Source organism: Camellia sinensis, chromosome 9, assembly GCF_055761805.1.
Source record: "Camellia sinensis isolate YWXY chromosome 9, ASM5576180v1, whole genome shotgun sequence".
NCBI classification, from domain to species: Eukaryota; Viridiplantae; Streptophyta; class Magnoliopsida; order Ericales; family Theaceae; genus Camellia; species Camellia sinensis.
This window is the reverse complement of record NC_138969.1, coordinates 26,844,759-26,916,847: the sequence shown is the minus strand read 5'-3', so window position 1 is coordinate 26,916,847 and position 72,089 is coordinate 26,844,759. Positions and strand designations below refer to the sequence as shown.

Sequence of the window (72,089 nt, the reverse complement as noted above, 5' to 3'; positions counted from 1 at the left end):
TCTCAGCTCCCTTGGGCTTGGGCACATCCAGCACCTCCAATAGGTTCTGAGGGGGGATAGCCAAATAAACCTCCATGTTGCTTACCCACCAATTTTGATATCTCTTCAATTCAGTACCTTGAGGAGAGAAAGGGGTGAACTCAAAACTGGCCAAATCATCCATAAACTTGAAGGTTGCCTCTTCTAACCTTGATTTTCGAACCTTCAAATCCCTCTTAGTAAGGCTCAGATTGGTGTTGCTACAGAGAGGGATTGGGACCCCTTGTGTGAGACCAAATTGTCTAGCAAATTGGGCAAGACAATAGGGCTCAGCTATACATTTATAAGCTCTAGGATTGGTGGTCCCGATGAATATCTCTCGAGGAATTAGAAGAGAAGCCCATATCTCCTTATGAACAGGTAAGGTGCAGAGCTTGTCACTTAGGAAATTATTCAACCAAGTTGGGCCAATATTGGATTCGAAGGGACGGAAGTAATGAAGAGGAGGGGTGGCTGGTAGCTGATGAAAGAAAGAAAAATAAAAGGAAAAAGTAGAGGGATAGAGTGAAGCATTGGCCAATCTTATGCCATGGGTAAGAGAAAACGGCCCAGAAAATTTGAGGCATTTGGATTGCAAGTCGGTGAAGTAGGCGAAAAGCCAAAGCTGAAGGATCCAGAATGGCCCCCCTTGGTTAGCATCTAAGGGTTTTTCACAAAAGAGAGAGCAAGCTCTATATGTATGGCCTAAGATATATGGGGCCAAGGCTACTCGTTTCCGCAAGACGAAGGCTTTGGCAAGAGGAGCAAATTCTGACATTATTCTTTGGGAAGAAGTGCAGAAGAGAAATTTGCAAAGCCAGTATAACAAAAAGGAAAAGAATTCCCTCTCAGTTACCGGGCCCTCTTTTTTATTCTCAGCTCTAACAAAATCACTATAAGAGGAAGTAAAAGAAGGGAGAAGGAAAGGGACCGTTAAATCAGGGAAATCTGGGGTAATGGGAGTACCAATAGGGGATACTCCTAAAAGATGGCAAATGTCAAGGACAGTGGGAGCCATCATCCCACACCTAAACTGAAAGAAATTGAAAATAGGGTTCCAAAAACATAAAGCAGCAGGAATTAGAAAAGGGTCTTCTGAGATAGTTACTCTAGATAGTCGAAGAGCATCGAGAAGGCAGAGTTCTTGAAGGTCCAGTGTCCTAGCAGGGACAACCCGGTCGTACCATTCTTGCCACTCTGGTCTCATCGTGGGCCAGCATCGGTGAGGACGATTGACTTTCCAACCTTTCCAGTCGAGACCACCCTCATACAGAAGACATTGATTCTCCAAACGAGGATATAGGGCGAGAAGCTCAGAAGGGATCTCCTTGAAAATGGGCCCAAGCACGTACTCTCGCTGCACATGGCGACGAGGGATAAAGATACGCCCATCGATGACACTTTTCTCATCACCCTTGTATTTCTCACATTCAGCATCAATAAGCCGTTTCAAAGCCACGGATGAGCTTACGCGCTCTATGGTCGGAACTTTTGATGAGGAAGAAGCCATTGATAGTGAGTTTTTTCGGAAAATATAGAAGGGAGTAGAGAGAAATGGAAATCTAAAGGGGGTTTGAATGCGTAAGCAATTCCAGGGCACAGAGTAAAAAGGTTTTAAATAACTTTTGTGTTCGGGAATATATCTCGTAAGTCGTTAAGTACTAAAATGTGCGAATACAAGGAATCTCTTTCAACATCGATAATTTCTGGAGGGAAAAGCACATTGATGCCAGCTTCGAAGCCAAATTTTGGCGCTAAAATTTCAAACAACAACGGCTTCGAAATGCAGAGGCCGACTTCGAAGCATACTACATGCCTAAAAATGCTTGAATGCTCAAAGTATTGGTCTACTTCAAAAAGTCCAAAGACCTGTTTGACGGTTATCAGTCAAAGTGACAACATTCGAAGCAAACCCTAAGACTCTTTAAGGAAGAGGGGCACTGTTCGAAACATCCAAAACCAATCATTGGTTTCTATATGTGCAAGAAGGAATTGCCATAGGTTGCCCTTCGAAGCCAAAGAGATCAGTTTAAAATTAATTGGCTATATCAACCATGACCATATATTGGTTACAGTTAGTGTTGAAGAGTAAAGTTGTTGAAATCGAAGCACTAAGATAATATTTGCCAGAATTGTCAATTTCACTCCATGAATTGGAAAAAGACATGATTGGTTCCTTCTAGTGTTTCATTATTATCATTAAAAGAAAATGATTGAATATATAATTCGAAGGATGAGGTTGTCCAATTCGAAGCTCTAAATTAGTTTTAAAATATAAAAGGAAGCAGAGTCGAGCAATGGCGATTGCAAAAGAACTTTGTTTGTATTAAAGATAAAAAGGTTACATTGAATAACTCCATTTGGGTACAAACTCAAGTTCATAAAAATAAGGAATAGAATAGATAACAAGATCATGAAATTTAGTCCAACAATGGTCAATGAATTTCTGTTCTTTCTTTATTATATCTTCTATTTCTTCAAGAGTTGGCTGCATGAGCTGATGTGCTCTCACTTCATAATAGAACTCTTCAGCCTTTATTTCAAAAGCCTCTTCCCTCAATCTTTGTTCCAATTCATCTACGATCAAATCATCCCAATATGCAGAATCTTTATTCTTGAAGTCGTCGAATTCTTCGGTAAAGTTTTCTGCTTCATACTGGGCCTAAATTCGCAGAGACGAAAGTTGGTCTAAAGATTGCATAGTGACCATGGAATTCCGATGCCAATAAAGGAGCACTGGAAGTTGGTCCAAAAACAAATGAAGCTCTGCTTGGGCAAGAGGGTTGAGGACATAACCTCTAGTCAGGACATCACAAGCCCATCTAAAGTTCTTAAGAGGAATGTCATCCTCAAGAACATTGAAGGGCAGGTGGGAGAAAGCCGCGAGCAAAAGTTGAGCTTGCTTTCGCTCGGCTGGAGAAGGGGGTGACGGAGGTTGGTAAGGTGGAAAAACTTTGTCCATTGGAAGGGCAAGCCTCAGTTTCTCCGTCCAGGACAAAGTACGAGGAGGAGACGGAGTGGATGGTTCTGCTTCAAACAGTGAAGAAGAAGATGTAGATGCTTCAGCTTCAAAGGATGGAGAAGAAGGTGTGGATGCTTCCATTATAGGAGATGGCGCGGGAGCGGAAGGAACAAAGGCATTAATATAAGCAAGCCAGTCAGAAAAGCAGATCTTCGCCTTCTTGGCTAAAAATGATGGGTTGTACCCTTGTGCTTCTTCTGAGCGCCGGATAGCAGGCATTATCTTCGTGAGTATAGAAGATGTATACCAAGCCACAAGCAAGTTCTCCTCCAAGCTACGTCGTTGGTCAATGGGCACATAAGGATAGACCACTGAACTTCAAGCGTAGGAAGGAAATTCCAAAGGGTCAGTGAATTCAACGAAATGGTGATTGATTCGCTCCCTCAAATCATGAGTCTCAGGTGTTGACCAGTTGGTCCAGCCAGAGGCCCCAGGAGATGAAGAAGTTGTAGCCTCATCCCATGTAGAATTTTTTCCTAAATCCATGGCTGCAAATTGCTGAATCGAGGGATCGAAAGCAGTTTGTTCGAAATACAAGGAAGAATCAGAGGAAGAACTTCTTGTATCTATGGCTGTAGTTTGTCGAATCGAAGTCTTAAGGGCAATATATTCGTGGTCCGAAGGATGATAATTTGCAAAGGCATCCATAACCTGAATATAGGAAGGTGGATAAAGGTAGCTAATGAATGCGTGGAGGTTCTTTCGAGGGGGATCAGCATTACCCAATGACTCTTCGTATGCTTGATCAGTAGAAAGGGGAGTTGGTTTAGCCATGGTCTGTTCGAATACTAAGGTGGTGGGATATCCAACAGAATCAAAAGGGAGTTAATGCAAATAATCATCAAATAGGTGACGGTTATGTTTCCTGGAGATGAATTCCATACACGACCCAAAAGCACGGGAAAAGCTTCTTGGTCCACTAATATCACCAAGTATTGGGTATATTAGTGCGGGGGGTAATGTTAGCTATATATTTTGTAAAAGCCAGTTACAATCCGACACGTGGCAGAATAAGGGTATTATTGGAAAATAATTTAAGTCTTCAATCCTGATCGTACACGTGGTGATGATAATTGGTTCTCACATGGTCCGAGCAACATTGGATCAGTAAAGAAACGCAAGGTGATGTGGCTTCAACGGTTACTCATATTCAAATTCAAATACAGGAGGGAAGCCTAACTGCAAATGGTGGCATAATGGAGCTACTTCTAAGGCAACATGATCAGAGATCATGGAGGAGCAGTTCGACGGTTCGAAGAGCAGTTCGAAGGTCATCTTTGACAAGTATAAATAGCAGAGAGACCCCCAGGAAAAAGGGAACTCAGATCATACATACCAGTCTTTATTTCATATTTTACTTTCCAGTTTTACATTCCTGTACTTTCAATACCTGCACTTTACATATCTGCACTGCACTTCAATTCATAGGAGTAGTCTCAAGTAGATTCAAGTAGACTGTTGCTGTAAACCTCTTCGAGGCTGAGTTTGGACTATTGTAAGTTTTTCATCTTTATGAAATACTTCCATTGTTCTTCATATTAATTGTTATTTCTCTTAATTTCTCCTAAGTCAAGCCACCAGTAAAAGTGCTCTTCATTGAGGCTGAAAGAACTAAAACACAATCGTCTGGTAATTGGTTGGAAATCACAATTTCTGTAAGGACTGATTGATCCTTGCTGGCACGCTCACATTTACAAAAATACCCTTCGAAAAGCCAAAAAGCCAACAATACTGCTTTAGTATCTTTTATCGGTGGTATGTTGCATTTAAATATTATTATTATAATTATCATTTATTAAATTTTGTTATAATATCTTATATGAATTCAATCACAAAATATAAATGAAAAATTATATAATCTCGCACTGTATGATTATTTTTCTATTGTAATCAAAGCAAAACGAAACTCATCACCCATAAAAAATATTTATTTTTTAAATATATATTATAGCATCTAACGGTTTATAATTTTTTAATTCATTTTATTTACATCATATAATTTAATTGTGATTGAAAATAAGAGGCATTAAATAATTTTAAAAAAACAACGAAATGTCATTTGAAAATAAACGACATTTATGATGTCGTCGTTTACGAACCAAAATATTCTATTTAAAACCAAATAATAACTACTACTCCAAAGTATAGTGGTTAAGATTAAGTATCGATTCTTAGGAACTAATCTAGTTGTGTTGATTCAAAAATAATATTTAAAAGAATTTGAGAAGATTGGTTTTGAAAATAATAACACTAAAACTAATTAAGATAATAAAACATAAAACAAATAAAATAAAGGGAATTTTTTTTTAAGGTCCCCTAGTATTAAGATTTTATAACATAAAGGACATTCAATATTTTAATAATGTCTAAGGTCCCTCAAGTTGATCCAGTAAAATTTCTCGGACCTTCCATAAACTTCCCACTGCAAATTTCTCTGCCCTCCCCTTCTCCAAATTTCTTTGCCTTCTATATACTTGCCACTCTCCAAGAGAAATTTCTTTGCATTTCTACAAAATTACATCTACAGAGAAATTTTAAATTTCTCTGCCCTCCCTACCTCTCCTGGACTCAACATTCCAGAGAAATTTGAAAATTTCTCTGACTTCACCGGCCTTCCCACAAAATTACCTCTCTAGAGAAATTTTAAATTTCTATGGCCTTCCTGGCCTTTCATGGACTCTCCAGAGAAATTTCAAATTTCTCTGCTTTCCATATACTTCTCATATACTTCCCACTCTCCAAAGAAATTTCTCTGCCTTTCCACAACATTACCTCTGCAAAGAAATTTTTAAATTTCTCTGGCCTGTCTGCCTTTCTTGGACTCTAAGCTATTTTTTATTTGCCTCTCTTCTTGGACTGTCATACTCATGAAAAAGAAAGGGCCATACAAGAAAGAGATGAATTGAATAAGCCTAGGAAATTAGGAATCAAATCAACCATTAGAAAGTAAATGTCGCAGCAGATTATGAAGGCCAGACCTCACTAGACCTGGGAAGAAACACGTTCTCTAGCGACAAATATCCTTCTGCCTGTATGTGTGTGTGTGTGTGTGTGTGTGTGTGTGTGTCTGTGTGTGTCTGTGTGTATATATATAGAGAGAGAGAGAGAGAGATAAGAATGAAAAATGAGAAATTCAGAGCATGAACTGGTTTTGAAGACAATAACAAAGTGATATAAGTAAAAACTAACTTTATGGACAACAATTCAAGGGCATTTTGAACAAGGGACCCATGACTACTGAGGGAGAGTAGTGGAGTTAAATCTTTTCCATTTCTCAATGACAGTAAGTGCAGCAACGCGGAAGTCACTCAACGAAAGGGTACCATCCCATGTCAAGATATCAATCTTTGCTCCATTCGAGACCATCACAGCGGAGACGAAATTAGCAATTGTGACCTCACGGTTCTTGAGGACTTAGATGGAGTCCTTGGTCTGAGAGTCGAGAGTTCTGATCTTGTTCATCAGAGCCTCGGACTGCTTCAGGAAGTTTTGGTCGAGAGAAGAGAGAGATAGAGAAAGCTTCGGTAATGGAGAAGTTGGCAGAGAGAGAAGTCAAATTTCTCTGTGTGGGGTTGAAGGACCTTAGATATTATACAATAATATTGTGGATCTTTTCTATTACTAAAAATGCAAGAGAGACCTTAGACTAATTTTCCCTACAATAAAATAAAAATTTTCTCAAGATTTTGAATCCACCACTAACCTTATAATTAGGGGTTATTGTATTAGTTTTTAGAAAATCATTAATTTGAATAATATGATGTATTTTGATTAGAAATTCATCATCAAGAGAATTTGTATGTTAAAACCCGAAAGTACGACTCATCTTCGCATAGCACGAATCGTCACCACTAAATTACATTAAACAACGGTTGATACACAACCCGTCTTATTAAGTATAACTCGTCTAACAACTTTAATACAAAACAATAAAAACAATTGTATAACATGATTTGAATAAAACATTTATTGCATAAAAAGATTTGAAAGTTATACAATTTATCCAAATTAAATCAAAACTAAAAATACTAAGTACAGCTCACCCCAATTACTTGACCAGCATTTCATCTCAACCTTAAGACAAACAAGTTAGTTCAACATACTCATAGAACTACCACACACTAATATGTACAAATTAAATTTCCCCACTTTCCCTTCCTTACTATTTTTCTTTCTCCTTTCCTTTTCCTTTTCCTTGAGAGCCCTGCTCTCCCCCCTTCCTTCTGTTCCAGCTTAGCCCCTTTTATAAAGAAAGACCTGCAAAAGATGGTAAATAAGTAAATATAATATAATATTATAAAATATCTGTATATATATAAGAATCGTTTAACTGCTTAAGATCTGTCTTTTCTTTCTAATTTTGTCCTTTTATTTTGAATAATTTACTAATTGTAGCCTATGTTGAGTGAAGGTTTTTTCATAATTACACAAACAATCTTAATCAATTATGCAACAGGATTTTTTTTCGTAATTACGCAAATATTTTTAGTCAATTATGAAGCAGGTTTTTTTTGTAATTACGCAAACATTCTTAGTCAAATATAAAACATAAATATTTCATTTTTTTATCAAATTACAAATACACCCATGCAATGATAAATTACAATTATCGTTTGTTATAAGTTTTAATTTAACGTAATATTCAGAGAAAAAAAAAACTATTCTCCCATGCAATGATAAATTATCAAAATTGTTTATTAAAAAATATTTCTCATATCATTAAAAACTGTTAATTAACTTAATGATTTATTTATTAACAAAATGGTTAACTGAAAAATATTTTTTATATCATTAAAAATTGTTCATTTGTATATATATATATATATATGTGTGTGTGTGTATGTGTGTGTGTGTGTGTATTTTTGCTTCTTTATTAGTTCTGTGAATTATCTTAGTAATTTTTTTAGATGAGAAAATTATTATAGTATCTAATTTATATTTATCTGTTGAGAAAAGTTACACACCATAATTTTTTTTTATTTTTTATTTTTTTATAAATTCAGAATAAATGTTAGAGACTTATAAATTCACCCAAAATGATATGGTAATAGAATTGGAGTTTACATCATTAGGTGTATAACAAATCAAAAATTGATGCATATCATGCCATATAATTCTTTTATATATCTAATGATTTATTCTATTCAATTTCATAGAACAATATTCTAATTTTTACAAAATTATCAAAATATAAAACTTAAATAGACTGTAATAATAGCATATGCCTTGCACAAGCCTCTTTAAACTAGTATATATATATATATATATATCTAAGAAGCTCTCACCATCTTTTTTTTTTTCTTCATGTTTTACCCCTTAAATTTATAGACACCTCCTATGATGATATTGACTAAAAGAATCCGAAAATAGGATTATATTGTGGGTGTTTGGGAAGTAACTATTTAGTAGGCTATTTTAGTTTTTGACTATTTTTAGTAAGCTAAAATTTTTGTATTTGGGAAGATGATTGATTTTTTTGTAGTTGGATGTGATATTTATGAGAGAAAAAGTGAAATGATTATGGATTTGATGTAACATTTTGTCTTATTGACTATTTTAACATATTTTATCTTTTTGTAAATTTTAGCCTAAATTAAGCTAAAATTTCACTTCCCAAACTGCCCTATTATATCACACAAAAAGCGGATGTACACACAGTCCACTATATTTCTGTGAGAAAAGGATCATCTCACATAAAAAATAGAAGCACACATGGTCCAATAAATTGTTTATTTTGGAATTAATGATTCACACTGAATCAATGTTGTCCTACGTTGAGAGTTTGCATAAATGATCTTCCGTATATAAGACACCACTAGCTAGCTTTATTTTATTTTTATTTTTTTTGAACAATGATGCTAAATAACTTGGCTTAAGTATTTTGGGTCATGTTCATAGGCCGATTTTCTTCAAGTTACTTGGGCTAATAGGTAGTGAGGCAGTCATATTCTACGAAATTCATTGCATCTTTCATAGAGGGGAACACCAATACATGGATATAATACACCCACCATTGTAACTATTGAAATTCCCCTTTCATGTTTGACCATCCATATAAAATTTTTGGTACCATTTCAAAAGCAAGATCATCAGCACTCCAACTTGAGACATAGCACAAACGTGTAGTCTTCAAAATCACATCTCATGAAAAACCCAAAAGAACAAAACACACAAAAAGATATAATAAATTCTTAATTATTCCACATACAAGAAGCAATCAAAGAACAAAAGTTCAAATCAAACAACCAAATTCAAATTATACTCGGATAAGGAATCTATCAAAACAACACATCAAACACTTAAAATTGAAGTGCAAGCATGAATTTAAGATCAAAGAAACAGTGAAGGGTGTGTAGAAGAACAGACTTATCCTCCTTTTAAACAAAGGAATTGAGTGAAGCTACGAAACGCAAGGTCAAAATAGGCGTCGCAAACTGTAGCTCGACTTTTCGTGCTCCTTTTGGAGACAACTAGCCCTACTGTTTAGACTCTCGTGGTTTTGAATCTGATCTCACAAGTGCAATGTAAAATAGATAAACACCAAAGAGTCCAAATCCAACAATCTTTTGGAAAATTGATTTTGAATCAAAATACCAAAAATAGACTGCTTTGCCAAATATAGAGTCGCCACCTAAATATTTTTGGGAAATTTAGGAAACCCATGACTTGTGCCAAAGGCCACGTGTCCGTCATCACAAAGATTGTCTCGGCTCAAGAACTTAGGTACGAGATGGGAAGGTCATGAATTGAGCACCCCACTTGCCCAATCAAAGATCGACCTCTACTAATCATGATCTGAATCTTATTTACATTATATGCTCTTATTCCGGTTATTAGGCTAACATTACTATATGACGTGCACACAAGTATAGACTAATTTGCAAAACTTGAAACACTTGATCTCATGTTTGTTTTGAAATTTGTTTCGAATATGTACCACTTGAAAAAGTGATCGCATATGTACATTACTCAAATGATTCTAATTCAAGCAATTAGCCTTCATCCACAGGCATTCAAGCAGATATATCAATTAAGCACTTAGCCTCATGGCAAGCATGCTAAACATGGCAACAATCACATTCATGCAGCATGCTAAAGCAAAAAAAGTGCTCACCTAGTACTCCGAGGTGAGCTAAAAGAAACAAAAGAGTTAGAAAACATGCAGGCTCCTAACTAATGCAACATGACTGATGCAACACATGCGATATGTAACTAATAGGCTCGGCTACTAATTATTACATGTGAGTCAATTTGATAACATGTGGTTTAAGCATCTTTTCAAAGAAGTATTTAAACGACAATGCATTGTTAGAATGATGAACCGAGTCTCGATGCATGCAAGACAAGTGGATGCAAACATAGAGTATGCTAAAAGGAAAGTGATGTTCTAACCTAACTATCATAAGCAAGTAAATAAAAGGGAGAAAGACGTGGGATTGGAAGACACACACATTATTACATTGCTTGCCCTCGCGCAGGAGGGTTTGAATGAATAACCTAGCTAATTAATTACCTAATTAACTAACTATTACAAACACAAATAAATAAATTAGCTAAGCTACTTAACTAATTATTACAATAATAAATTAATTAATTATTCTAGCTAATTAAATAAGTACAACACATAGTTATTCTAACTAATTAGTTGTAAGCCCTTTACTCCAAGCATAATTACAATATCATCTTGACGGATCCCGAGAATCGAGGGACGGCTCATGCATGGATGTGGATTTTCACCCGATAATGCTCTCCGTTTTACTACCGGAATGCCTCTGTTGCACAGTCATAGTTGGAAAAATGCATTGTTTTCACCTTAATTTCTGCTCTGCTTTGCTGGAAAAAAGGCACTGCCTGCCTAGAAAAAGTGGCCAGTAACCCAGAAGTAGTGGCCGGCAGGCCATTAATAGTGGGTTGCTGTCCAGAAAAAGTGACCTGCCGGCCACTAATGTTGGTTCTGTCTACAGCAACAGAGCACAAACTAGAGTATTCTCAGGGAAAGTTTGTCCACCATGCCTCTCCTGATCATCAAACAGGTCAAAGGAGGGGTATGCTTGATTTGCAAATCATCAATCGGCGTAATTTCATTGCGTGAGAACTTATGAATCAAGGGACACAATTCAATAAATGCATAACAAAAGACCAACAAAACCTCCTCCCTATCATGGATTGATCAAGGGAAGTGGTTGACATTGATTCTTGAATCGTTTACGTCACTAGCAAGTATGAAACGACTCAAGACTCAATGGGTTCAATTAACGCCCGATTGAACCCAAGTTGATTTTATTATCTTACATCACTTTTAGTCCCCAATTTTATTACTTCATTTTAATTACCATCAATTCCTTAATTCATGGAGTCCAAAAATGAGCTTTAAGTTCACTAATGGAGAGAAGTACCAAACCAAATGTTGTTTTAGGCATAAGAGAAGTGTCATGCTGTTGGTAATGAACCCTCAAAGGGATCAAACCATTAAGCACAATACCTTTATCTCAAACTTAAACAAGCAAGTAGTTTGAAACAACTTTCAAAGCAAAGAAAAAACCAAGAAAGGAGGGAGGTTATAGAGGTGATTAGAGATGAAAACAAGTCTGGAAAGTAAGAAATAAACACTATCAACTCAAACAGGTTGGTGGCTAAGGCCTAAACCACCAAACATATAAGGACCATTACACTACAAGCATGCTATACAAAGCTCAAATGTAATGAACAACTAAAAATAGTCCTAAAATAGTTAAAAATAGTGCTGGACTTAAGACAAAAATAGCTAAAACAATAAGCTATAACACGGAGCAAGTTAAGCTAGTAAGCAAGCACAAGGAGGGGAGACTACCCCTTCCATTTAGCCTCTGAAAAAAACTCTGAGAATCAGTTGTAAAAATCTCAAAAAAAGATAATTCAAAGGTGGGAAACACAAGGGCAAAGGCCTAAGAAGTTAGGTGCAAAGAAGGGTGATCCACCCTCCACCCTTAATGGCCTTAAATCACAAGTTTTGGCCTAGAAATTCAATGTAAAAACAGTCCAAAAAACAGCCCAAAAATAGTAGAAAAAATGGCAAATAAAGAAGGGAAACAAGCTAAGAATTATACCTCTTGAAGAGGGATACCCTTTTTGAGTTGCAAACCAACAATTACACATCCTCAAGAGTTAAATGCAAGCTCAAAAATGCCTCAGCACAAATACCACAAGGTTTGGGTTAGAGTGTATAGGCAAAGAGTAAAGAACTTGCAAGAGAGGGAGAGAAAAATTTGGAGCAAAAATTTTTGCTCCAAATTTTTCTAACCTTTAAAACAAGAGGGGAGGTCATCTATATATAGAAAAACATGAGACCTCCTCAGAAATATCCATACAGACATGTATGGATTGGTGCATGCACCTGTGGAAACAGTTGGCAAAAATATCTGAAAAAACACACAAGTGGTCGACAGATCACCAATAATGAATGACAGGTCACATTACTGGCCGGCAGTCTACAATAGTGGCTGGCAGTCCAACACTAGTGGGTTTGCAGGTCCCAAGATGTTTAGGCTTGAAAAACTGCTGTTTTGGTCCAAAAACAAGGCAAGAGGTTCACAGGCTTTTAAGGCTCAAATCTGAAGCATTCTGCTGAGGACTTCGAGCATTTGACAAGCATATACAAATTCATCATTAGGTGTGCAATTGGTGGCGCCCAAGTCATAAAGGCGGTAAAAAATGGGGTGTCTATAGTTGCCTCTCTTTGATAGAACTCAAAGTCATGACATAACGTGAGTGAATGTCAAAACCCGAAGACGACCCATTTTGACAAGGCCGTAAAACTTAGGCAAACAATCAAGACATAAATAAAATTGGTTGAGCTCGCAAGCTGCCTACATATCCCTTTGCAAAGGATCAAACTAACGTAGTTCTGGGGCAGGATGCAAATAATATGTATGAAAAATATTTGAAAGTTGGACTCATACGCTCCGCAAAGCCGGCTATTTTGAAAACTCATGATCATGCAAGATGATACAGTAAGCAATAACAGATGCAATAAGCAATAACAAGAAGACAAGATATGAATAGGTTCCACGCGGGAAAAGCTAAAAATGCACACTCTAACCATGCCGAGGGCATGAGAAGAGGAGAGAAAAACCGATCAGGGTCGCGTTTCACGCATCCTAAGATAAAAGCAAAACCGCTCAAGGTCGCATTTCACGCGTCTCGAGATAAATACTCTAGTCATGCTGAAGTCGTGTGAAGAGGAGAAAACCCGTTCAGGGTCGCATTTCACGCGACTTGAGAGAAGAGAAAAACCACTCAGGGTCACGTTTTACGCATTCTGAGATAAAGAAAACCGCTTAGGGTCGCGTCTCACATGTCCTGAGATACTCTGATCACACTGAAATCGTAAGAAGAGGAGAAAAATCGCTCTGGGTAGCGTTTTACAAGTCCCGAGATAAGAGAAAAATTGCTCGGGGTTGCGTTTCATGCGTCCCGAGATAAAATTCACCCAGGGCCGTGTTTCACACATCCTGAGATAAAGTAAACCTGCTCAGAGTCGCGTTTCACGCGTCCTGAGATAAGAGAAAAACCGCCTAGGGCTGCGTTTCACGAGTCTTGAGATAAAGAAAACTGCTAAGGGTCACGTTTCACGCGTCCTGAGATACTCTAATCACATTGAAATCGTGAGAAGAGGAGAAAAATAGCTCGGGGTCGTGTTTCACACGTCTCGAGATAAAATCTGCCCAGGGTCACATTCACGCGTCCTGAGATAAAGAGAAAAGGTACGAGTGTAGACGTCCCCGAATGCCCCGGGAGGGAATTCCCCGTTTTGTTCGTTTAGGCTCACTACAGTTCGGACTCAAATTGTTACGGTTCTTAATCTGATCTCACAATGTGCGATGTGAGATTGATAAATCACCAAAGAGTCCAAATCCAGCAAATCGTTTTAAAAAACAGATTTTTAGAAAGAAGTGCCAAACATGAACTGCTTTGCCAGATACAGAGTCACCACCTAAATGTTTTATTTTTGGAAAATTTAGGAAACCCTGACTCATTGTCTAAGGCTACATGTCCGTCATCACCAAAGTTGCCTCGGCTCAGGAACTTGGGTGCGATTGGGGAAGGTCAGCTATGAGCACCCCCGCTCGCCCGATCAAAAATCGGCCACTACTAAACATGATATCTCGTTTTTGAAAACACATGCGTTCTTATTCTGGTTAATTAGCCAGAATTACTATGTGATGCGCGCGGCAAAATAAGTACAAACTAGATCGCCTAATTTGGAACAAAGCATCGCATATCTGTTTGTTTGGGAAAATGTTTTGAAGTTTGCTACTCGTAAGTAGGCTAAAACACGGATTTTAATGAATTATCCCAATTCAAGCAATCCAACCTTCACCCACAGGCATTCAGGCAGTTATATCGCCTAAGCAATTAGCCTCATGGAAAGCATGCTGTTATGTTAACATTCACACTCATCCGAGATGCAAAAGCATAAACACTTACAGTGTACTCCGAGCCAAAACAAGAAACTAGTTAGTAATCATGCATGATCCTAGTTCATGTTAAGATGGCTAATGCAACGCATGCAAAATGCAGCTAGAATAGGCTCGGCTAATCTATGGATGGCATGTGAAATGCAACAGATAACATATATTCAAGTTAGATTTGAAATACTACGCAATTAGTATGATGCGCCGAGCCCGGTGCATGCAATGCAAATGAATGGATGCAAACATGTTATCATAAGTATGCTAATCAAAATGTGTCCTAATACTAACCATCAAAAGCAGGTAAGTAAAGGGGAGAAAGAAGTGGGGGTTGGAAGACATGCATCACACACACGCACGCTTATTACACAATTTGCCCTTTCTCGGAGGGACCAAAAGAATAATACAAATTTAACTAACTAACAAGCTAATTAAATAGTTACAGACCACTTAACTAGTTAAGCAAATTAACTAAGCTAATAAAGCGGTAAAACAGCCTCGGGAAGAGGGTCCAATGCATGCGTGCTCGGCTCCGCTTGGAAATCCATCACCATGCACAAGCTATCTCTGTTTACACTGCTTTGCATCTCTGAAGACTACACAAGTCCCAAGGATGCTTTAGCATCACTCCCTGATCACTGTGAAAGGTCACCGACCAGGAGGAATGGTCACCGGCCATGGTAAAGTGGTCATCGACCATCTATGATGCTCTCGACCATCCATTATTGGTCGATCGGCACTGAAAATGGTCGGTTGACCATATCTTCCTGCAGAACCCTGTTTTGACAGCAGCAGAGGACAGACAAGACATGACAATGCATTTCACATCAAATGTTTGCACAACCAACCTCCCTATCATGTCATGGACTCAAGGGAGTTTGGTCCTCGACTCTCGGGCCACCAATCCTGCATTTCAATGCATGATGGTCCAAGAGGCCAAAGTGTGCAATTTCAATGTCAAATGGAATGCACACAAAACACATAAAGGACCCAACCTCTATCAGGCTTGATCAAGAGGCAAGGCATGCATGATATGCACAATGTTATGCATCTTAAGCATGCAAGCTAAGTATGCAACATGAAAATGCAAACAAGTAATGTGTACTAGGCACACAACCTAAGCAAACAAGCATGCGGGCATGTAACAACAATGCTAATGACAAACATGCAACAACATGTGAAGGGGACTTAGCATGGAAACATGTAAAGCAACTTAACAAAGAAAATGCATGCCAAATGCAAAGTGATTCAAGCATGCAACAACATGCGATAGGCCGAGCATGCAACAACACGCAAGGCGAGCATGCAATAACATCCAAAGAATGGACTTACACCAAGATGGACAGCTCTCTACTAGGTCCAAAACAGTGGCCAATATGCCAAGGAAATGGAGGCAAATGTACATACAAACATGCATGCATACATAGTCTAATACTTAAGCATAAAGAGACAACTTTTAAGCACACTTAAAAGGAACAAACATGGACAAATGGCATACATTGTAAGCTCTGAAATCATGTTAGAAAAGGTGCCAAACCAACTAAACAAATCAAGCAAAGCATGCAACAAGGTCCAAGGCTCAAGGCTAGCCAAGGGGCTCAAGCCATGACCATGCCAACCAAGCCTCAAAGGGCCAAAGGGACTTAAAACAGTCCCAAGGCAGACCAAAACAAGGCCAAAGGCACACTTAGATGGCATCCCAAATGCCTACACATGATGGCATACACAATGGCACAAACATGGAGCATGAAACACAAACTCTTTAAGACATTAAAGAAGCACCAATTGTGAGTAAACAAGCATGCCATATGGACTGAAATGACATGGTAAGTGACTCTAAGTCACTAAAATAATGCAAGTAAAGCATGCTAGAGGATCCAATACTCAAAGCCTACAAGCTAGGTTGCATGGTAGCTATACAAAGCAAGTCATGGATGACCCAAACAACCAAAATCAGACCTTAATCATACCAAAACATGCATAAAAACTTCACAAAGCTAAGCCAAAATCATGCTAGAAAGTCATGGTACATCATGATGCATGTTAAGGCAATTTCATGGCATTACAAGACAAGTATGCAAAGCATGCATGGTATGTCTAAACCAACTTAAAACAGTGCTATATCATGACAAAATAAGCACAAATACCGGCTGAAATGAAACTAAAGCAAGCTAGGCATACAAGCTACAACACAAGCCATTTGTGCAAGCATCAAAGGCAACATGGAGAGGGGATGACCCTCTCCCATTTAGGACCTCAAAACCACCTCTCCACCACTGAAAATCCTCTGGATTTCAGTGGTCGAGAGGTCATGCAAAGCTCAAAGCGAGGGCCAAAAGGTGTGGCCTTAAACAAGGCCTAACAAGGCCTTGGAGGGGGGAAACAACCCCAAACCTCAAAGAAACCTCAAACAAAGTTCTAAAACACACAAAATCAAAAATTTTATTAGTTATGCACTAAGCTCAAAAATAGATGCAAGATAGGTCAAAAGCTTGTGCAAAAATGAGGAATAAAGGGGTAAGGTTCTTACCCTTGAAGACCTTCTTCAAGAAGACCACTCCAGCAGCCTCCTTAGGTCAAAACCAGCTCAAAAACTCCAAGAACAACCCTTTGGCACCTCAGCAACCAAGGTATGGTGTAATACTAGGTGTCTTAGTGCAAAACTAAGAACAAAACAACCTTTAACACACACAAATATGCAAGGAGAGGGAGATATAGAGATAGATAGATACAAATATCCTAACCTTAATTTTTAGACCTCTGGAACTTTTTGGAACCCTTGAGGAGGGAGGAGAAGCCCTCCCTTTATAGGAATTCCAATCTTACAAAGCTTACAAAACAAGCTAAGTAAGAGGGAAATCCCTCCATACACGTATATGGAGGGGGGCATTGTGGATGCCAGCTATCACAGCTGGCATAAAATATCTGCCAAAAGCAGATGAACAGTGGTCGGCCAGCCAAAAATGACAGATTGACCAAAACAATGGTCGGCCGACCATAAAGAGTGCCGACCGGCCATCACCAATGGCCGGTAGCAACAAAACAGGGCCGGTGGCCTTAAGCCATGGCCGGTGAGGTGTGGGGATGACCAACAAGCCATTCCCTGCCCTCAGAAGCAAAATAACAAGTGTTTGGTGCAAAACCAAACACAAAACAAGCAAGTCGAGAGATCTTAAGGCAAGGCGCGTAGCTGAGACCTCCGAGAACTCAAAACGAACACGAACATGGATGATCACCGAGTGTTCAAACGGTGACGTCCAAGTCTTGAGGATGGTCAAAAATGGGGTGTCTACAACAAGACCGTACAATAAATACACAATGTAGTGAAAATGTGCAATAGATGCACAAAGTGAACAAGTATGATAGATGCACAAAGTAAACATGTGCGATAGATGCACAAAGTAAAAAAGATTACAAATCAATATAGTGACAACGTATGTTCCATGCAAAATAGACAACCAATGTCTGATGTTAATTGCAAGCATGTTTTATGCAAGAAACAAGATGCACATTCTATGCAAAACTAAAAGCATATTCTATGCATGAATCGTAAATGATGCAGGACACGCGTGCAACGTAAGTATATGTGAAAACGCATATTCAATGCAATAGAAGAGAACAAATATGTAATTTGACAGAACGAATAAAAATGATGTTTGGCGACAACCTCCGATTTACCCCTCAGAGACTTTGCAACATGCTCAAAAAGGATGCACCTTGTTCATATTGACAAATGGAGAACGTTCCCATGCCAGAATGTTGTTTTAAGCTCCTGAGGACCAATCTGAACCCAAAAGAGAACCTCACATACACTGCTAGGGAAAAGGAGGAACCAAACAGTATTGGGCCACAAATGAGGATTGCCGGCCACCTACCGGCCACCTGTCGGCCACAAATGAAGCCTGCTAGCCACTAATGTAAAAATTAGGGCAGAATGGACATTTTGCCTCGGGTCTTTATATACACATCACCCTACTTCATTTCCTCACTCACCCAAGTCCGAAAACACTCCCTCTCTCTCTCTCTCGAGGTGTTTCCTCTCTCTAGATTTGTACTTTATACACGTTTTCCAATGCCCCACGCAAACTTTTTTCATAAACCCTCCTTGATTCTCTGCACTTTGAATCGATCAGATTTTGTTTTCGTTGATCTTTTTGCATTTTCACGACTTCGGGCTTGTTTCCCTCACATTTCTCTCGAGTTTCGCTAACTTTCCCAAGTTTTGACTTTTTCTCCCATTCGTAGGGTTGACTTTTTCCAAGTTTTTCTTATTTTCTCCACTTTTCTTCATTTTTCGCCCACTTTCCAAATGGTGGATGATATTCCACATGACGATGCTCCTCTTGAGGTTTCACCTCCACTATCACCCTATATCGAGGTTGAGGAGCCAGTGATTGCCAAGGCCGGTGAGGCGGCAGAGGGCATTACGGCTGACCATGGGATGGAGTTTGCTCCAGAGCTTGAGCCTGAGCCACTACCACTGAGGGTACGGCCCTTTGATCCCATGACTTATCACCCCCGCACACACATAATACCACTTGGAGGCATCAGACATTTTGATGATTTCATTGGTGGCACGACCGAGGATCTTCTACTGAGAGAGCCTCACTCCCACTTTTCCTATGGTGCTTTCGATGTACAAACTTTATTTTACATACATTCCTGCCTTTCATTTGACTGTATTTCTTACATTTCCTTTCATCTGAATGCTTTTTATCACCGTCTTTCATCTGATTCAACCTTTCTTTGCCACAGGGGGACTCCCGCTCTCACAGAGGGTATGAGTCTATGACAGCGAGAGACTAGTATTATGAGCTCCCGCCAGAGGTCCGCGACCTTGTCGACGAGGCTAGCTTTGGTCTATTCTGCACCGGACTCTCGCAATACCTGGCGAGCCGGGCTCTTCTTGGAGCGCTGGTGGAGAGGTGGTGGGACACCACCAACTCTTTCCACATCTCTTCTATTGGGGAGATGATGAGGACTCCCTTTGATTTCGCTATGATCACAGGCTTAGGAGTAGGGAGTAATCTGATCTCCTTTGATATGGACATGGGCGAGTGAGAAGCAACATGGATCCACCTACTTAGAGCGCACCCACCTCTATACAGGCCAGCGATGGCGAGATATAGCTGGTTCGCCGAGCACTTTCGCGGGATCGAGCCCGAGACATCGGAGGAGGTAGAGTAATATGTCAGGGGCTTCTTAATGTTCCTACTCAGTACCACCTTGTTTGCAAACAGGTGGAACACCGTAGGCTTGTACTTACTGAGTGCCCTCGTGACATTGCCTCGAGTTCGGTTCTACGACTGGGGTGGAGTTGGCCTCACTACACTCTATGGCTACATGAGTTCTACTTTCCGCATGAGGAAAGAGAGGGTTGGAGGCTATTAGAGAGCCTGGGAGATATGCACCACACCTTTCTACTTTTGTACTTTCTGTTCAACATATGTTCATAACTTGTGCTTTCTGTTTTATATATGTTCATGCATTATACTTTCTGCTTTACACTTTCTGTTCAACATCTGTTCATAACTTGTGCTTTCTACTTTACACTTTCTGTTTTATATCTATTCATGCATTGTGCTTTCTTCTTTGCACTTTTCTGTTTTATATCTGTTGACACATTATGCTTTCTACTTTTCACTCTCTGTTCTGTATCTGCTCACCTTGCTTTCATTTTTTTGCAGTTATGAGTTTATGCCTATTTCCCGACCCTAGCTCCAGAGCCAGTAGAGGAGATTCCTTCCATCATACCTTATTCATGACGATATGATGGTCGGTGCCAGCGCCGAAGCCGCGATGACATGACGTTCACTTTCTACCGCCGATACTTCGATACAATGGTTGCCAATGAGGTAATCTGAAATTCACAGTCTGTCATGACCCAAACCCGTCTCTATGGATTAAGGTCATAACCGGCCAGTAATCAAGGGATTATCTACGGCCTCAAACCTGATCAAACATAATTTCAATAGAATAAGGGGCCAAAATGGAAGCAGACTTAAAAATTTTGTCCAATGAGCTATGCTTACATGGTAAAGCAAAACACTCCATTAACAATCCATAATAACTCACACATGTAGACAGAAATAACATCTTATATGTCCAGGAACTTTCAAACATGTAGTCAGCCAAACAAAAAGCTTATGTACATGATGATCCACATATTCACTAGGGTAACAAAATAGTGAACAAAAGAACAAAAGAAAACAAGGTCTCATGCGTGAGACGTTCGGGCTGACTCCACGACTTAACTTTCTCTCATATATTTCACTGAGGCACGGTTTGGACATCTCTTTGCTCACCTACACATATGTAAATGAGAGTGAGCGATAGCTTAGTGAATAATATCAAAATAAAGGAGTTACATGAATGAAACTTGTAGCAAACATATTAAACGGCCCAATTATGTTTCCATATAATCCATCGAATGGCCTCGGGCCCAAACATATCAAATGGCCTCGGGCTCAATTCGTTCGTATCAAACGGCCTTCAGCCCAATCATTCATGTCAAACGCCCTTTGGTCCAATTATAATATTCAAACGGCCTTTGGCCCAATCATTTATGTCAAACGACCTTTGGCCCAATTATAATATTCAAATGGCCTTTAGCCCAATCATTTATGTCAAACGGCCTTTGGCCCATCATTCATATCAAACGGCCTTTGGCCCAATCATAATATTCAAACGACTTTTGGCCCAATTATTTTCATATTCGTATGTATGTATGTCTCGTACCTTTGATCATGATCATGTTTGTATTCAATTAGTCTTATGCAAAATACTGTCATTAGGAATATTCATCCATAATTCAACATACAAATCCATAAGGCTCATATAGAAGTAACGTTTGTAAAATAACGTACTTGAATATATCTTTACTAAGATATTACTCATAGTGATCTACCGGATGATTTGTCCTTGCGCTTGACCCTACACATAACATATTGGGTCACAAACGACTCAATCTGTTCTTAATCTATTTACTTCACTTAGGCCTCTTCCTTATCCTTGTTGGTCATTTACAATGCTCAATGTATGCCTAAGAGTGCTTAGAGATAAAAGGGAATGGAAAATAAATCACAAAATAACTCTTCAAAATTTCTGAAACAGGGCTCTCCGCTCGAGTACAGCTTTGGCCGCTCGAGCGAACCCCTCTGGTCTGCAAAAGTATTGGTTGCCTCATTTTTACGCTTGAGCGTGACTTTGGACACTCGAGCTGAGAGTCAAAACATGTGACTGGGCACTCGAGCGTAACTCCTCACGCTCAAGCAGACATCAATGTTTGCAAAACTTCTGGGAGTTAACATTTTACGCTCAAGTGGTGCATTCCTCGCTCAAGTGGACTCGATGAATTCTGGAATTTCCAACAAGCTGTTTGAGCTTCAAATTTGCATTCAAATTGATGTAACTTGCATGTTATGACCCATAATTCACTTGTACATCTTCTAACCTGATACAAATACTAAATTTACAACATTATGAGGCTCAATTCCCATGGATCAATTACATGTATACTCAATTTATACCAAACTTATTTCCAATACATCAAATTATGCAACCAAAACTCATACCTCTATGAATTGTGCTTGCATGTGGAATATAACTTCCATTCTCAACTTAAGTGATGCAAAAGATGATCAAAGGCATGAATCTTAATCAAAATTCAACATGGATGATATGTTTTATGCTTAAATACACAAATTCATGGCAATCTTTTACATGCATGCTTATAATGATTTCAAACTCATCAAGTTCAACTCAATTCATGTTCTTGATTACAAATTGTCTTTGAGTTCACATAATTATAACTTAAACTCATGAATTCATGTCTAATTACTCACCTAGAGACTCAAATCTTCCAATTCCTAGCTAGTTCTTGAGCCTAGCTTCCAAATTCCCAAGCTTTTAGTTCAAAGCTCCAATTTGTGCTCCTTCTCTCTCTACAATCAGCTCACTCTCTCTCTCTCTAGAGTGAAATCTCAACCAAGTTGGAAGAAAATGAGCTCAAGGAGTACACTTAAGTGTATATAGGCTTATTTATAGGCTTGTCTAATTAAACTTGATCAAGGCTAATTAATTGTGCCTAATTCAATCAGTTTAATCTAATTATTTTGATCCGAATCAATTTTCAATTAAATTTCACCGCAGGCTCTAAAAATTATTCTAATCACAATGGCATAGTCAATTTCGATTTATGTGGTCGAAAAGGCCTTTAATTTTTAGTTTACAACAGTAAGTTGAACAGATATAAGGCCAAAACCACATATAATCATAAAATTAACACCCAAATTCAATTTAATCACATAATCGCAACATAATCATGATTAATTAACTTAACACAAGACAGGGTTATCACAATCTTCCCCCCTTTAGGAAGTTTGGTTCTCCAAACTTATTTTACCTCCGTTTGGAAACAAGTGTGGGTAGCGTAGTCGTATCTTATGCTCTTTTTCCCATGTACCGTCCCTCCCATAGTATTCTTTCCACTCTACTTTCACCATTGGGATGAACTTATTTCTCAACTGTTTTACTTGCCGGTCAATGATTCGTTCTGGCCATTCTTCGTATTCTATATTTCCATCGAGAACTATCCGGTGGTAATCAATCACATGAAACGGAGCTCGAAGATAACCCCTCAACATTGATACATGAAACATATTATGCATTTGTTCAAATTCCAGCGGTAAAGCAATCCCATAAGCAACTGGACCATGTCTTTCCAGAATTTGAAATGGCCCAATGTAACGGGGTCACAATTTACCCTTCTTACCGAATCTTATCCGGCCTTTCATCGGAACCACCCAAATAAATACATGATCACTAACCTTGTACTCAAGGGGTTTTCTTCGAATATCTGCATAGTTCTTCTGTCGACTTTGTGTTGTTTTGAGCCTTTGTTGAATAATTTTGATCTTCTCGAAAGTATCTTGCACAATTTCGGGCCCAAGTAAAGCCCTATCCTTGACCTCTGTCCAGCAAATTGGTGATCTACACTTTTTACCGTACAAAGCTTCGTATGGTGCCATACCGATGTGGAGTGGAAGCTGTTATTGTATGCAACCTCTACTAGTGGCAAATAATCCTCCCAACTCCCTTGAAAATCTAAAGCACACATTCTGAGCATGTCCTCCAAAGTCTGTATGGTCCGTTCTGATTATCCGTCTGTTTGTGGATGGAATGCAGTACTGAATCTCAATTATGTTCCCATAGCTCTTTGTAAATTTTTCCATAATCTAGATACAAATTTCGGATCTCTATCCGAGATAATGGACACCGAAACCCTATGTAGACGAACAATCTCATCAATATATATAGTAACCAGTCTATAAGCATCAAATGTAGTTCTAACAAGCAAAAAATAAGCAAATTTAGTCAGTCTATCAACTACAGCCCAAATAAAATTCATACCTCGAGGAGTTCGAGATAGACCAACAACGAAATCCATGGTTAGATGTTCCCACTTCCATTCTGGAATAGGAAGAAGTTAAAGTAGACCGCCTGATTTTTGGTGTTCAGCTTTAACTTGCTGACATTGAAGGCACTTGGACACACACTTTGCAATTTCTCTCTTCATTTTGGGCCACCAATAGCTTTGCTTCAAGTCCCGATACATTTTGTTGTTACTCGGATACATAGCAAATACTGACTTGTGAGCTTCATCAAGAATTCTTTTCTTTAGTTCCGGAATGTTTGGGATATACATTCGGTTTTGAAATTTCAACACGTCACTGTCGATGCTGAATTATGATTTTAGATTTGCTTCAAACTCATCAATTATTTTCTTGAGGAACTTATCCTCTTTATGTCTTTGCTTGACTTCATTAATTATTACTAGCTCAGCTGAAATGGCGCCCACCAATCCGGTTTGTTCATGTAACGCGACTTCAATCTTGGTTCTCTCAAAGTCTAGCAAAAATTCCTTTTGTTTAGTGAGTAAGCAAGCTAAATTCTCCGTCGATTTCCTACTCAAGGCATCAGCAACTGTATTGGCTTTCTCGGAGTGATACTAGATCTGAAAATCATAATCTTTTATCAATTCAAGCTACCTTCTCTGTTGCATATTTAACTCTCTCTGCGTAAAAAAGTACTTTAAGCTTTTATGATCTGTGTAAACTTCACATTTTGCTCTATATAAGTAATGCCGCCAAATTTTTAGGGCAAATACAACTGCGGCCAATTCTAGGTCATGTGTCGGGTAGTTTTTCTCATAGGGTTTCAATTGTCGGGAGGCATAAGCAATTACCCATCCATCCTACATTAACACGCAACCCGGACCCTTATAAGATGCATTATTGAAAACCACAAAGTCTTTCGTACCTATGGGCAATGTCAAAACTGGAGCAGTGGTTAGTCTCGTCTTCAACTCTTGAAAGATAGTCTCTCTCTCATCAGTCCACTCAAATGATTGTCCTTTGCATGTGAGTTGAGTAAGTGGTACAGCTATTTTCAAAAAATCTTTCACAAATCTTCTGTAGTACCCAGCTAAGCCCATGAAACTACGGACCTCTGTTACATTTGTTGGAGTGGGCCAATTCACAATTGCCTCTATCTTCTGTGGGTCTACTGAAATCTCCTCCTTGTTAATAACATGCCCTAGGAAAATAACTTCATCCAACCAAAATTAACATTTCTTTAGTTTGGCAAATAATTTCTTTTCTCTAAGTGTTTGCAAGACAGTTCTCAAGTGGTGTTCATGTTCAAGTCTATTCTTTGAATATATCAAGATATCATTAATAAAAACCATAACAAAATCATCCAGATAAGTCTTAAAAATCCAATTCATTAGATCCATAAATGCTGCAGGGGCATTAGTCACTCCAAACGGCATAACAAGGAATTCATAATGACCATACCTTGTTCTGAATGCAGTTTTCTCAACATCTTTTGTCTTTACCTTCAACTGGTGGTACCCAGATCTCAAATCAATTTTGGAAAACACTTGTGATCCCTGCAACTGGTCAAACAAGTCATCAATACGAAGTAAAGGATATTTATTCTTTATTGTCACCTTGTTCAGTTCTCGATAGTCAATACACGGGCCTAAGGTTCCATCTTTCTTTTTCACAAATAACACCGGTGCACCCTACGGTGAAGTGCTTGGTCGAATAAAACCTTTGTCTAGTAGGTCTTGCAACTGTTCTTTCAATTCTTTCATTTCAGCAGTAGCCATTCTGTAGGGAGTTTTGAAAATAGGTCGAGTGCCTGGCACAACTTCAATAGTAAACTCTATCTCCCTGTCAACTAATTCTCCTAGCAATTCATCTGGGAATACATCTGGAAACTCGCTAACAATAGGGATACTATTCAATTCAACACTTACAGATTATTCAGATAGCACACAACACAAAAAACCCAGGCATCCCTTCCTGATCAATTTACATGCTTTCATTGCAGATATCAAATAAGGTAAGTGCACTATCCTGTTACCCATAAACACAATTTCTTCCTGTCCCGGTGGTTTAAATACAACCCGTTTCGTTACACAATCAATGGTGACACAGTATTTAGTTAGCCAGTCCATACCCAGGATTACATCAAAATGTCTAAAGTCCAAGAGTAATAAATCTACATACAAGTGTCATGACCCAAACCCGCCCCTGTAGGTTTAGCATCGTAACCGGCCAGTAATCCGTGGATTACCAAAGGCCTCTTAACAGATCAGCACATAATAAGAGGCTGCAGAAGAAATTATACAAAATAGACAAGGTCCAATGAGCTGTGATAACGTACATGGGACAGAAGATTTCAAAACTTATATATATACATAAGCGTGTCAGTCGAAGGACATCAATATTTACAAAACATTTACAAAAGTGTAATTCCCAGGACCCGACTTCACAAAACAACCAGAGACTAGCATAAGTACAAAAACAGCCATGTAACTAGACCTTGATCGGAACCTCCTCGAGGGGCACAACGGTTGGCTGACAAAAACAGAAATGAAGGTCGTCAACTCTGGTCCTGATCACGCGCCGGCTCACCTATATACATAATATAAATTGTGAGCGAAAACTTAGTGAACAATAACAGAGTAAAGGGGTTTCAATGAATGAGTTCGTACAGATTCAGAAATCATAATTCAGTTTCATATGAAATTCATAATTTGTCCAGATCATATACAAAAATCATGAGGTATGCTTAAGTTTACGTGATACATCCATTGGCATTAACAGAGCAGATACAGAACAGATGCAGACACGTGAGGGTTACGAATAACCAGTTCCATAAAGGAACCTTCGGATCCGGGTAACAGAGAATAAACACGCTGAACCCCATGACGGGGCCTCCGGTACGGGTAACAAAGTGCAGACAGATTAAGTTCCATGATGGAACCTCCGATACCGGGTAACAGCCAACAGATATCACATGATGCTAAGGATGTCACGAATATATATCAGAAATTAGACAATCATTCATTGTACAGAACATATCATTTTAGAAAACAGATCTTAATTCATCACACAGAAAATAAGTAAAGTTGAACATAGCTTTACTATGTTATTACTTACAGTTGGCCTCGAGACAGATAGACGAAACAGATTGGTCAAACGGTACGCCACACGTGACCTATATGACACATAACAGATACATACTTGAAACATACGTTCGAGTTGTATATAACTTATGTCGTTTGCTCTTAGTGTGTTTATAACCTTTAATCCTCATTATGGAGCCTTAAACATGGCCTAGGAATGCCTAGGATGGAATGAGGATGCAAGAATGCATTGGAAAACATTTCTTGAAACTTGCTGAAAATAAGGTCCACACTCGAGCGTGGCTTTCCCCGCTCGAGCGGACATGCAGACAATAAAGCTCCACTCGAGCGTGACTTTCTCCGCTCGAGCGGACTGTAAACTCTTTGAAAAAGTATTGGATGCATGATTTTCACGCTCGACGGGCGCTCGACCTACGCTCGAGCGTGAGACTCAGAACCTCGCTCGAGCATGAATTCCCTCGCTCGAGTGGACTGTAAAACACACAAATTTCTGGGTATATGCATTCCATGCTTGAGCGTAAAACTCGACGCTCGAGCGAAAGTGCATGTACTCAGAGTACACGCTCGAGCATGAATCAAATTTCTGGAATTTCCAGATTTGATCACCAAGCTCAAATTCGACCTTTGGAGCATCAAACTCAATTTTCTGGGCCAATAATTTGAGGAAATACATGAAAACTCATAATACAACATGTTTAAAGAATCATTTCAAGAAATCATGGCCCAAGAACAAACCAATTATGCACAAACTCAACTTAAATTTTGTAAGTGGCCCAAAACATGACATGCATGAAATGATTTAAGCTTCAAGCCTCCAAATCATGATCAAATGTTATTAAATGACACAAAACTCATTGTGTTTCCAAAATTAGAGTGAACTCAACACATGCATGAAGGAATTCTTGAAAATCAATCTTCAAAATGCTATGAAACATGCATGCATGCATGGATTGACCTACTTTCGTACTCCTTAAGCTTGATTCTCACATCTTATAGCTCAATTTACATGAATTCATGCATGAACAACTTAAATCCACAATTAAAAGAATGAATTTCCTACCTTAAGTCTTGAATTCCAAGTATGCTAACTCAATTTTGCAAGTTCCCTTCAATTCTTCTAACTTCCAAAGCCAACTCTTGTTGAATCAAAACTTTTCTCCTACTCTTCCTCTCTCTCTCGATTTGGTCTTGTGGATGGAGAAGAGTGGTGAATCAAAGTGTATGAATTAAGCCTCAAACAATACTTTTGAAAGTAGCCCACTAATGACAAGAATGAAATAAACTCAAACTAATGTAATTTAACCTCATTTATTCTAATTTAATCATTCCAAATCATATTTAAATTAAACCTACCATAAAATTCTATAAATCCTAACTAGCACATAAATCAAATCAATTTCTGATTCGAACGCCGATAAGGCTTTCAATTTGCAAACCGAAACTAAAACGTGAACAAATCTTTCTACGCCTAACAGATATAAACACCACAATGCAACACACACATGCATTGTAATTCAGAATTTCACCTTAATTACTAATTAAGCCTAATTAATCATGGATTAACGTTAATCATGGGTCGGGGTTATTACAACAAGGTAGCATTTCCAATACACATATCACAAAATCAACATACAAATGTACACAACACAGATTTCCCAGATAGAGCAGATACACATAACAAATATGGCAATGATTCTAAAGGTTTACTCAATCTAGATGCAAATGCATAAGTTACGAAAGAGTGTGTTGATCTAGAGTTGATTAATATAAAAGCATCCTAGTTGCATATAGAAATAGTACCTGAGACAACGGCTTTTGTATTCCGTGTATCACCCGGAACAAGAGCAAAGACTCTTCCTTGCCTCACGGTATCTCCAGTAGTAGTAGGCCTTGTAGTATTTCCCGGTTTTGGAATTGATGCAGTTGAGCTAACAGCTAATTTCCCACTGCTTTGATTACAATCTCTAGCCAGGTGTTCTGTCTTACCACACTCAAAACAGGCCCCTGATATACGGTAACAAACCCCACGATGACTTTTCCCATACTGATTGCACATTGGGGATGCGTCTCTGGAAGAATTCAAAGTACTTGAGGAGCTCGTATTCTGCCTCTTTGAAAATTTCTTCTTTGAAAAGAAGCCTTGTCTTTTACTACTTTTCCAGTCAGTTAATGATTTGGCCTGTCTGGCTATATTAGCTTATGATATCATGGCCCGGTCTAACACTTCGATAGAGGTTTCCAGCTTGAGTACATTCACTTTCTCTAAGATATCATCCTAAAGTCCTCCTTCAAAATGCCTCGCTTTCTTGTAGTCGGTATCGACCATATGTGGTGCAAATCTAGCCAATTCAGTAAACTTGGCCTCATACTCAGCTACGGTCATGCTATCTTGCTTAAGTCCTATGAATTCTGACACTTTTCGGTCACAAACGCATTGTAGAAAGTATTTGTCGTAGAAAATCTCCAAAAATCGTGCCCAGCCAATATCCTTATTGTTCTCACGTATTAACATCCACCATCTTCTTGCCTCATCTTTGAGAGTAAAAGTGGTTAGCAATACTTTTTGTGTCTCTAGATAAGGAAATACTTCAAATAACTTTTCTATTCCAAGGACCCATGCTTCTGCCTTCAATGGATCCAATCCTCCATGGAACTACAGCGGTTTCATTTTCTAAAATTCTTTGGTAAGAGCTATTGTTCGGTGAACATTCTGTAGATCTGGTATAGGCGGTGCCAGAGATGGAGGTGGAGGGTGTGGCTGTTACCATTGTTGTAGCCACTATTGTTGTTGCCTCAATGTTTCTGTCATATTTTATATTAACCTTTCCATCCTATCCATTCTGGCAGTAGAGGACTCCTCTATTTCATCACCTCTTGTTCTCACCATTATCTGATTAGACTTACATTATTCCTCAAACAAAAATGTTCACAAGTATGCAGATTCAAAAGAGTATACGTATTCAAACAATTCACAATGCAAGTACATCACAAAACATATAATACATAGTTATTCATTTCGAAGCATTTAAACATATGTTCGATGTCTTCGAGTTCATACTTATCACATGAATGCATCCTAGATCTTTTCTAGATGCTTACTGCTCATTTGGACAAGTGTGTGAGTTATTAACTCAAGCTTTGATACCACTCTGTCATGACCCGAACCCGCCCCTATGGATTAAGGTCATAACCGGCCAGTAATCAAGGGATTACCTGCGGCCTTAAACTTGATCAAACATAATTTCAATAGAATAAGGGGCCAAAACAGAAGCAGACTTAAAAATTTCGTCTAATGAGCTATGCTTACATGGTAAAGCAAAACACTCCATTAACAATCCATAATAACTCACACATGTAGACAGAAATAACATCTTATATGTCCAGGAACTTTCAAGCATGTAGTTAGCCAAACAAAAAGTTTATGTACATGGTAATCCACATATTCACCAGGGTAACAAAACAGTGAACAAAAGAACAAAAGAAAACAAGGTCTTATGTGTGAGACGTTCGGGTTGACTCCACGACTTAACTTCCTCTCATATCTTTCACTGAGGCTAGGTTTGGACATCTCTTTGCTTACCTATACATATGTAAATGAGAGTGAGCGATAGCTCAGTAAATAATATCAAAATAAAGGAGTTACATGAATGAAACTTGTAGCAAACATATCAAACGGCCATAAGCCCAACTATGTTTCCATCTAATACATCGAACGGCCTCGGGCCCAATTCGTTCGTGTCAAACGGCCTTCGGCCCAATCATTCATATCAAACGGCTTTTGGTCCAATTATAACATTCAAACGGCCTTTGGCCCAATCATTTATTTCAAATGGCTTTTGGCCCAATTATAATATTCAAACGGTCTTTGGCCCAATTATAATATTCAAACAGCCTTTGGCCCAATCATTTATATCAAACGGCCTTTGGCCCATCATTCATATTAAACGGCCTTTGGCTCAATCATAATATTCAAACGGACTTTGGCCCAATTATTTCCATATTCGTATCCATGTGTGTCTTGTACCCTTGATTATGATTATGTTTGTATTCAATTAGTCTTGTGAAAAAGACTGTCAATGGGAATATTCATCCATAATTCAACATACAAATCCATAAGGCTCATACAGAAGTAACGTTTGTAAAATAACGTACTTGAATATATCTTTACTAAGATATTACTCACAATGATCTGCCGGATGATTTGCCCTTGCGCTTGACCCTACACATAACATATTGGGTCACAAACGATTCAATCCGTTCTTAATCTATTTACTTCTCTTAGGCCACTTCCTTATCCTTTTTGGTCATTTACAATGCTCAATGTATGGCTAAGAGTGCTTAGAGATGAAAGAGAATGGAAAATAAATCATTAAACAACTCTTCAAAATTTCTGAAACAGGGCTCTCCGCTCGGATGCGGGTTAGGATTTTTTTATTTTGCGGGTTGTGGGTGAGTCGCGGGTCTTACCCGCATTCACCCACCCGCATCTTTATACATTTAAAAAAAAAAAAATCTAGATCATCAAATTTTATTATAAGTTTTGTAGAAGAGAAAGATAAAGTTAGTGGTAGATTTTTTTCTATCTCATAATCCTTCTCAGAATTTGAATTCTCTATTGTGCGGGTGTTTGGGAAGTGGGCTTTTTTGTAGGTTTATTTTAGTTGTCGAATATTATTGGAGAAATTTTTTTTCGTATTTGGGAAGATAATTGGGTTTCTTTTTGTGGTTGGATATGATGTTTATAAGAGAAAAGTGAAATGATTACGGGATTTGATGTGATATTTTGTTTGGATTTTTTTTTTTTTGGGTTTTGTAACCAATTTGTTTTTTAGTGAAAAAAAACAAAAATCAAAAAATTTCCTTCCCAAACACCGCCTGTGTTTGGATAAAACTTCAAGGTTTGTTTCACAAATTATTTTCTTTGTATCCTAGACCACAAAATAGGTGTATAAAACCTTTATTTGTTTTTCTTTTTCTCGTGAAGAAAATTCTTAGAAAGAGCACTGAGATTTTCTATGAAGATTGAACATTAAATAAATTATATAATTTTTATTTTCTATGGAATTTGTGAGTTTGTAAATATTTTTATTTTATTTTATTTAATGGGTTTGAATGAAGTTTGACAATAATTTATTTTGATTCCCAATTAGTTATTATTATTATTGCATTTTGATTTTTAGATGAATGTAAAAGTTGAAAAAAAATTATTTTTGGATAAGTTTAAAATTTTAAATAATTTACTTTAATTATGTTATTAGATATTAGATGGTGAATGAATTTTCTTTTAAAAATGTGCAGTCTCCAAACTGCCACTTGTACATCCCCAAATTATATCCTCACAAATTACAATCTGCACTCTAAATGATTGCAAATTTATGAAAAATGTTTGAGGGTCATCAAATTAGTGATTCAAATGGTTCGAAACTGGTCGCTTTGACTTGTTTTGCGTCCAAAACGATGCCGTTTTAATAATTTATTTGGTGAGTCAAATGGTTCGAAACTGGTCGCTTTGACTTGTTTTACGTCTAAAACGACGTCGTTTTAACAATTTCAAACCATGCGCTCACTGAATTTCGGACCACCAGCCATAGCTGTTTAATTTTTCTCAAACTGTCAACATGTAAACCGAGCCAAACCACAAACCAAATCCTCAAAAATCAATCCGCGAACCCCCTAGACACATGTATGCCATAGTCTTACCCCCATTCCATAGTAGCATCTTATCTTCTGAGTCCTGGGAAGTGAACCCAGATAAAATGGAAATACTCTTTCTGTTGTGCTCTGTGCTCTCCACATTCTTCGCATCCTTCCTTCTCTCTCTCTCTCCTCCTTCTCTTCCGCTCCCTTCTCCGCCGCCGTCTCACCTCCGCCGCCGGAGTCGAACCGGTTTCCCTCTACCAAGGCACCGTCTGGCACGAGCGCCGCCGTCCCCTCTGCCATTCTTTCCAGTACTCCGCCCGCTATGCCCTCATTGACCTCGACCGCGCTCCCCACCCTCCTCCCAACCATCTCTCCGCCGATGACTGTCGCTCCCTCGCCCAAACTAACGGTCCAGTGTAAATTCATTTACTTACTCTTGTTTTTTTTTATGTAAATTATTATACAATTCTTCTTTATAGGGGTTGCTTCTTTTGGATTTGAATTAGAAATTTGCCATATCAAGGTCAAACTACTGTTCTTTCAGTTTAATTTGAAGTGCAATGCACCACACCCACACACACAAAAAAGGGTTAAATACTCATTTGCACTTTGCCCTTGAATTTCAAAACTCAACAGTTAGTCTTCTTACACTATTATCTTATTACAATTAACCATTTTTGTTAGGATTCTATTAGGAATTTACAGAAAGCACATTACACATTTATAATTTTTAGAGGAGTAATGCCTTTATCCGGTGATACTGTTTACACTTTGTTGCTAAGATCAGAGAGACAAAGTGCAAATAAAATCACTAGAAAAGAGTATTATTATTCTAAAACAATCTAGAATAGGTATTATTATCCTAAAGATTCAATAAAGGTATCATTTGCTTTTCACATGATCTGATTTTTTGTAAATTTATAATAGAATTCTAACAGAAAAGATTAACTGTAATAAGATAATATTACGAGGGGTTAATTGTTGAGTTTTGAAGTTTAAGATAATTTAAGGCGCCCCCCCCCCCCCCTCCCCCAAAAAAAAAAAAAAAAAAAAAAGAAAGGTGGTTTTTGGGTACGCGAATTTGTACTAGTAAAAATGAAAGGGATATTTTATAGTAAATTACACTTTTTAAGTATGGCCTATTTCTTGGTTTGGTCCTTAAATAAAAGATTCTCTCACTTGAGTCTCTTGATTATTTCTCTAAATTATTTGTTATTTCTCGCTGTGGTTCAATTGTCAACTTCCTTACAGTTAAGAGGTAATTTAGAAATTTCAAAATTTATCTCACTTTGACGCTTAAAAATTAAGTTTTCTTGCTTTAGTCTATAAAACCACCCCAAACCCACCTACTCTCAAAGTCCAACTCTATATAGAACTGATGAAAGTAAAAAATTACAATGGAGCTGCGTCATTTGAGGAGCAAAAGATTGAGAATCTGAGTGTGGATGCTAGTGGAGGAGATCGGGTGGCGGTTTGGGATGTGGGAGGTGGCTAGTTGTGGGGATGGGGTGAGGAAGTGGTTGGTTGTGGGAGTGAGGTGAGAAGGTGCATGGAGGAGGGGAGAGAACAGGAAGTGAAGGTTCAAGTACTATGAGACAACATTTTAGTGGATGATGTGGAAGTGATTGGGAGAAACATAATATTTTTTTTTGTTTGACGAATTTTTTTGGGGTTTAGAGACCAAAGTATGAACATTTTTTTCTCAAGGATTTAAATTGGAATGTGATGGTGGCTTTTTATGGGATTGGTCAAGGATAGATGACTGTATGGAACATTCTTTTGTGGCGTGAGGTGTAAGATTGGGAGGTGGACCAATTGGTAAATCTTTTGAGTTTTCTGTATAGGGTGCAGTGTAGGAAGTTGGGGGGGGGGGGATTCTATGGTGTGGGCTTGTCCGAAGGCCAAAGGTGTCTTTTCGGTAGCCTTATATCATCGTCAGCTTATGGGAGGGGCAGGGGGGTTGTTTCCTTGGAAAAGTATTTGTGTTACAGGGTCTCCTTCTAAGGTTGCTTTCTTTGTATGAACAACAACTTTGGGGCATATTTTGACCATGGACAACTTGATTCGACATCGACATATTCTGGTCAATTGGTGCTGTATGTGTTGTGGAGCTACAAAATGGTGGATCATTTACTTATCCATTATTCTGTAGCAGCTAGGCTTTGGGCATTTATTGTGGGTTTGTTTGGGCTGGATTGGGTTTAGCCGAGGTCGGTGGTGTGGAAGTGCTTCAGAGTTGGAGGGGGGTGAGAGTATGGAGGCAAAGACGTAAGGCGTGGTTGCTTGCTGCCTACTGCTTAGTGCTTAATGTGGTTGATTTGGTTGGAGAGTAATAGACAAACTTTTCAGGAGGTTTCTCATCTAGTGTCTTGGTTGGAGAATAAGCTATTTTTGGCTCTTCATAGTTAGGTCATGTTGTCGGTGGATCCGGATGTGTTGGCTTTTATAGATTTTGTGGATGATTTGATTTCTTAGTTTGTGGCCTTTTATGGGCTTTAGTTTTGTATTCTTTGCATCTCCTTGATACTTTTTATAATATTTGATTTATTTATCAACCAAAAAAAAAAAAAAAAAAGGAAAAAAGGTTATACTATAAGGGGTACAAGTGTAATTTATTCTATTTTTTTCACAAAATTATAGGGACTAAAGTGGAAAGAATTTGATAGTTCAGGGACCAAAGTGAGAAAAGAGGCATACTTTAGGGGTGAAAGTGTAATGTATCCAAAATTTTGTAGAACTGCTTAAGGCCAACAATACTTTATGAGATGTAATGTTTGGACTACTATTTTATAGAACCTCTATAAGACAAGCGATAGTTTACAAAACATAATATTGTGTTACTAAGAAAACAACATATTCATAAAATGAGTATTGTTGAGATAAGAATGTTTAGATAGATGCGTGGTAAGATTAGGAAAGACATAAATAAAATTTCTATTTTGAGAATATTCGTGAATGATAAGAGTAATACCCGTTGAAGACCTGTAAAAAACAGATTTAAGATGATCTGGTAATGTAGAACAGAGGTCAAGAAGAGTGAGATGATCACTGTAAATGTAAATGTTAAGAAGAGAGAAAGACTTAAATTGATATAAGATGTGGTAGTTGCTAAGAAGCACATATATGTGATAGACATGGACACACAAAATTCCAAAAAATGTAGGATAAAACATGTTGGGGACATGTACAAAATATATAATTTTATATATTTATTATGTCATATTTTTAAATATTTAATATGTATTTTATGTCAAATATTTAATTTTATCAAATTTATCGACCTTAAGGATGCGATTTTAGTAAAAAAAAATTATAAGTTCTAATTTTTTTTGAAAAAAATAGTCATCAACGTGTCTACATCATGTCTTAAGTGTCCCAACATGTCTGACACTAGTACGTGACCCCCAGAGAGGGGTTCGTGCTTCATAGGATTTATTTAATTTTGTGGGGAAGTAGTTTGGAAATACTCTTCCGATCCTGGGGGACGCTATCGATCCTCTTTTGGTCACCTGAAAAGGAATAAACACTCCGGTCGGGGTTGCCGGAATTAGCACTCCGACGGGCCAGTCAGTCTCTACACTCAAGATTACTTATATTCTAAGTTAAGCACAGTAGTTCTCACATACCTTTTACTGGCTGATATTCTTCTATTTATATCCTTTCTCTCTTGGGCCTCGGGATTAGGCCCACTTTCTGTTCGTCATTCGGCTTCCTTTGTAGCAGATTGCTTTTTACTCGGCCCTTGCCTTATTCGGCTATTTGACAATAGGGTATGATTTGGATATGGGATGAAGCTAAATACTATACATACATCCTAGTTCCCCAAGTTCATATACTCGGCCCATTTACGACCCTCATTACTCGGCCCCCACAAATTTAATTGAACTTATAAGCCTTTGACAAAATGTAATGGAAAATAAACTATTCTTGTTTTGGTTATTTGCCAAGTAGTTTAAACCTTTTCACTTCTTATATGCAAAACTGCATCGAGCATGTTTACAATTTATTGAAATCTTATTAAGCCAATAATTTAAAAAGCGCTATAATCTAAAAAAACTAGTTTTGAGTGTTGCCAAATGAGCCATTGGATAATGAGATTCTTCTAGGATGACTATTACTAGTTGTTTTATGTAACAAAAGATACAATAGGTTACAAATTATAATTCAGTTAAGCAAGAAGCTAATAAAAGTTTATAGTTTCTTTGTTATTGTTGCAATCCAATGATGACAATGGACTATCTAACACCCAAATGTACATTGTCATACATTTTATAGTTTAAGAACATGATGTCGAGTACATTTGAATTGGGTCGTCAAATTTTTTCATGAGTTTTCACTCATTGATGCAGAAGTACAAAACTATACTACTACATTAGTTAGTGTAGGAAGTTCATCTGTGTTGTGTATTCATCATTATATGTTTCCCTACATATTTCTATAACTGTATTAGGACTTTGAAACAAAAACCCTTCCAACTTTGAAAGGAAGTCCTTGCTTTCCTTTTTCGGCATTAACTTATTCATTAGGGTAAATTACACTCACCTCCGTTGAATTTTTGTGAAAGACTCACACTTTTGACATAATTACATTGACTACCCTTTTAGTAATGTTAAAGCAACCGAAAATAATTGAAATGGTAGGTAGACACTGAAATAAACAAATATAAATATATTTTAGTAAAAATGAGATGACAACATAATTTTTTCATCTGTACAACTAATGAATTATTGATGAAAAAGAGCCGTGAATAATACCTCAAAGGAGATTGTATAATTATGTCAAAAGTGTGGGGGTAACTATAATTCTTTCAAACCTCAGGGGAGGTGAATGTAATTTACCCTAATCATTATGTTTAGATTTTTTTTCTTTCTTTCTAATGTTTCCATACTGTTTCATCATCATCATCTTCTTCTTCTCCTCTCTCTTGTTGTGTTCTTCTTCTTCTTCTTTTTCTTCTTCTTTTTCTTCTTCTTCTTCACTCTCTGTCTTAGTTGTGTTGTGGTCAGGTTTCTTTAAGCTGATGGTTTGCTTTATTTCACAGTTGCCTACTGACAATTCCTCCTAGTGTGGGGTACGATAATAATCCATTGAGCTTGTATTACTGTTACGAGGTAGAAGGCTTTACCAAAAATTTGAAGCAATGCATTGCTGAGGTATGTGATTCTATTATTTTGACTATTTTTTGTTTTGGTAAATTACACTGTTTATCCCTGTAGTTTGACCCAATTTTCACTTTGGTCCCAATTGTTTTAATTCTAACAATTTGATTCCTACACTTTAAGCCTAGTTTCAATTTGGTCCTTCTGTTCAAATTGGAGATTGAAATTACCAATTATGGGACACTTATTTTGTTGATTTCCTAAGGTGTACAAGAAGGACCAAATTGAAACTAGGCTTAAAGTATGAGGGACCAAATTGTTCAATTTGAAACAATAGGGATGAAAATGAAATTTGAGTCAAAATAGAAGGGTAAAAGGTGTAATTTACCCTTCTTATTTCATTCATTTTGTCAGGCATGCAAAGTTTTTCATATGTCCTTAGCTCAAATTCATACATGCGCACACATTTCAAAATGAAATGGAAAGCTGTCTAATTATTTAGATTGGAAACTCAACTGGGTAATGACCTGATTGTATGAATGAAATGATTTCATTTTGCAACTTGTCTGGCCCGTTGCTTATGATTTCTTATACCATTTAAATTAATTATTGGAAATCAAACTTTGAGTATGATTTTGTGGTATTTTGGTAGAAATTTGAAATTTCTAATTTTCAATACAAGTTCACGTACAATTGATACTATCTAATTATTGATGAAGGAAACTCAAAAGTAGGTAGGTAGATTCAGTGATATAAACTATAAAGTTATGAACTATGGAATGCTAGTATGACTTGCAGACATCAAACAGTAATTAATGACTGAACATCTTGATATCGGAAACTTCTCTCTATCGTGGCATAAAATAATTTTGTTATTTTTTCATGTAATTATTTTATGATTCAATCTTTAAAAATATTAAGAAGTTACATTCGTCATTTGAGGTGAGCTCACGAGCCAGATAGTGGCATATTTTTTCTGCTGAAAAGTTAGTCCATCCAGCAAAAAGTGTTCTGCTATTTTTTGTCTTTTTAACCTGATGGATTTGTATATGGCAGGAGGCATGTCCCTACACATTATTTTATGCTATTACTCGTTTCATGTCATGTGTGACTTGGACAGTTCAAAACTGGACTTCGCAAATATTGAACCGTCGACATAAAACTTCCAAATTTTAAACTGACCTTTTTGTACATTTTGAACTGTCAGTAGCATCATCTCTCAATTTTATCATTGTTGGGAATTTTCTTTCTTGATCAGAAATCTGCTGCCTACATTTTTTTTTTGAAATTTGACAGGTTGTGACGGATCTAATTTCCCAAGTGCTGTGCATGTATTGGCATGCTCATTAAACTAAATAATTTATATAAATGGAAGAAATTATGTTGCTAGATAACTTATGCCATGATTTTGTATGAAATTTCTACTCATAAAAAATGATTGAGTATTAAGTTTTATACTAAACTTAGAATTTTATATGCAAGTTGTCAGTTCTTGCTAACAGCAGTGGTGCTTTCTGATTTTAGGTGACTAATACACCATGGGGTGAAAGAGTATCATTTTTGTTCGATCCTACTACTGATCTAGTTGCAAAATCAGTACATGTTAGTCCATTCATGGTAAGGTTAAGTGATTGCTTGGCTTGTACACTATTTGTTTCCTTCCGTTATTGCCATTTTGCTTTTACCTTTTGAGTAATTAACCTGATGGTTCACAATATGAATTGTTTATAATGCGGAATTAATATGATATGCAGATATCTCTTTGCACTCTTGATATTTCAGATTCAGTTTGTTTACATGATTGCTTATGTACTTATGATTCATACTTCAATAACTTAGGCCCCCTTTTTTGTAATCTCATTAATACCCCCATATAGTAATTTGAATTTGGGCATATCATGCTTTCTTTAATAAACACAACAAAAAAAAAAATAAAAAAATAAAAAAAAATAGTTACATTGCTCATCTTCTAGCTTTCAGCCACTTCTGTGGCAGCAAAGTTTTTTATTTTATTTTATTTTATTTATTATTACAAAACTGAGGTGCTTATAACTCTATTTATTTGACTAATATAAAATAATATCATGAACATCATCTACCAATTGCAAGACACAGTGCTAGTTGAGTGATTGGTCAGTTTCCAATTTAAGAAACATGAATATGGACACAGGACGTGGACACTTTTTTGGGTGAGTACAGGACGTGGACTGTGAAGATTATTGTATTTTCTATTAGTTATTTAGGGTAGTTTAGTCTATTAGATTATTAGGGTTTATTTCATTTAGGTTATATATATTGTACTCAATGATTATTCAATAATATACGAAATAGATGTTCTTTGTTATCATGGTATCAGAGCAGGTTCTGAGTCAAACCTCTAGAAGCCCTTGAGTCGACGTCTTCTTCCCTGTGATCGTCTGGTTTGATTGAAGGCTTCTAGCGACCAACAGTTCTCTCGCGAATGCCTCTGCCTGGCTTCGAGACCCGACTGCCCTGTCTCGCGCCTACCTCTTCTGTTCTGCTTCATGAATTTCGTTCGTGGTTCTCTCAGTAATTTCGGCTCCAAGTCGTCGATGTCGTTCGTCATTCTTTCGTCAATCGCCACTGCCTGACTCTGCTTTGATTTCTCTCTGGTCGTTCGTGGTTCTGGTCGCTGGGATTGGAACTCTCTCCTTCGCCCTTCCTCATCGTGATCTCTGGCTCACTGTATCTCTCTGACTGGTACTACTCTCTCTCTCTTCTCTTCGCACTTCGTCATCATGGTCTCTGGTTCAGTGTGTGTCTGGTACTATTTGTTATTTGCACTGGGTTGTTTGATTATAGCAATATGGCCGATGATAAATTGCAAGCGGTCACGACTAAGTTGGATGGCACAAATTATTCTTATTGGTCTCATGTAATGAAAAATTTTATCATGGGTAAAGGTATGTGGAACTATGTTATTGGTGTAACTACTCGACCATTAGAATCCAAAGAAACTGAGGCTGATGTTGCTAAATGGGATAAGGAAAATGCACAAATTCTTACTTGGTTTCATAATTCAGTTCAAACCACCATTGGTATGAATTTCTCCAAGTATTTTACTTCTAAACAAGTTTGGGACTATTTAAAAACTATGTACCTTGAGTCTAACTTTGCCAAACAGTATGAACTTGAGATGTCCATTCGCAGTGCTAGTCAGAAAGATAAGTCCATTCAGGAATTTTATAATGAGATGACTACTTATTGGGATTAGCTTGCTCTAATGGAACCATCAGATTTGCAGTTACTTGACAGTTATACCAAGTATCGGGAGAAGCAACGTCTTGTTCAGTTTCTTATGGCCCTTCGTGATCAGTTTGAGCCACTTCGGGGCGCTATTCTTCATCGGTCCCCCTTGCCTTCTGTTGATGGTGCTGTCCGTGAACTTATTGCAGAAGAAACTCGCTTTAAGGTGGCTCATGGTACTCCTCATTCCCAATCAGTTTTTGCCACTCCTCCGCTCTTGCCAACCCCACCATCTTCTTTATTTCAAGTTACTGGTAAGCCCAAGCCTCGGGTTTCTATGGATGAGTGCAGCTTCTGTCATCAGAAAGGTCATTGGAAACATGCTTGTCCTAAGCTGGCGCAGCCCAAAGGCCGTTCACCTGGTCCACCATCCTCTAAGCCGACATCTTCGGGATCTCGCTCATCTGCCGCCTTTTCTGCACCAATTTTTGAGAATGGTCTATCTTCCAATATGCAGTCTATGTTTGAGCAGTTCAAGTCTTTCATGGTGGCCAATTCAACTCTTTCGTCCCAGGCTTCCGCTATGACTACCACTCAATTAGGTTTGTCTGGTTCATCATCCTCAGGTAATATCCACACTCCGTGGATCTTTGATTCTGGTTGTTCACATCATATGACCCCTGTTGCATCTCTCCTTAGTAATTGTGTCTCCCCTCCTTCTCCTATCACTATTGCTACTGCTAATGGTTCATCTATGCCTGTCTCCTCTATTGGTTCTATTTTCTCTTCCCATTTGTCTCTTTCTCCTGTATTTTACGTACCTCACCTCTCACTTAGTCTTATTTCTATTAGTCAATTATCTGATTCCGGTTTTGATGTTGTTTTCTCTTCATCTCATTGTGTTGTGCATGATCGGGTCTCCAAGAGGCAGATTGGGATCGGGCGTAGAGTTGGAGAACTATATATCTTGGACAGCTTACATGTTCCTTTATATGTGTCTTCTACTGCATTGTCTTCTTTTTGTTTAAACAATAAGTCCTCTTTATTTTATATTTGGCATTCTAGGTTAGGTCATTTGTCGAGTGATCGTTTGAGGATGTTAGTTCAGTCTGGACATTTAGGCCATTTTCCCATTGCTGATATTTCAGAGTGTCGTGGTTGTAAACTGGCTAAAATGTCTGCTCTTCCATTTAATAAAAGTAGTTCTATTTCATCTTCTCCTTTTCAATTGGTTCATACTGATGTTTGGGGTCCTTCCCCTATAGTTACTAAGGGAGGTTCGCAATATTATGTATCTTTTGTGGATGATTACAGTCGGTTTACATGGGTTTATTTGATGACACGAAAATCTGATTTTTACAAAATATATTCCAATTTTCACTCCATGATTTGCACTCAATTTTCCACCACCATTAAAGTTCTTCGTTCTGATTTGGGGGGTGAGTATTACTTGTCTGAGTTTGAGGAGTTTTTAGCTACTCATGGTACTATTCATCAGTCTTCTTGTTCAGACACGCCTGCCCAAAATGGTCGCGCTGAGCGCAAACATCGCCATCTCCTTGATACAGCTCGTTCTTTGCTACTCTCATCCTTTGTTCCTTCTGTCTTTTGGGGAGAAGCTGTGCTCACTGCTGCATATCTTCTCAATCGGATGCCTACTCCTCTTTTCTCCGGCTCCTCTCCGTATGAGCGTCTTCTTGGTGTTACTCCCAATTATTCTCTTCTTCGTGTTTTCGGTTCTACATGCTTTGTGCTTCTTCCTAAACGGGCGCGCTCTAAGCTTAATCCTCGTTGTGTCCTATGTGTCTTTTTAGGGTATGGCATTAATCAGAAAGGTTATTGGTGCTATGATCCTGCCACCAAAAAGCTTTATGTGTCTAAGCATGTCACTTTTTTGGAAAAACTACCCTACTACACTATACCTTCCACCCCTATCCCTATTACCAAGGAGAAATTGGTTCACATTGACCCATTTCCTTCTGATATTTCTTCTGATGAGTTTGTTTCTGATCTTGAGATCTCTACCTTGCCTTCTCCTAGTACCTCTAATATCTCAGCAGCTCCTCCCTCTCCAGCTGCCACTTCCCCTGCTCCTCTTCTTGTTTACCAGCGTCGCAAAGCACTTCCGAGTTCGTCTGTCTCTAGCTCTATTGTCCCTCCAGCTATTTCTTTGGATCCCGCTCCTCCTGCCCGTCGTTTTCCCACGCGTGATCGTCGTGCTCCGAACTGGTATGGTTTTGGTAATACATGTTTCTTTCTTTCATATCAATCTTTTCTTTCTTGTCTTCATACTTATTTTGAGCCTAGGTCCTACAAGGAAGCTTGTCATAATCCCAATTGGATTGCTGCCATGAATGACGAGTTAACTGCTTTAGCTAATACTCAGACTTGGGATTTGGTTCCATTACCTACTGGCAAGAATATTGTAGGCTCTAAATGGGTTTATAAGGTCAAAACCCTTTCTGATGGTTCTTTGGAACGATACAAGGCTCGTTCGGTTGCCCAGGGCTTTTCTCAGGAGTATGGGATTGATTACGATGAGACTTTTGCCCCCATTGCCAAGATGACTACTGTTCGCACTCTTATCTCTGTTGCTGCTGCCCATCACTGGCCTTTGTTTCAACTTGATGTCAAAAATGCCTTTCTGAATGGGCATCTTGCAGAGGAAGTATATATGCGCCCTCCACCGGGTCTCTCACACCCTCCTGGTATGGTTTGTCGTCTTCGCCGTGCTCTCTATGGTCTTAAGCAGTCTCCTCGTGCTTGGTATGCGCGATTTCACTCTGTTGCACTTCAGCTTGGGTTTTGCCCTAGTCATCATGATTGTGCTCTATTTGTTCGGCGTACTTCTGTTGGCCTTGTTCTTCTTCTGTTATATGTGGATGATATGATCATCACAGGCTCTGATTGTAATACTATTGAGGAGGTTAAGCATCAGTTGTTTCAGGAGTTCGAGATGAAAGATTTGGGGTCTCTTCGATATTTTCTTGGTATTGAGGTTGCTACTTCTCCTACTGGGTATCTTCTTTCTCAGACTAAATATGCCCGTGATATTATTTCTCGTGCCACTCTCACTGATGATAAGATTGTCGACACTCCTCTTGAGTTGCATGCTAAGTTTTCTGCTTCTGATGGAGTTCCTTTTGAGGATCCCACTTTGTATCGTGAGTTGGTTGGGTGCCTTGTTTATCTCACCGTTACTCGTCCGGATATCTCCTATGCTGTGCACATTCTCAGTCAGTTTGTTTCTGCTCCTCGCTCCACATACTGGGCTGCCTTACTCCGTACTCTGCGCTACCTTCAGGGCACTTTGTTGCAATGTCTGCTGTTATCCGCCTCTTCGGACTTGACTCTCCGTGCCTATGCTGACGCTGATTGGGCCGGTGACATCTCTGATCGCAAATCCACTTCTGGTCTTTGTGTTTTCCTTGGTGATTCTCTCATATCTTGGAAAAGTAAGAAACAGTCTGTTGTAGCTCGTTCCACTGCTGAGGCTGAGTATCGCGCCATGGCTCATGCTACTTCCGAGATAGTCTGGCTTCGCTGGCTTCTCTCTGATATGGGCATCTCTCTTTCTGATCCGACTCCGTTGTATTGTGATAATCAGAGTGCTGTTCAGATTGCTCATAATTCAGTCTTCCATGAGCGGACTAAGCATGTTGAAATCGATTGTCACTTTGTCCGACAGCATCTTCAGGCTGGCACTATTTCTCTTCCTTTTGTTCCGTCCTCTCTTCAGTTGGCCGATTTTTTTACAAAGACTCGTACTGCTGCTCGTTTTCGTTTTCTTCTTAGCAAACTTTCGATGCTTTCTGCGCTCGCATCCTCAGTTTGAGGGGGGGTGTGAAGATTATTGTATTTTCTATTAGTTATTTAGGGTAGTTTAGTCTATTAGATTATTAGGGTTTATTTCATTTAGGTTATATATATTGTACTCAATGATTATTCAATAATATACGAAATAGATGTTCTTTGTTATCATGGACATGATACAGTATGAACTTGCTGACAGGGCCAATTTAAAAAAGAAGTGTGAACAAAGACTTCTAGTGGCTATTTAAAATCTGTTGTCAAACTAATTGTAAGTTTTAGGTTGCGTTTGATAGATCTTTCTAACTATGATTTGAGAGTAGGAGTTGTATTTTGAGTTTGTGAGTTTTGGAATTATGATTTGAGTGTGGAAAATTTGTTTGGTGAAAGAGTTTTGAAAAGAGTTTTGAATTGAATGGAGAATTTTTGACGTGACATATGATATTTGATTAAAAAACTTACAACTCATAACTAAACATACAACTCAAAATTCTATTAATACACATAATTTTTTTTTAAAATTCAGAAAATATTTTTTTCGAATATATAAAAATTAATATATGTCAATTGCAAAAAATAAAAAAATAAAAAGAAGGCATTGAAAAAAAAAAAAAACTCAAATGTGTTTGGAACGATTTCCAAACAATGATTCTACACCCATATTCCAATATGATGTTTGGAACGAATTATCAAATCACATTTCCACAACATTTGAAAAACTCTGCAGAAAACTCTGTGCGGCGCGTTTTTCAAATTTGGCATAACCAGTCGTCCCACCGGATGTCCGACCGGACATCCCACCAGTCGTCCGGCATTCAGGTTCCTAAATTTAAAAAGCTCAAAGATGGAGGGATTTGTATGTCACAATTTTATTTTATTTTATCTAATAATTGGCTTTCAAGGTTTATATATATATATATATATTTTTAACTTGTATGCCCCCAAGTGTTCAAAGTGTGTCAAGTTTTAAAAAGATTTTTTTTTAAATTGGGCTACATTGTGTGTCCAACATATGTCATGGTGTGTACAAGGAGTGTTGGTGTCTGACACGGGTTTCACACAGACATTACACCTTCTTAAAAGTGTCTATGCTTCTTAACTGGGAGTTCATTTTATTGATTCAGTCAGTTGGGTTAGAAGATGTCTAAAACATATTTGAGATTGGTGTACTCACCATGAACTTTTTGCTATTCCATTATCTCCTTGTCAAGTGAAAGAATCAACACACTGGATAACCAATGTCTGCAGTTATTCATATATCTCATTAACAATATTTTCAAATTTATTGATGCATTAGTGTAACTAACTTGAGCTGTTGGGAGTATGATTCAAAGGGACTGTTTTAAAGTGAAGGACTTTAAATTTGAATAATCAGATGCACTTGCATGTTTCGGAAAATTCAACTTTGAACTATTGAGCCTTCTTTGTTCTGCAATGGGGTTACTTTTGGAATTAGAAAAAAACCAACTTTGTTATCCTTTATAGAAGACAATCTATTGTCGTATTTCTGTTAATGGATCACCTGGTTTGATATGGCATGGTTATTTGTAGAAGTTCTACAAAAATCTGACCATTTTTCATCTTAAAGTTACTAGTCACAGTGCTGGTTAATTAGACCTCAAACTAGGTATGAAGGCAAGTAAAAAAATTCTTGACAATTGATGTGGTTGATAATGTTGTGGATGGATCTAAGCCCTAAATTTGAAAGGGTGCTGTTTATGAGGCACCGTGCCAGACTTACCATCATGATTTGGCACACAAAAAGGAGAAATTCAAAGGTTTATTCATATAGAGAACTTTGTATCTGATTTTTTCTTTTTTTCTGATAAATTTTGTATCTGAATTATTTTATACAACTGATTTGATTTAAGTGAGCATGGGCATGTATCGTGGAATGACATTTAGAACAGTTAAAGAACATGTTCGCTTTTCATAATGGGTGGTACTTGTTCTTTCACACATGGCACTTGTTCATTCACACATACATGAACCACAATAAATTTTTGGTTCTTAGACACCAAATAGTATGGTACTTTTTGTGACTGTATATGGTATGAAAATATAGGAATTTTAATTAAAGATATTAGAATTATCAAAGAGATGGGATAAAAGGGCCACTTGTGTGTGAGAACTGCACCACTTATATGAAATATGTATTGACTGTCATGCATTATTCGAAGGGATGCTGTTTTTTTATTTACTATTTTTCTCTGTATGTCCATCTGCATTCTAGTCCTATAAATGTGATGAGACTGAAATGCAGGATATGCTTGGGAATTGGAGCATGAAAACAAATGCACCTGGGGATAATATATTTGTAACAATTTCAGTTCGACATCCCAAGCTTGGTGATTATTTCACAGCTTCCTTAACAGGCAAAAGAATCTCATCATCTGCGGCTGACCATGCACTGTTCTTCTGGTTAATGCCCCATAAAGTTGCACTTGCGATATACTGGGAAGTAAATGCTTTGGCTTGGCTTTGGATCTTCCCATCAATCCTTAGTCTGCTAGTCTATTATTTACCTTTAGATAATCCCGTTATGCTAGAAATTTCTGTAAACCAAACTTTAATGATAACAATATTTATATTTAAAAAGTGAATATGTAAATAAAACAAATAAAAAAAACTTACTAGGGTAACTTAGACTCAATTCCAGGGGAATTATGGATGTTTGGGAAAATATTGGTGGTGTTTGGGAAGTTTGTGTGTTGGGTTTTTATTGATTTTTTATACTAAAAGACGAACTTTTTACAAAACCAAAAAAAACAAATCCAAACAAAATATCACATCCAACTCCATAATCATTTCACTTTTTCTCTCACAAACATCACATCCAACCACAAAAAAACTCAATTATATTCCCAAACACCAAAATTTTTTTATCCAATAATATCCTACAACTAAAAAAATCTACATAAAAACCCACTTCCCAAACACCCACATTGATGACTATTGTGAAAATGATAGTGAAGTAGGACAGCTTGCTATATTTTCAGAATAGAGGTTATTTGACAGCCTAAACAATAAGCAATTTAGGGTTTTAACGGTTAAATTAAAGGCTAATAGGTGGGAGAAGAGATTATAGTTGATTTGGGGGTGATAGGATAGGGTTTTTAGGCTGAAAAATGTACTTTTAGTGAGATTTTAATAGAAACTTTTCTGTGTGTGCAAAGAAGAAGAAAAAGAAGGAGAAGAAGAAGGAGAAGAGAGAAAAAGAGGTGCTTCACCCTCGCAAGGGTTAGGCCAATCACACACAAACACAATATCAAATTCTCATAATATCAACTCTTGTATTGAGTCATTGAGATTACACATATATTTATTGTTAAAATTCATCTACTCTCCACCTACTTCACCCACTTAAACCTACTCCACTAAACCTAACCCACTACACCACTACCACCTCACCTACTCCACTAAACCTCTACACCACTACCACCTCACCTACTCCACTAAACCTAACCCACTACACCACTACCACCTCCACTTCACCTACTCCTTACCTACTACACACTCACCCTCTTCTATATATAGGAATCATGAATCATTGTAATAGAAATCAATACATGAATCAATAATACAATTCTTTATTTCTCTTTATACATTAAATTTCTACATGGTATCAGAGCCATAAGATTTAGGCCCGTATTTTGTTTTCTCACCGGCGGGCAGCCGGCCGGCAACCTTGCCTCCGCTGCCCGCTGGAATTTTGTACACATACCTTCACTTTCCTGCCTCTTCCAACTTTCTTACAACTGTTGTCCCATAGATGGGCTTCATATCTACCGGTCCATCTATGCCTTGTGACACCTCTATACTGTGAAGTCCTCTGTCCAAATGCATCAATGGACTTCCTATGGACAACCTGCTTCTGATCAAGCTTCTCAGACCCTCTTTTCTTCCCCTCCTTGAATGGTGTTTGGTACACCTCATGGCCTCTAAATGCATAGTAATCTGAGTATTGCTGGGCTAATAACGAAGGCCTCTCGAGCAACTGAGATGGGGCTTCATATTCCCTTGCCCATCCAGCATCCATAACCATCACTTTGTCACAGTCCATAACTGTGGGTATTCTGTGAGCTATGCTGATTATTGTAAACGACACAAAGTCCTCGCGAATGGTTTTCTGAATGACAACATCGGTCTGGGAGTCGACAGAAGCCGTTGCTTCGTCCATAAACAGAATCTTGCTGTGTTTTAGCATGACTCTCCCCAAGCACAGAAGCTGTCTCTGTCCCACACTCCAATTGTCTCCGCCATCAACCACTGATGCATTGAGTTTTTCAGGCTTTGCAGCCACAACATCTTTTAGTGGTACTGTTTTTTGTGCGAAGGGACAGAAATCATCACATTTCTCACCTTTTTTTCTTTTATTTTGTCCTCCACTTTACACCTCACATGCCTTCTCTCTGTCTAAACAATAATTTTCCACCATCTCCCTCTTTTTCTACACAATATTTTTGTACCACCGCCCACTCCATGATACCAATATCAAAAAAAAAAAAAAAAAACAAAAAAAAAAAAAAAAAAATTTCATTCCAGTTAATTTTTCTGCATTACCACACCTACCATTCGAGTTTACCAAACACACTTGCTTTATTCATATCGGGACTCACCCCGATCACCATTTTACATCCAAAAAAAAAAAAAAAAAAAAAAAAAAAAAAAAAAAAAAAAAAAAGACAAACAAACAAACAAACAAACAAAAAACAAAACAACCGCACCCACAATGGGATTTTTCTTCTCTACTCTACTGCGGGTCTCTTCTTCTTGCTTTTCTCTTGATTGTCCCGTGACTGCCCAGCCTCCATGCTTCCTAGACCACCAAGCAAGTTGCCTCCTCCCTGCTCCTCCACTACAGCATATGGCGGCCCTCCAAATCGGAACATAACGGTGGCCTTCCGCTTCAGCTCCTTGTTTTCTGCCTTTAGCACACTTATCTCTGCTCGCGCATCCTTATACATGCGTTGGAGCAGAGCCAGTTGGGCGTTTAACTGCTGCACCTCATTTGTCCTACTCTGCAGCCGGTTCGACAAATTTGTAACCGCAGTCATGGTTTCCACACATGACTTCAAGGTATACTGATTGGCCTCCACATCCGACTGCACCGCCATTTTTTGCTCCACCGACAGCATCGGAAAGTTCAACGGAGCAAAACCAGAGGTGTTTGGTTGAGGTTCACTGGCCACCGCACCAGTTATTTCTCTTGTGGACTCGTTCAGTTCTGGAAAGAGCGTGAGCAGACCACGGGAAGAGGAGGCCATGTTCTGGGTAGCTGGACGGGAAGAAGAGGCCATGTTGCTGAGTGTTTCAGAGACGGGATGGTTACAGAGTATTACAAGTTTCTTTCTCAGCAAAGGAAGAGTTGTTTTCAGAGGATTTTCAGAAGTTTTTTTGTCTGCCTCAGCCTCAACATCAACCTTGGTTAAATAGCGAGACAGCCACGCGTATCGCGCGCCACTTGACGCCAGACGACAAACGGGCGCGCCAGTCAAGGCACTCACGTGCCTCGCCATCATGTCCGGCACATCTTTTTATGACTTGGGCACGCCTTTTGATGGCACGCCTTTTTATGGATTGGGCACGCCTTTTGATGGCACGCCTTTTGAAAGATTGGGCACACCTTTTGAGGGTGCGACTTTTTAGGGGTCCGACAAGACTCTGTAAACTGTCCCGACATTGATTCCGGTTAGCTCCTTTATGGGTCCGACAAGACTCTGTAAACTGTCCCGACATTTGATTCCGGTTAGCTTTTCCAAGGGTCCGACAAGACTCTGTAAACTGTCCCGACATTGATTCCGGTTAGCTCCTTCATGGGTCCGACAAGACTCTGTAAACTGTCCCGACATTGATTCCGGTTAGCTCCTTCAAGGGTCCGACAAGACTCTGTAAACTGTCCCGACATTGATTCCGGTTAGCTCCTTCATGGGTCCGACAAGACTCTGTAAACTGTCCCGACATTGATTTCGGTTAGTTTCTACAAGGGTCCAGCAAGACCCCGTAAACTGTCCTGCTACAACGGTCCGACATGACCCCATAAACTGTCTTCTACAACGGTCTGACACGACCACACAGTGTCTGCTACAACGGTCCAACATGACCCCGTAAACTGTCTGCTACAACGGTCCGACATGACCCCATAAACTGTCTTCTACATCGGTCTGACACCGCCATCCAGTGTCCTCTACACCGTTATGACACCACCATACAGTGTCCTCTACATGGTTATGACACCCCCATACAGTGTCCTCTACAACGTTATGACACCACCATCCAGTGTCTTCACCAATGGTCTGACACGACCATACAGTGTCTCTTATCCTCTTTTATTTTTATGTATTTTCTTGTTTTGTTACTCTCTCCAAACTCAAGTTGGTTAGTTCCTATCCCCCTTGAGTTTGCGGGGGGCTGTTAAAATTCATCTACTCTCCACCTACTTCACCCACTTAAACCTACTCCACTAAACCTAACCCACTACACCACTACCACCTCACCTACTCCACTAAACCTCTACACCACTACCACCTCACCTACTCCACTAAACCTAACCCACTACACCACTACCACCTCCACTTCACCTACTCCTTACCTACTACACACTCACCCTCTTCTATATATAGGAATCATGAATCATTGTAATAGAAATCAATACATGAATCAATAATACAATTCTTTATTTCTCTTTATACATTAAATTTCTACATTTATAGGCCTGTTTCTAACGACTATGCCTTAAATTTGGAAACTAAGAATATAACTTTCAATTCCACTTCAATTATAATAGGAAACTTTGATGACTTCTAATTCTACTCAAACCATGACATGAATTCAAAATAGGAAATTTAGACCTTTTTGACCACTAAGATTATTCTAGACATAATAAAACTCATATTTAATGACCCATTTAATAACTTGACCAAAAATAAAACCCATTGGTGACCCCTACAACCCATGTCCAACTAACTATTAAAATGTACTATAATGACATAAATTTGTTAGCACGTTTGAAATTAGAATAAATACAAATAAATACTAAAAATTATTCCAAAACTTCAATTCTTGAGGTACATGCTTCATTTGAAATTCCAACTTTGCCTTTTTCTTCTTTCTATGCTTGCCATCAGATGGTCTGCAAAAATTGTGTTTAGTTCGTACTGAAAGCATCCCTTAAGAGGCTTGGACTTCATGTTGCCTGTGGTGCAAACGTCTATGGGAAGCAATGGTCTGAGAGAAGTGAGGCATTTTCACATTAATTTCAAAACTTTGATCAAGATAGATCAGTTAAATTGTACACATCCAAACATATTTGTACAATTTAACATTTATCTCATCTAGTTGAATCATATTTTGATAGTGCAAGGCCTTACGGTCTAATACAAGGTAAAAGGTAAGTGATTTTAGGCAAAAAAATTAAAAAAATCAAACAACTAAAAAAGAAAAGCTTTTTTTAATGTAATTTAAACGTTAGGGCAACATATTCCATGGAATTAAGGTTTTTGGACCCAAAAAAAAAAAATCGTGTTAACAGTGGCTAGTTGAAGCTTTAGGTTCCAATGTTGTGAAGAGGTTGGTAGGTGAATCATACGTAAATTTTTCATTGAGTGGGAGATATGCTTAAGATCAGTTTCAATTTAGGAAAAAAATGGGTCTAAAGAAATAGAATGCTGGCACTTTGACATTCAATCACATTTCCAACCCATTGACAATATGTTTTTGTAGGCTCTCAAGCTCTGGTGGAAAGGTGTAGCATTCATTCAGCATCCAAGGTATGCCAACGTGGGATATAGGCAAGAAGCACTGATACGTGACATGAAACTTCAATGCTGCCCGGCATTTTCACAAGATATACAAAACCATCAACCACTTGAAGGAAGTGATTCCGATTTGTTGAAGGACAAGAATGGGAGGAATCGTCGGTTCACATGGAGAGATGCTAAATGGCCCTGGTGCTGAATACAAGCGGTAAGTCTCTGTTTCCCATTATTTTATCATGAGTAATGGCTAATTATACTTTTTGTTGTCTATTCCTGCTATAAGAAACGACATTGAGGATTGTGAAGGTGGTGGCTGAGTTGGTTGTGTTCAGGTGGTGGCTGCTATTGGCGGCCATGGTGGATGGGTTTGTGGTGAGAAAAATGAGAGAAGAAGACGCCGGTACATGGGTGTGCAGTGGGGTGGAGGCTGCTAGGCCGCGGGGGAGAAGGAGGGGGGAAAAAAAGAAAAACAAAAACAAAAACAAAAATAAAGAAGAGAGCGAGAAGATGGGAGATGGAGTGCCAGTGGGCTAGTGCGGTGTAAGTAGGAGTTGGGAGCGTGTGAATTCATAAATAAATAAATTACAAATGTTACATAATTTTATCATTCAGGTTAGTTGCATGTTGTCACATTTTGCATTTGAGACTTTACTTGCTTGGACTACAGGTGAGTGGTTATGTCTGCTATGTATTTCGTCAAAACTACCCCTTTGACATTTTTACCAACATTTTAATTTGAAAGCATGTTTTAAAATAAGATCTTTATGTTCATTGTGAATGCATTATAATTGCTTGTTAATTTCGTATTGCTCTCTTATTGTCTTCTCATAATGTTACCACACGAAAATGTTCATTGTTATGATACCCATTGTTGGACGTGGTCATCACCATTCGCATGTGATAGTTGTTCTGTAGTCATATACACAACTGTTTACAATATGTTCACCCTTTTAATTACTTTTAAAGCTCCATTTTAGAACTATATTTATTATTGCAAGACATTATCATTCATTGAGTTGTGAGCTCATCATCCCTTGTTATCATTTCAGGTGAACATGGGGAGCATTAGGAGACAATAGCAGCTTTGGGAACCAGTTCTCATGAGACCTCAATAAGACCGTGTGAATGTTTATTGTCATCTGTCACGTTAGAACTTCTCATTATGCAGATTGAATTTATTCTTTCATATAGAATTTATGTTGTACAAAATGATGTGGCTAAACATGTACCTTATGATTTGTGTGGGGTTGTTTGTGCCTCTTTACCGTAACTATTTTATAGAGATGTTCTAGACTAATGATTCTATTTGGGAGACCTTGTCATTTTGAGTTGATAGGTTAGGCTTTTTTATTTCATGGACTAAGGCTTTGTGGTACACATTGGTCATGACGCCTCTTAAACTTGTGCTTGGAGTTGGAGTAATAAAGTTTTTGGGTTACCTGGTTACGCAACTGGGAATTTGAGACAAACTTTGATATGATTAGTGCTATGCAAAACATCCAAATTTCAAGAATGGTGATCAAAGTGTAAAAAACTCAGGAATGGGGTTCACACTAAATCATTTCATAAGTCGTTTTTTTTACTACGTGCCTAACCATTCTTTTAGTTTCTAAAGTCGAAGAACAAATTTGGATGGAATGAAGAATGTAATTGGAAGTTGTGGCAATAGTACAATATGTGTGTTTGGGAACTTGGTTTTTGGATTTTTTATTTTTATTTTTTTTCGCTACAAGGCACATGTTTTACAAAATAAAATAAAAAACAAATTCAAACAAAATATCACATCAAATTCTATAATCATTTCATTTTTTCTCTCACAAATATCACATTCAATTATAAAAAAATTCAATTATTTTTTCAAATACAAAAAAAAAAAATCTCTAATAATATTCTACAACTAAAAAAATCTATAAAAAAACTTACTTCTCAAACATCCACAATAGCACTTTGTGTATACTCGGCATTTAACAATTTAGAAGAAAAAATTAATAAAACAAAACAATTGTTGAAAGTTTTCCAAAATATATATATATATATATATATATTTGAAGGTCTTCGTTCTGTTCCCATTGAAGCATTAATAAGTACAATAGGTCATACTCAAATGTTATGAGATATAAGTAAAGATTTCTTCAATCGTAATCAAAATAATAAGTATAATAAGTCATAATTAACATTACAATGAGTCATAACTAAAAATCTCTTCAGTCATAATTAAAATAAAAATTATAAGAGGTCATAACTAACACTACAAATAACTAAGGGTGCAACTCGGGCGGATTGTGACTTGCCCAAGTCCGAATTGTAACCCGAGATTGTATATTCAAACTTGATCCGAGTTGCCCGAATTACACATAGATTTTAAATTTTTTTTAAGCTAAATTTTTAATTTATTAAAATTAGACTCTATTTATATTGTTTTTAAAACATCATTAATAATACCAAAACAAATATTTGGTAGTCTTTACAATTTGAGTGAGAATAAAAAAGATAAGATTTTATATTGTATTACTTGTGTATATAATATATATTTAATATGATTTAATGATCTAAATTACTTTAATATCATATAATGGCTAATAATTTATGTATTATATATATATATATAATTTGGATTTCGGATTGCTCGCTTTATTTGATGTTTTTGTACAAATCCGTTCAAATTTAATTCGAACTTTTGAAATTTTACTATATAATATATTCAATATAATTTAATAATCTAAATTACTTTAATATCATGTAATGACTATCATTTATATATATTTTACATTTTTCTGTATCTATATATAATTCAGATTTGAGTTGCTCAGATTGTTTGATATTTTTGCGCCAGTCCGCTCAAATTTAATTCGGACTTTTAAATTTTTACCTAAATCCGTACCGAATTCAAAAATATATTATCCAAGCCCTAAAAAAATTCAAAATAGGCTTAGATTGAACACACTCAAGTTACAACCCTAGTTAGCGGTGAAAAGGATAGTAAAAATTAGTTTTGAAAACAAGCACATTTTCTTCACCACAAAGTAACGGTGTTCGTGGTTCAGTTGCAGCCAAAGAACTTCTAATTCGCCATCCGTTTGTTAGATGAGGGGATTGAAAAAATTAATTTGCATTTGCCGGTCGAATTGGTGGATGCAAATTGAGCGAATTGGCAAATGGATAGAAATCAATTTGACGGTTTAAACTTTTACAAATTTTAAACATAATACAACTTGTCAATATTTTTTTTGCATAATAATCCAACTCAACATAACCAAAAGATTATCAAATAAATTATCAAATCACAACAATAAATACATATAAAAAAATCTTGCATTATCAAAATTATTTCATTATTTTTTTTATTCGAAACTATTTAATTTGATTTTTTTAAAAAAATAACAAAATTAAACTTTATATTTTCTACACAAAAATATCAACTATCAACCTTTGTCATTTGATAAAAAGATTTTTGAATTAAAAACAAATTAAAAACATAACAGAATATCTAAACTTTTTTTCAATTGAAAACATAAACATAATATCTAAACAAATTAAAAACACAAAGTCTTAAAAATAATTAGGGGTGCTCGTGATTTGATGGTTCAGTTGCAGCCAAAAGAACCTCAAATCCGCCATCCGTCCAAAACTAGGTGGATTGAAAAAAATCAATCTGCAACTGTCCGCTCGTCATCACGCATTAATCCAAATTGCAGCGGATCAGTTCGGTTCGATTATTTTGGACAAATCGAAATATTCGCTGCTCACCCCTATCACAAGATGGAATGGAATGTAATACAACAAGAAGAAGAAAACAGTTTATGTAAACATAAATAAAAAAACAGGAAAACAGTTTGTCTCTATGAATTGAACCAATAGAACCACGCCAAGAAGCAGGAGAGTTTGATTAAAAATCCAACCGGTGAATTTCAAGATCCTATACTGATAAGGAAGTCCTTCGGTTGAATATCAGATCAAGAGCAAGTTTTGACCAAACATCCACTCAACATGCTTGAAAATACTGTAATCAATATCTTTACAACCGGGGTACAATATGTGAAAGATCCCAGGGGGCCACGATGTGGTTGCGGGTGATCTCCTTGAGTGAGCGGCAACCACTTAACGCCATAGTTAGCTCAAACTCATTGCGGAGCATTTGCAGTACTTTTCTTACACCAGCCTCACCATTGGCAGCCAATGAGAACACTACTGGCCTTCCAATCTGAAAGTCATCACAAGATCAAAGAGTTGAGATTTCTACCATTTTGTGCCATTTAGTCTCAGAAAATTCAAGAATGAATGGCCATGAAAGAAGTTTTATGAGAAACTCTCACATTGTATATTTCGATGCAAGGTTAATTTTTATCTCTTGAACTCTTGCCATATTTTTTCCTTCTATTTCAACTTTTTAGTTTTTTTTATTTCAGTTCATGTGATCTAATTGAAGACGGTTGACAAAGTCAATAACCGCTAAAGCCTAATTTGATAGACAAAAAGGTTATTTTCAGAATTTAAATAAATTTAAGTGAGGGCAGCGAAAGGGAGAGAATGAGGGAGGGGGAGGGTGAAAAAGGAGAAGAATGTTTGGTTATAGGGTGCAAGTTGTCTAATATAGTGCAAGAAAGAAGGACAATTCGTTATATAATGTAGGTTGTTCAAATTGCAAAAATTTTGCCCATTAAGTTAGACTTCCACCATTACTGATTGGGATCGGCATCTCCATTTGGACCATATGAACTATAGTAAGAAACTGTAGGGACTATGGTTCTTTTTTGAATTTGTTAATCAAGGTCCTATTCACTTACAAATACTCCAGATGCTCCAAGAGCCAATGCTTTGAAGACATCTGTCCCACGCCTGACCCCACCATCCAGAAAGACAGGAACTCGGCCTTGCACAGCTTTAACAACCTGCAAGTTACCTCGAAGGGATGGCAATGTATCATAATTACACAAATGGCTTTAACATGTGCAACATCATTAAACTTTTTGCAGCGTATCGACAAGTTAGAAGGGAAACCACTCAGCAAGGAGAAAAGCTTGATGATTCAAGAATTTTGTTGAGATAAAATATTGTCAAAAGAAGAAGAAAGTGACCACAACCAACACTCATATGAAATACGAACTTCAGGTATAAATTGGATGAGTCATGAAGAGCAAACCAAGTTTTTGAGGGAAAAATAAGGGAATTGTTTCCCTTTCTAAACTGTGTATCACCGGGAAAAGAATGAGGAAGCTAAAGAAAGTTAAAAAGAAATAAAAACGACTACCACGTGTGTTGTGCAGAAATCAAACAGTTCCAATCACAAAAAACAGCAACAAGAAACAATCAAAAGACACAAAACACAAGATATATGTGGTTCAGCAATGTGCCTATGTCATGCAATAAGGATTACAAAGTTTTAAACCTTTTGACTCAATAGTGAATTATACAGAACACCAAACATATGAAAACAAACAGATATACCTCTTCCAAAGCCATAATCGTTGCAGGGACATAATCAAGTTGTCGAGCTCCATGATTCGACACAATTATTCCTGCGGCTCCAGCTTGTACTGCTAGACTTGCTGCATTATTTTCCAAAAATGTGAACTACATTGATGAGAACATTAGCAAGTAGGACCTCAAGAAGGAAAAGAGAACTTCTCATTTTATCACTATCTTGCTTACCATCCTCGGCAGTTAAAACACCTTTCAATAGGATTGGTAAATGGGTGATCATCTGAAGCCACTTTAGATCCTGTCCAAAATGCCAAAGAAAAGGGGTCTATTTTTGTTTTTTTTTTCACTTTTTTGTTTTCTACTTTTATTTTTTTAGATTGTTTTCGAGAATTTTTTTTTGAAAATAACTCACGTTTTAGGAAACACAAAAAAAGTTGTTTTTCAAAAAAAAAAATCGCAGAAGAATGAGAATGATAAGAAAATGGTGGGCATTTTCAAACGTTTCTTTGTTGTTTCTGAAAAAAAAAAAAAAAAAAACCCAAGCATTTCAAATGATAACTTTTCAACTAAAGTTCAAGAAATCTCACACTAGAAAAAGAGACCTCACCTTCCAGTTAAGAGACTGGTCAATTTGTTCGGCAAGATATGTGGTTAGTCCAGGGTCATTGGTCTGCATGATCACCGGGAAAATTTGTCATGGGCAAACCCAGTTGATAAATAAAAACCATCAGTCTAGAATAAGTCAATCATTTATGTCATTCACCTTATCTATCTTCCCAAGATCTAATCCCTCAAAGTTCTTGAATGTCAAATGTGATGGCAAACTAAATCTGTAGGCATTGTTATCAAATCGTAAATCGTTTTTGTTAAAATAGCGAATTGTGCATTGTATCGTGAACCGTAAGATTCACTTTATTTAATATATAATATATAATTTTATATACGTATATCCATATAAAAACCCACAAATAGTGTTTAAAATGAAACAAATATCAATATGTAAAAAATATATGTATTATTGATTGATGTGTTACAAGATTGATTTTTTATATTACAAAGCTGAGTAGCTCATTATATAGGAGAGGGTTTGGGTAGTAGGTGAGGAGTAGGTGAGGGTAAATTGGTGGTAGGTGTAGTAGGTGTGGTAGTAGGTGGTGGTAGGTGTAGGTAAATTCTAACAGCCCCCCGCAAACTCAAGGAGGATAGAAACTAACCAACTTGAGTTTGAAGAGAGGAACAAAACAAGAAAATACATAAAAATAAAAAAGGATAGGAGACACTGTATGGTCGTGTCAGACCGTTGGTGAAGACACTGAAAGGTGGTGTCATAACGTGGTAGAGGACACTGTATGGGGGTGTCATAACGGTGTAGAAGACAGTTTATGGGGTCATGTCGGACCGTTGTAGAAGACAGTTTAAGGGGTCATGTCGGACCGTTGTAGCAGACAATGTTGTGACAGTTGTTGTGACAGTTTACGGAGTCTTGCTGGACCTTTGTAGAAACTAACCGGAATCAATGTCGGGACAGTTTACAGAGTCTTGTCGGACCCTTGTAGAAACTAACCGGAATCAATGTCGGGACAGTTTACAGAGTCTTGTCGGACCCTTGTAGAAACTAACCGGAATCTAAGTCGGGACAGTTTACAGAGTCTTGTCGGACCCTTGTAGAAACTAACCGGAATCAATGTCGGGACAGTTTACAGAGTCTTGTCGGACCCATAAGGGAGCTAACCGGAATCAATGTCGGGACAGTTTACAGAGTCTTGTCGGACCCTTAAAAAGTCGCACCCTCAAAAGGTGTGCCCAATCTTTCAAAAGGCGTGCCATCAAAAGGCGTGCCCAATCCATAAAAGACGTGCCATCAAAAGGCGCGCCAGACACGCGGCGATGCACGTGATCGACAGTGCGCGTGTCGGCCTCTTCGTCATGTGCTATATAAATGAAGGCGGAGGCTGAGAGAACATGTGTAACACGCTGTTGCCCAGAAAATGGCCTCGTCCTCATCTTCCCGTAGACTGCTCACCCTCTTTCCCGACCTCAACGAGTCAACAAGAGAGAGAACTGGTGCGGTGGCACTGGAACCTCAACCAAGCGCCCCGGAGTTTGCTCCGTTGAACTTTCCGATGCGGTCTGTGGAGCAAAGAATGGCAGTGCAGTCGGATGTGGAGGCCAATCAGTATACTTTGAAGTCATGTGTGGAAACCATGACGGCGGTCACAAACTTGTCGAACCGGCTGCAGAGTAGGACAAATGAGGTGCAGCATTTAAACGCCCAACTGGCTCTGCTCCAACGCATGTATAAGGATGCGCGAGCAGAGATAAGTGTGCTGAAAGCAGAAAATAAGGAGTTGAAGCTGAAGGCCACCGTGATGTTCCGTTTTGGAGGTCCACCATATGCTGTAGTGGAGGAGCAGGGTGGAGTGAACGTGCTCGGTGGAGTGGGTAACACGGAGGCAACACCGTCAAGGGCCGCCCAGGACGGAGGCAAGAAGAAGAGACCGGCAGCATAGTAGAGAAGAAAAAATCCCGCCTGTTGATGTGGTTGTTTGTTTGTTTGTTTTTTTTTTTTTTTTTTGGTGTAAAATTGTGATCGGGGTTGATCCCTGAAATGAATAAAGCAAGTGTGTTTGGAAAACTCGAATGGTAGGTGTGGAAATGCAGAAAAATCAACTGGAATGAATTTTTTTTTTTTTTTTTTTTTTTTTTTTTTTTTTTGTATAAAGAGAAATGGAGAAATTGAAAAAAAAAAAAAAAAGGAGGGACATGCCCATGTGTTTTCAAACTGCTAAAAGAAAAAAGAGAGAGAGAGTGGGGAACATGATGATGATGATAATGGTACGCAACGTCATATGTCCCCACTTTTTCAAATTAGGAGCCTTAGGATATCCAGGGACAGACCCAATTAACCTAACCCACTGCACTGCTGTAGTCAAACTTCTTGAAAAAGGTGGAATTGATATTGAAGTTGCCAAGAGCTGGTATATTAACAGTAAATTCAGGCCACTTGATAAAGAGTGGAAAAAACAGAGGTGGGTGAATAATATAAAAATAAAAAGAAATGAAAAGAGGGGGACAAAAGTTGGTGTCTGGGTTGAAGCAAAACAATAAATAATTAAATAAAAAAAAAAAAGTTGGGTGTGATGGAAAGATGAGAGAGAGACGCAGGGGTTGGTGTAATGTGTAATAGTTTATTAGACTATTATAGTAGAATAAAAAAAGAGATATAGGAGAATAAATAAAAAAAAAAATATAGAGAGAGAGGGAGATCAGTTGTTGTTTATGGGAATGTGTGTGTGTGTGTGTGGTGGGTATATCAGTCAACAACATGATCAACACCCATTATGCACTATCCCTCAGCAGCTCAAAACCTGAGAGAGAGAGGGAGATCAGTGCGGAGGAAAGTATATCAGTCAACAACATGAAGTTGAATTCCCAGCTGTAGCAATTGTTGGTGCCGAGATCGGGGAGATTACCGTCTGAATCGGAGAGAGTGAGGCCAATCTGAATGAGATTCAAGAGATCAACGTTGGCTTTCAGGGTCGCGTAATGCGCGGTGGGATTGCGATTGCGGAAGAAATTCATTCCGCTCTTCGGACGAACCACCACACCTGGGAATTCTGTGTCCATGGAGACGAAAGGGTAGAGATCGATGATGAGTCGGATTAGTTCGAACTCTGACTCGAAATTGACAATCCACACTGACCGAACTACGATGGGCTTATCGGTGGCGTGAACATGGCATCTGGTGATTGTGAGATCCAGATTTTAGAGAAAGAGGTTTTAGGCAGGGATGGAAAGTTATGGGTAGAAAAGAAGCGGAATAGATTGAGGTCCGGCGGGCGGCCAAGGCGAGGTTGCCGCCCGCCGGTGAAGCAAAATTACTAGAGTCTTAACCTTACTCTGATACCATGTAAAAAATATATGTATTATTGATTGATGTGTTACAAGATTGATTTTTTATATTACAAAGCAGAGTAGCTCATTATATAGGAGAGGGTTTGGGTAGTAGGTGAGGAGTAGGTGAGGGTAAATTGGTGGTAGGTGTAGTAGGTGTGGTAGTAGGTGGTGGTAGGTGTAGGTAAATTCTAACACAATATAATTAAATTGTATACATGTATATACATATAAAATCATGTAAATTAATATAATTAATTGATCTCTTTTCTTCTTTATTTTTCTATTTTGGGAAAACGATGTCATTCCATGCAATTATCGAATTATGAATCGCATGATTCTAACAACAATGTCCATAGGATAACTGTAAGAATTTATATATTATTTATTGATATAATGTTATTGTATATTACAAATGGTGAGTGGCTCATTATATAGGAGAGGGTGAGTGTAGTAGGTGAGGAGTAGGTGAAGTTGAGGGGGTAGTGGTGTAGTGGGTTAGGTTTAGTGGAGTAGGTTTAAGTGGGTGAAGTAGGTGATAGGTTTTAACAGCCCCCCGCAAACTCAAGGGGGATAGGAACTAATCAACTTGAGTTTGGAGAGAGTTACAAAACAAGAAAATACATAAAAATAAAAGAGGATAGGAGACACTGTATGGTCGTGTCAGACCGTTGGTGAAGACACTGTATGGTGGTGTCATAACGGTGTAGAGGACACTGTATGGGGGTGTCATAACGTTGTAGAGGACACTGTATGGTGGTGTCAGACCGTTGGTGAAGACACTGTATGGTGGTGTCATAACGTTGTAGAGGACACTGGATGGCGGTGTCAGACTGATGTAGAAGACAGTTTATGGGGTCATGTCGGACCGTTGTAGCAGACAATGTTGTGATTGTTGTTGTGACAGTTTACGGAGTCTTGCTGGACCCTTGTAGAATCTAATCGGAATCAATGTCGGGACAGTTTACAGAGTCTTGTCGGACCCTTGAAGGAGCTAACCGGAATCAATGTCGGGACAGTTTACAGAGTCTTGTCGGACCCTTAAAAAGTCGCACCCTCAAAAGGTGTGCCCAATTTATCAAAAGGCGTGCCATCAAAAGGCGTGCCCAATTCATCAAAAGGCGTGCCATCAAAAGGTGTGTCCAGGTTGGCGTCGAGCGCCGAGCGGCGCATGATGCGCGTGGCTGCCTTGGCTATTTAACCAAGGTTGATGCTGAGGCTGAGGCAGACAAAAAACTTCTGAAAAAACTCTTCCTTTGCTGAGAGAGAAACTCTGTAATACTCTGTAACCAACCCGTCTCTGAAACACTCAGCAACATGGCCTCTTATTCCCGTCCAGCTACCCAGAACATGGCCTCCTCGTCCCGTGGTCTGCTCACGCTCTTTCCAGAACTGAACGAGTCCATAAGAGAAATAACGGGTGCGGTGGCCAGTGAACCTCAACCAAACACCTCTGGTTTTGCTCCGTTGAACTTTCCGATGCGGTCGGTGGAGCAAAAAATGGCGGTGCAAACTGATATTGAGGCCAATCAGTATACTCTGAAGTCATGTGTGGAAACCATGACTGCGGTCACAAACTTGTCGCACCGGCTGCAGAGCAGGACAAATGAGGTGCAACAGTTAAACTCCCAGCTGGCTTTGCTCCAACGCATGTATAAGGATGCGCGAGCAGAGATAAGTGTGCTAAAGACAGAAAACAAGGAGCTGAAGCGGAAGGCCACCGTGATGTTCCGATTTGGAGGTCCACCATATGCTGTAGTGGAGGAGCAGGGAGGAGGCAACTTGCTTGGTGGTCTAGGAAGCACGGAGGCAATACCGGCAAGGGCCACCCAAGACGGAGGCAAGAAGAAAAGACCGGCGGAATAGGCGAAGAAGTGAGGTCGGTGGGTGACCGTCTGCAGAAAAGAAAACAAATCTTTGGGTGTTGTGGTTTTTTTTTTTTTTTTTTTTTTTGTGTGTGTGTAAAATTGTGATCGGGGTTAAGCCCTGAGATGAAAAAAATATGGTTTGGTGTGCAAAGCTATATGGTATGAATGGAATTTGAAAAAGATCAAAAATAATGTGAAAGAAAAATAAAGAAAGAAATAATAAGAATATATGTGAAATTGGCAATGGTGTTCGGTATATAAAAATATATATATATATATATATATTTTTGTATTTTTTTTTTATATATATATTTATTTATTTTTATTTTTATTTTCGTTTAATAATAATAATAATAATAATAATATATTAAGGAGGAAAGCATGTGCGCGGGTGAGAGTTGTATAGAAAAAAGATAAAGATAGGTGTGATAAAGAAAAGAATGGTGGTGGATATAAAGATGGGATAGCGAATTTTCTAATAGATTTTCAAGTCCCAAACTAGGCTGGCAATTTGGCAAAGCAGAAAACAAACCAAAATATATATATAACTATATATAAAGGTTATATGGCTTTTACCTTTTCCAACCCACATCATGCACAGCCTGTAAAGAGCAGACAGGCCATTTCACACTGCACAACATTCAAAGCCACTCGCCAGAAGATTGGTTCCCCTTTTCTTTTCTTTTTTTATCTTTTTTTTCTGCTCGTATAAATCTCATTCATTGACCCAGCACAGGATTACTCTATCCACCAGAAGTAGGTGTTCAAATTTCAAGTATAATAAATGAGGAATGCACAAGAACTGTAAAGGCAGATTCTCCATCGGTACTTGTCCACTCAAGAAAATCCAACAATGGCATTATTCAAAACTGTAGTTATTTCCAAACACAAGCCACAAGACCGATTTACCTCGCCAATACGAAGGGTGGAAGAGAATTCAAGAAAGGCACGAATGAGAAGCTGCTTCAGCGACTAGAAGCTGCTTCGGCGACCTCGGCGAGCCGGTCGAGTTCTCGACTCGAAGCTTTCTGGAAATTCGGATGGCGCGCTTGGCGCATAGAACCCAGAGAGAAGTGACCGACTCGAGTAAGCCGGTGGCGAGCCGCTTCTGTGAGCCGGTGAAGCTTGGTGGTCTTGTGAATGTTCGGGAGGATTTGTGGTACTTTTCCGGCGAGATTTGGATGATGGATTGACAAGAGGATTTGGATATGAAGCTCAGAATGAGGATAAGGACGAATCCGCTAGAGTAAATGTCACAGTGAAAAATCTTCTGTATTCTGGGTATAGAAACTGGGAAAAGCTTATATTGAGGGACCTTCTGATTCAGTTGGGTTTATTGAAGGTGGTGGACTCGAAGAAATTTCAAGATATGTGTAGAGGTCCGGCGGGCGGCCAAGGCGAGGCTGCCGCCCGCCGGTGAAGCAGAATTACTAGTTTCTCAAACTTGCTCTGATACCATGTAAGAATTTATATATTATTTATTGATATAATGTTATTGTATATTACAAATGGTGAGTGGCTCATTATATAGGAGAGGGTGAGTGGAGATGGTAGGTGGGTGGTAGTGGTAATTTACACAATTTACATTAACAGCCCCCCTCAAACTCAAGGAGGATAGGACATAAAAAACCTCTTGTAGTTTAAATAATAATTGGGTAGAGAAGAAAGACTTAACCAAGTCTTTTAAATTGTTGGTTTTAAACAAAATTGAATTTTTTGGTTTCAATTCACCTATTCTTAATATCAGCTTCTCTACGGCCAAGCCTTGGAGTATCCACAGTGAGAGCAATTGCCTTGAAGCCAGCCCTTTCAGCTCTTCTAATAAGTTGTGCAACCACATTTTTGTCTTTGATCATCTGAAAGAAAAGTGGGTAGTATGAGATGATACGAATTTACAAACATAATAGAAATCCCAACCCATTAACAACATTAAGAGCCCTAAATAATGTGGAGTTCTCAAATGACTGGAAATGCAATGAAAAAAATGAATGAAGATACTGGATAGAACATATTTAGGAAACTGTATCTAGGATTTAAGCATTTAGGATGACCGTAGTGGGCAGGTACTGGAATTGTTGGAAGAATCCATCAATTTGAAGCAATCAAGATTGGCATTGAAATAATTCCAGTAATTATTAGATGCACCATTTCAATTTTGAATCCAATAATTCCAATAATTTTGAATCCAATAATTCCAATAACAACAATTTTGAATCCATCAAACAGTTTAAGCAATCCAGTATCCTTCCAGATACTGGATAGAATCCATCAATTTAGAGTTGAGCAATTATTAGATGCAGCATTTCAATTTCAGAGGTCTTCTTTTCTTTTTTTTTTGTAGGTAACTCTATAGTTATTAACCATATGCAAACTGGGATAAAGTATTGAATAACTGAAGCTTTTCTAACATAAATCAGCATTTTAATACATTCTCATTTCAAAGATCAGAAACAGTAGAGATGAACTCTCTACTTACATAGAGTTGGAAAAAGTGAATGCCAGGTCCTGTAGAAGCAACTTCTTCAACACTGGAAGTGGCAAACGAGGACAATGTCTGAAACAACGAACCATGCACAAGTGAATTAAAAAGGCACATTATACAGTAATAACAATTAAACTTGCTGTAGCAACCAAACCCAATTGATCCACAAACAAAATCCAGAACTATGGAACAAACTGTAAGACATTAAGTAAATTCAAATAAAAAGAAGTAATGAGGATGAGAAACGGAACCATAATTGTGCCGGCAGCAGATGCTGCTCTTGCTGTTGCAACCTCTCCTGCACCAGAATTAAACATTTGGGATTAAATATATGTGAAAAGGTGAAACAATATACAAGTTCCTTTTCTAAATGTTTATGAGAAGCACGTATAAATAATTCACACCAACTATAGAGTTTGGCTAAATAAATAAATAATTATAGCAATTTAAGGGCTTTAATAGTTTTTCAAATTGAAGATAAAGGTCACTATCTTTAGTCCAGTGCGTTGCTAGGATGAGGATGGTAAGGTGGATGTGTGGCAAGACTAGAAATGACAGAGTTAGAAATGAGTATATTCGAAAATGGGTTGAAGTAGTACCGATAGAAGATAAGTTGAGAGAGAATAGATTGAGATGGTTTGGTCATACACAACGGAGACCAACAGAGCCAATAATGAAGAGATGCGATAAAGTGACGGTAGATGGTAGTGTTAGGGGAAGGGGTAGACCTAAATTGACGTGGACTAGTATAATAAATAGAGATATGAACCTCCTTAATTTGATTAACAAAATGGCCTTGGATAGAGTCAAGTGGAAAAGAAAAATTCATACAGCCGACCCCATTTGATGGGACTTCAGGCTTGGTTTGGTTTGGTTTATCTTTAGTCTAGTGCACAAATTCAATGAAACAGGGGCATATACCTTCAGGGTGGGCCATTTTTTGCATAGCTGTTGGAGCAATCAAGATTGGCATTGAAATTTTGAAGCCCAACACTGTTGTGGTCATGTCTATCTTGCTTACATCAATAAGCATACGAGGTCGAAACCTATTTTTTGAATGAAAAATTATACATTTAGAGAGAAGCACCAAAATCAAACTTGAAATAAAAGCTCAACCATTGATCATGGCCTACAAAATAAATAAATAAATAATGGTGGAAATTTGTCTTTTGGCATGGTTTGTTCCTAATATTTGTAGAAAGTAGAAAGCAATCCCACGAATCACCAGAGAGAGAGAGAGAGAGAAAGAGAGAGAGAGAACTCTGCAAGGGGTATACAATTATTAAGATAAGAGCTTACAAAATCCTTGCGAATGCATTCTGGTTCTCTTGGAGAGTCCATTGGTCCTCAGCACCAGATGCGTAATAGTCATAAATCATCTTTGGCAATTTCTCCTTTGCAATGGCCTCATATTCCACAACATTGGTGATCTGATCCATCTTTCCAATGTACTATTTATGCTGTACCAAGAAAGTTTGAAATAAATTCAAAAAATGGTGAAATAGAATCACACTACATTCATTTCAAACTATTATGAAATATAGATATTTTTAATAAAATAAGATCATACCAAGGCCTTCTAAAGTAGATGTTCAGAAAATGAAAGCAAAAGTACATTTTTGGATCAAAAAATGTCGAAGTGAAAAATAGAAGAGAAAAGTATAGATCGACAAAGGGAAAGGAGGTCAAGAAAGAACATTAATAATAATGCAAGATTATCAAGGAGCACTAAAAGGCCCCCAAGCCCCACTAAAATAGTCCTAATCATATTGGCTCAACTAGGAGCTTGAATTTGAATGTGGAGTTAGTTGGCTAAATCCGGCAAATTCTACCGAAATCTTGTAAACTTCAATTGAATTTCCAGCTTAACACTTGTTAAAATGACCAATTTTTTACAAAATTCTGAAACCTATTTTTTCCCAAATTCGACCAAATATTCTGATTTTTCTGCTGAATTCTTCTCTCATTCTAATTTAGTTGTCTAGTTCACATCTAAACTTTGCCGAATTTATGCCAATTTTCAGCAACATATGTAAGTTCCTACTTTGTTTCTGCCATTAGAAAATATAGTCCAGATTTTCCTCTATGGTTAAATAATGAAGTTTACTATTGTAAAGTAACTTTCATATTGGTTCATGCAGGATAAGTAAGTTAATCACTTCTACAAACATAAATAGGATATAAACACCTCCTATGATGATTTTAACTAAAAGAATCCCAAAATAGGATTATATCATATAAAAAGTGGATGCACACATGGTCCACTATATTTCTGTGAGAAAAGGATCATCTCACATAAAAGTGGAAGCACACATGGTCCAATAAATTGTTAATTTTGCAATCAATGATTCACACTGAAACAACGTTGTCCCATATTGGAAGTTTGCATAAATGATCTTTGGTATATAAGTCACCACTAGCTTGCTTTAAATAATTTTTTATTTTTTTATTTTTGTCTTCGGTATATAACTTGGCTTAAGTATTTTGGGTCATGTTCGTGGGCCGATTTTCTTCAGGTTACTTGGGACAACAGGCAGTGAGGCAGTCATATGCTACTAAATTCATTGCCTCTTTCATAGAGGGGAACACCAATACATGGATATAATACACCTACCATTGTAACTATTGAAATTCCCCTTTCATGTTTGACCATCCATATAAAATTTTTGGTACCATTTCAAAAGCAAGATCATCAGCACTCCAACTTGAGACATAGCACAAACGTGTAGTCTTCAAAATCACATCTCATGAAAAACCCAAAAGAACAAAACACACAAAAAGATATAATAAATTCTTAATTATTCCACATACAAGAAGAAATCAAAGAACAAAACTTCAAATCAAACAACCAAATTCAAATCATACCCAGATAGGGAATCAATCAAAACAACGTCAAACACTTAAAATTGAAGTGCAAGCATGAATTTAAGATCGAAGAAACAGTGAAGGATGTGTAGAAGAACAGACCTTAACCTCCTTCTAAACAAAGAAATTGAGTGAAGCTACGAAACGCAAGGTCAAAATAGGCGTCGCAAACAAAGTGGAGAGAGAGAGTAGAGTGAGGACAAATGGTGGAGCTTTGTTTCTCTTAGGAATTTCTTGGTTCGGCAAACTGTCACTCTAGTGCATATGATGAAACCAAAAGTAGACACAAATTCAAAATGAAAATTTTTGGACTGTTTGTTGCGTCCGATCTTAGGTGTGGCAAACTTGAACTTTTTCAATTCCCCATTTGTTTGAAATTTGGGTGACGTTTCTCTGTAGTTGAGTATCTCAATTAGAGGTATTGTTGAGTTTTTGTGGATTTATTACGGCCATTATATGGACCCTTTAATATGTAAGATTTATCGAGTAATTTATTTTTGTAAAAAATTACATCAATTAGATATTGTTAGTTATTTGATCAATCATATTTGTGTCAACAGCAAATATGATTTTTAAAATAAATATACTTACCGTTAACACAAATATAATCTGATCAAGTGGCTGTCAATATCTGATCAATGTGATTTTTTGAAAGAATGAATTACTCAACAAGCCTTACACATTGAATGATTTGAATCATCGATGCGGATTTTGTGATGGACTCATGGAGACCCAGTAATACTCTCCAATCCGATTTGGACTGGAGAGAAACATTTTCCTAAAATTTGTTTGAAAATTATAACTCTACTTAGATTGTGTTTAGTTGGAGGATTTGATGAGAAAAATAATAAAAAAAAAGAAGTGTAATATCACTTTTTTGTTTGGTTATAATGGAAAATATTGGAGAAAAGAAAGTGAGAGGAAAATGTAATCTCACTTTTTGTCTTTTAGGTTCACTTTAGGCTTTTTCTTTCTCCATTTCCCGACTCAACCAAACATAACTTAAAATTTGAATCCTATCAGTTTTTTCTTATTTTCTTTTATTTCCCTTTCATTTTCTATTTCCTCAGCAATTCTTCCAACCAAATGCATCCTTAATGGGTTGTTTCTTGAGAATTCTTTCAAAATTAAAATTAAATTAGCGTTTGTCAAATGTGGTGCGTGTACAAATCAAGTAAGTAAAAATAAAATAAAATAAAATGATAAAAAAAATTATTATCCATAATTTGTGTTGCTACTCTGGTGTTAAGAGCCTTCTTAATAAATTAAACCTCAGTCTAGCCAATGTTATTGAATGGCAACATATTGCAAATTTCCATAATTTTACTAGGACCAGTTCTTGCTTGGCAGTGGGCTAGAAACCTCCCAAGTTTGGATCCTTCAAACTCAACACAGATGGTGCGGCTAAGGGAAATCCAGGATTAGCCTTTGCGGAGGGACTATTAAAGACCATTTGGGTCACTGGGTTACTGGTTTGGTATGGTGTCCAGCATAGAGGCTGAACCTTGGGTCATGAGAGATGGTCATAACCTGGAGCCAAATATTGTTAATTTGGAAGTTGAAACGGATGCACAAGTTTTGAAACTTCTCATTCTAGGAAACAGTAACGAATATCACCATTTTTTTTTTTTTGTTACAGGAAAATCTTCCCTACCCTCCCGCAAGTCCAAGGCAGCGCCCCTTACAGAGATCACCAAGGTGTCCTGTTAGCCATTCCGAGCGAGGAGACTATAACCAGGGAACTTGCCCCGATCTCCCAAGACAAGCTCCGCTTAAGTCAGGACTCGCACAGCGGGGGAGCATTGAACCCACACCAAGTGCTGACTAGACAACTTGAGATCCAACCTCCTAACCAACAGTGCTTCGCCCAGGAGATTGGCCCAATGTGAGAATTGAACTTGTGACCTTGGGGCATAAACCCCAAGGCCTTACCACAATGCTGCAACCCCTTGGGTTAAGTATTACCATCTTAGCAATTTCATATCTGATTGCAAGTACCTCTTGCATTACCTAGGGGTGAAGTCAATTAATCATGTTTACTGTGAAGCCAACGCATGTGCAAACATCCTTGCGAATCAAGAAAGTAACATTATAGAAGGATTTTTTTGTTTATCCTTTTTGCCTTTTTGTATCTCAGCACAATTATTTGATTATGTTAGAGGTTTTGTATACCCTAGAATGTTGCACTCTTAAACTCTTTTATTATTAATATATGGAGAATCCTATTGTATACATCTCATATCATATGCACTTTTAGTTATGTTATTTTTTTCTTTAATTATGGTCAATTTTCTTCTTTAGTTATGACATTATTATGAAATTTTGATTGTGACTTTTTGTCTTGGAATTATGACATTTTTTTATTTTTTTTAATTATGACTCAGAAAGTATGAAATTATATCATTTTTTGTAGTTATAATATGGTACACATCCTTTGAGGGGTGTGTACCATAGCCTTTCCCAGTAGTATATAAGCTCTTTATTTAAAAAAAAAAAAAAGAAGAAAAAGGCTTCTTAATCAAATCTAAGGTCTCTATATAATTTTTTTTCTTTAAAAAGAAAAATAAAAAATTTACATGGCATAAAGTGATGGAAAGACTTCACCAAGTGGAGAACTACTCGTCCAATTTAAATATATATATAAAAAGGAAAAATTAATATGAACTTTGTGCAATTTTAGTCTGCAATATCTAAAATGTGTGAATTTGGCTCCCGGAGTATAAGTGTGTTTCAATTTTATTTTTAATATTTAAATTATATCAATTTAGTGTCCAATGTAAGTAATTAAGTTTGGGTGGCTTATAGCATCTCCAACGGTTGAACAAATTTTTCACCAAATTTGAGTAAAAAAAAGTCAAATTTCTCATTTTGATACCAACAGCTCCAACCGTTCACTGTAGCATGCATCAAACAGAAAGGGTCGTCCGTCCGGTCGATCAGTAAAAGCAAATTTCCAGTTTTTGCCTTCATTTCTATTGCTTGAAAAAATACTTAGGTGGTCGACCGGGTGGTCGACCCCGTAGTGTAAAATTTTCACAAATTTCTACTTTAACAGCT

The 72,089-nt window shown here is 37.8% G+C and overlaps 1 protein-coding gene and 1 pseudogene across 5 annotated transcripts; one reads left to right on the top strand and one right to left on the bottom strand.

Annotated features, from left to right (window-relative positions):
• The first annotated feature begins 32,637 nt into the window (after window positions 1-32,637).
• Window positions 32,638-53,809, top strand: LOC114298661 (uncharacterized; annotated as a pseudogene). Its single transcript, XR_014339483.1, has 6 exons — window positions 32,638-33,045; window positions 37,671-37,782; window positions 39,253-39,345; window positions 47,009-47,206; window positions 52,468-52,710; window positions 53,552-53,809. The product of XR_014339483.1 is annotated as an uncharacterized LOC114298661 (transcript).
• Window positions 53,810-56,288: 2,479 nt separating this feature from the next.
• Window positions 56,289-69,468, bottom strand: LOC145798514 (glycolate oxidase 1-like). Of its 4 annotated transcripts, none has more exons than XM_082886374.1 (12): window positions 69,135-69,468; window positions 67,467-67,627; window positions 67,089-67,213; window positions 66,419-66,465; window positions 66,162-66,239; window positions 65,417-65,541; window positions 58,687-58,753; window positions 58,531-58,593; window positions 58,152-58,221; window positions 57,948-58,048; window positions 57,287-57,391; window positions 56,289-56,703 (listed from the first exon to the last, which is right to left on the bottom strand). In XM_082886374.1, the coding sequence occupies exons 2-12, from the start codon at window positions 67,604-67,606 to the stop codon at window positions 56,518-56,520; spliced, it is 1,107 nt and encodes a 368-aa protein (XP_082742500.1). In that variant the 5' UTR covers window positions 67,607-67,627; window positions 69,135-69,468; the 3' UTR covers window positions 56,289-56,517. The 4 variants fall into 4 exon arrangements, with proteins under 4 accessions (XP_082742500.1, XP_082742501.1, XP_082742502.1 ...); XM_082886375.1 differs by having other exon boundaries at window positions 68,782-69,465; XM_082886376.1 differs by lacking the exon at window positions 57,287-57,391.
• Window positions 69,469-72,089: the final 2,621 nt, after the last annotated feature.

What these genes read in the sequence shown, in the direction of transcription:
- LOC145798514 (XM_082886374.1), bottom strand. Translation starts at nt 67,606, where the DNA reads ATGGATCAGATCACCAATGTTGTGGAATATGAGGCCATTGCAAAGGAG. An exon ending in AAAAATGGCCCACCCTGAAG is followed by an intron (nt 66,466 to 67,088) that starts GTATATGCCCCT and finishes ATTCTGGTGCAG; the next exon opens with GAGAGGTTGCAACAGCAAGA. An exon ending in ACCAGTCTCTTAACTGGAAG is followed by an intron (nt 58,222 to 58,530) that starts GTGAGGTCTCTT and finishes CATTTTGGACAG; the next exon opens with GATCTAAAGTGGCTTCAGAT.